Source organism: Brienomyrus brachyistius, chromosome 19 (genome assembly GCF_023856365.1).
Source record: "Brienomyrus brachyistius isolate T26 chromosome 19, BBRACH_0.4, whole genome shotgun sequence".
In the NCBI taxonomy this organism is placed as follows: Eukaryota; Metazoa; Chordata; class Actinopteri; order Osteoglossiformes; family Mormyridae; genus Brienomyrus; species Brienomyrus brachyistius.
Genome location: NC_064551.1, coordinates 9,878,415 through 9,939,362, shown reverse-complemented (window position 1 = coordinate 9,939,362; position 60,948 = coordinate 9,878,415). Strand labels below are relative to the sequence as shown.

Below are 60,948 nucleotides of genomic sequence, written 5' to 3'. Positions count from 1 at the left end.
TCGCGGGGGGTCCGGAGCCTATCCCAGAAGCAATGGACACGAGGCAGGGAACAACCCAGGATGGGGGCCAGCCCATCGCAGGGCACACTCACACACCATTCACTCACACAGGCACACCTATGGGCAATTTAGTAACTCTAATTAACCTCAGCGTGTTTTTGGACTGTGGGGGGAAACCCAAGTACTCGGAGGAAACCCCACGACGACATGGGGAGAACATGCAAACTCCCAGAGGTTTTGGACCTAGAGGTGTGAGGCAGCAGTGCTAACCACTGCACCACCGTGCCGCCCGATATGTTGTCATATGTAAATGAAATGAAAAGATTGCTTGATAGCAATGGGCAGTCTTGGGGAGTCGCTGGTTATGCTGACACTATATGTTGTCCCTACCACCAACATGGGTAATGAGCTATTAGCAACATAGACACAGGCTGCTAAAATCTACAAGCTCTTTGGGGAAAGGGGATCAGTTGAGGTGCATTATACAGCATATACACAGACAATTCACATCAGCCCTTTGTTAAAAAGACTGAAAGTTTCCATTAGTTGCAGCATCACTGAAGCCTAGAATAAAGTTTTATCCATTGGTATATAAGAGCCAATCAGCTCAGAATGCAAAGATTGCCATCAGGTAGAAGTAAATCTAAATTTGCTTTGTCAAATTAAGGCGTCAGATATATTGTTAATAAAATGGCAGTATGTCCTTGCTAATTAAGAGAATTTTTAGAAAGCATGGTTGTTACTGTGTTAGTTTTGCTTTGTGCTGTTTTGGTAATCTGTAATTTCATCCATCCATTTTCCAAACCGCTTATCCCACTGGGTTGCGGGGGGCCCGGAGCCTATCCCGGAAGCAATGGGCACGAGGCAGGGAACAACCCAGGATGGGGGGCCAGCCCATTGCAGGGCACACTCACACACCAGTCACTCACACATGCACTCCTATGGGCAATTTAGCAAGTCCAAATAGCCTCAGCATGTTTTTGGACTGTGGGGGGAAACCAGGGTACCTGGAGGAAACCCCACGACGACATGGGGAGAACATGAAAACTCTGCACACATGTGACCCAGGTGGAGACGTAATCTGTAATTTTTTTCTTAAAATGGGTAAAAACATTAAGTAGACATTTTGATTATCTTTAGGTTAAGCACTAGACTGAAATCTTAGTACTGTGATGGACTAGCGCCTCAGCCAAGGTATTCTCCTGCCTTGTGCGATCATATCCAGCATAAGTGGTAGAAGGATAGATGAAATCCTAGTAGACTGCAATTCATAGAAGCACATATTTCTGCTATGTATGTGCTTACTCATAGACTATCCTAAAAATGTTATTTTTACTTTTTGTGGACGTTTAGTAAATCCATCCAAATGTTTATCCTGATCAAGGTCACAGCTTCCAGATTTTCTTTTTTGTTTTGTTTTAATGTACTAATATTTAAACAAACTTAACTTGATAAATTATATGACTGATTGGAAAACAGAAAGGACCTGAACTGAACACCCCTATTTTGTGACAAGGCAAAAGTAAGTTCTGGCACATTTGCACTCAACGGCACAGCTATTGGGTAAATGGAAAACAGCCGAACCACACATGAATGACAGAATGTAAACCAGAAAATGCCCTCCCCCACTGTTATAGATATTCTAAAACTGTAGAGTTGTGTTATGTGTGTCTTTGGGACAAGCCTAAATAATTTAAAGAGGTCAGTGCGGCTGAATGTCGTTTCCGAGGTTAGACATGTCTTATTGAATGCCACCGAATTATGTTAAAGGATCAGTACAGGCCGTCTCTGGTTTCCATAGTAAATTCCAAGCTGTTCTTTTCATTATGTCTTATTTAGGGGTTAGTATTACGGTTTTCCTCCCTCCGTTCTGTAGCTTCACAGGTCAGTGGCTGAGGAATGTGTTCAGATTTGAGGAGTTTCCTTTCATCCTGGCTTTTTCCGCTCTGGAATGCATCCATAAAGTTGCTTTATTTCATTGGCTGGAGCTGCCAGATGGGGGGACTTATTGCCACAACTGAAGGTGCCCCCTTGGGTGTTGAACTTGGCATATTAGCCCTGGAGGTACAACACAGTAGGCTTTCATCATGAATGCAACGGCTGAACACACCCTCAGCCCCAATCACGGTTAGGGTGAGTATAAGTATTTGTGACATTCACACCAATGTTGAACTTTGAAAGAAGGATAATTATGATTAAGCATTATTATAACAATTACAAAAGTCCATCGATCCCTTTTCGTTTGATCCAGCACATGGTGGTAAGAGGCAACACAGGTGAAGGTTGTTTTTCACTCTGGATCAGGTGCCAGTCCATTGCAGGGCACTCTGCTCATATTCATTTTGTTTATTTTGCTTTACTGATTGGGGATGTCACGGTGGCAACGGCGCCACCTAGTGTATTACTGTGTTGTCACCAATTTGCAACTTAAAGTATAAGCATAAGTATAGGCAATGGTGGTCACGATAATGTATACTCAGAGCTAGCACACTGCCTAGTTTATGAAACACAATTCAGCAAATTGTTACAAGAAATATGAATTTATGAAGGGTTTTGTCGCAATATGGATTGACAAAAAAGCCTGGTTTTATTTTATATACTGTGACCAAATTGTGACACGCAGCAAAAGTCTGTGTACTGTCCATGAGATCTGAGTAGCAAAATCATAGAACAGCTCCTTGAAGGTGGTATCGTATTATACATGATATTTCAAATTTGATAAATACCAGACTAAAATACCAGAAAAAAAACGCATTTGTTTTAACAGTCTTTTGTAGCAAGAAGTGTCTCAGTCTTGTGACCAATTATGGTAGTTAGTCAATTTAAAAAGTTGTTTGCGGGATATCTTGATTTCTTTAATAATAAAAAAAAACTTACGAGTTCATTGTTTAGTCTAATTTCTGTAGGTGAATTAAAATTTCTGACCATTTTAGTCAATTTCCTATATCATAGTTACAGCATAATGCCAGATAATTCCATTAATTCTGTACTGACAAAGGTCATGGCTTTTCGAAGAGATTCTCTTTGGTCATGTAAACCGTTCTTTCAGAATTTATGTCTGAATTTTCCAATAATAATTATATATACTAATAATAAACATTTTTGTCCCATCCACCCATTTTCTGTGCCTGCTTGTTTTATGCGGGATAACGGAGGGAGGATTCTTGTAGCTGCAGGTCGAGGTACCAACACATCATACATTCACACCTATGGGAAATTATTCACCTCTAAGTCACTGCAGCATGCTTTTGGGCTGAGGGGGAATGTTTACTGAAACCTCATACTGACACAGGAAGAACATGCTTTACATGTGTGGAGTTTGCAAGGGTGGAGATTTGAACCCTGAAAAAAGGATTGTAAAGCAGCAAGACTAACACAGCACCACTCTGCAACCCCAAATAGTCACTTATATTTATATTGGCGTATTTTTAACTAATATTTTAAAGAATACTATAATTAGCAGAACTACACATTCCAACAGTTTATCTTGGTCATTGTTCTGAATACATCAACTAATTTCTAAGTCTCTCTTTGTTTTTCGACTGGAAATAATTTCTGACAGAATGGAATCTACAGCATCACCCAATTTCCAATGCAATGCACGAGAAACAAACAATAAAACTAACATCTGAGAGTGAAAAAAGGTTTTAATGTTTTATTCAATAGTCATCTGTCAACTATGGAGCCCAATTCAACTAAACATAGCAAACAGAAAATTTACAATTTGAACTGAAGGCAGAGCCATGCCCCCCCCCCCCCCCCCACGAATGGAAACATTCAAAAACCAGCAAAATAAAAATACACTAAACATTTGTCCATAATTTATTTGGACTCAGCATCCTGCAGTAGGCTGATTTGTTCAATTCAAAACCATCTAACAAAGCTAATTCTACGTTTTTTTGTCTTTCTATAAAACATTACTAAATGTTATTGAAATATGTACCTTCCCCAGACTTGGGATCCATAGGAAAGTATTTGTTCCCTAACACATTTTTGTAGGTTTGTATATTTTATAACAAAATACTAAATCAAAGGGTATCTTGCTGAACAAATTATGAAAAATTTATACTAATTAAGAAAATACCTAAAAATACCCTCCCATGTGAAAAATAGTAATCCTTATATTTCTTAAATTGCTACTCTTTATATTAACTGCAGTGCATGCAGTTACTTTCTCACTTATCAAACTATGACAGCACTACCACTGTATCCGACCACTCGCAAGCGTGTAAAATTAGTCTGGTTTTTACCAGCCAGAAATTTCTGCTTTTGATTCACCCATGCAAAATTCTCATCGATTCATCTATCCAAGCATTGTTTGGCTTGTGACATGTTTGGTCATGTTCCTACCTTGTTCTGATCTGCTACATCTCTCTTTTTCAGACAGGGTCTCTTTGATGGCGGAATCAGGGATAGTGACTTCAGTCAACAGGATTCTTAACCAAACCATTCATATGGCACTTTATGGGGTGATACATTTTTTTTTTTGCAGCAAAAACAAAGGTTATTCGGAGGAATGTTTTATATATACAAAGAATATCACCTATATATAAAATATATTAATACTGTTGGAGTGATGAATAAATATTACTTTTTATTAAAATTTACAACAGTAGACACACTAAGAAATGTATGTGTATATTTGAAACTAAAAAATAACCAGCAGCAGGGCACAGAACTTCCTTTACTGCTATTTAAAACCCAGAGAGGAAGTGCGTCCATAAGGCACTGTTCTTAGATCTGAAGTGTTAGTGTGTAAAACGTCATTGTTTTTCGACTTGGGACAAAGTTTGAGGAAAAACGGGCTGCAACGGCTTGGGGTAGCGGAGAGTGAGATATTACCATCTGTGAATATTTGATTAATTGTATGAATATAGCACTACAGTCCATGCTAGGCAGCAACTGAGTCTATGCTACAAATACAGCGTGGCAAGGCAAGGTGGCGGATATCCTGACAGGAAACACCATTTCACAGCTTAGTGCTGCCTTTGGATAAGGACAAAAGCGCAGCTTCTCTTTGTCAGTCATTCAAGTCATAAATACAGTGCTGTGGCTACATTTCCTTTCATCATGTCCAACTCAATACATTACTGCTCTAATAAACAGTGGACATCTCAGCTTCATCAAATTTCAATATTACCTGAGATCATCAGAAACATACATAATGTGAGAGATCTCCAAGGCCCAACAGAGATTTATATTAACCCCAAAAAGAGCCTTCTGTGACACTTTGAAAGACAATATCTTGCAGAGAAGTCTGAAGAATGCAAGTCAAAGAAATCAGCTCACTGGTGAGTCAAGTATCCCTCTGTAATTGCCTGAATGATGACTATCAGTAGTCAAAGCACTTTCCAACAATTCCAGATAAATGTTTCTTGGTGGCTCGGGGTAGTCCTGAACACCCTCCACAGGAAGGACTGTCATTTTATCAAAGCTGTAATAAGCACCAACATGGTGAATACACAACATGCAGCTAGCTGTGTGGACAGATCACCTGAGATTTCCTTTCATTATCTAGAAAATGAAATTGGACAAAGCGCCGAAGAGTGTTTCAGGGTACTCTATAAATAGGGAAAAAACTTACTGAGCTTTCAACACCAGCTAGCTGTTGACAATTATCTTTTGTGCTTTAAAAACTGGTATCATTGAGCCCATAGATATTATTGAGCCTCTATTTTCTTAATGAATAAATTACTAAATAAATCACTGCTGTCCAATGAAAACCGTGTTTGACCATTTTTCGTCAATTGTGATTTTTTTACTATTGATGTTATACACCTCGTCTACTGATAGCATTTGACATCTAATTGACGAATGCAAAAATGCTTCATAAAGTCATCTATTTAACTAGTACTTATGTTTGTACTACTTAACATTTCTGTTCACGATGGTTGTGTGTATGGATTGCTTTATATCGCCAATTTTAACTTAAAGTTGATAGCTAGATTTCCCTGGCTGAAAAAAATCCACAAAAGTCCATTTAAAACAAACAGGGTGTCACATTGTTTTAGGTTGATTTTGTAAAGTAGTTTCTGAGAAAATGCATTTTTCTCCGCTCCGGAAATAATGGATCTTTGGAGAAAATTTTTCACTGGACAGTGACAATATATATCATTGTTCTCTCAGTCTTGTTTGTATGAATCAGTGATGCAGGACATAGCATTAAGCCTTAAAGTAACCCTTTGAGTGTGACACAGATGACTGTGGTCTTCCGAGGTTGTAAATTGCTGCACAACACTTTCTATGAAACATTTCATCACTTGAATGAAACATTTGAACTGAAATGCAATTTGTGTAATATTGAGGATAGAAAGTCTTATCCAAATTAATGACACCACTAGAGCTAGCAGAGTCTCAACCATTATCTTCATCTTTCACTAGCTGTTCTCGGGAACTGTAGTAGATTGAATTAACTAAGTCAAAATCCAAATCCTCTGAGCCTGAGCTCCTTTCCTCCGCTGCTGAGCTCTCAGCCCCGGCTTTTTCTTCCGCCGTGGAGTCCCTGGTTCCAGACTCATCGCCACTATTCAGGAGGTTCTCTTCAGTCACAGGGCAGATGCCGTCCTCCTCAGAGAGGAGAGGCTGATTTTCCTTGGTTGCCCATATGGTCCCTCCCTCCTCTGAAGCCTCTATATTCAGCTGGATGCTGACTGAATCCTGGGAGATGCCTACATCAGAATGAACTTGGCTCATCCTCCTGGCGTAAGCCTCGGAGAGGTGCTCACTGAAACTGTGGCGGCGCTTCCGTCGCAGTGAGCGGTCGTACGTCAGGATCCTCATCCCGCCGATATTGTCACTGCAGCTCTTGGAGCGAATCAAAACCGTCCCTATGGCATTGTCCCTGCTCTTCTCCTCACCGATGTGCTTGATATGATCACTATAACCCTCATGTTTCTCTGACAGAAAGCTGAAGATGTCGACGGCGTTGGGTGGAACAGGCTTAGCCTCAACCTTTTCATGCTGCTGTGGGCCCTCCAGGTGGCGCCTTCGCCTCTTTTTCAGGGCCTTATGGGCTTCCACAACCATGTGGACATTCCAGTTGAAGAACAGCGACAGCCAAGCCAAGCCAAGGCAGATCCATAACTGGACAAAGAAGCAGTAGAGGACCGGGTAACCTGCATTTGGATCCACAGCTGGGGAGCAAGATTGAGACACTGTTTATGGGAAAGCTTTTTAAATGAATGTTATGAAAGTCTTATGAAACTTGTGAACATTATTTCAACACTGCAGAAACAAAAGCTGTATGTCCTGGTCTGTTAGATAATCAGCCACTGGCCAAATCTCCGAGAGTCTGTTAAGACAACAGACTTAATTTTTGGAACGTTGTCCTTTCATTAAATATTTTTATATGAAACGGTCCTACAGGTCATTTTTCATTGTTAATCTAAAAATGGGAAAAATATCATGTGCTACAATGAAGAAAACATATATATGCATATTTCATTAAATAATATTGTCTTTTCTTCCAGAAGTGGGCCAAATTTTCACTATGACAAACAAAATATTGCAAGCATCCTCTGTATGTATTGCTTGCATTAAATTATACAGTAATTTGGTCTTTCCAATGTGCTTGTAAGCTATAGACTTCACTAACAGGAGGACATTGTTCTTGTAAGATCCTGAAATGACATTTAAGACAGCAATTACACCAAGGACAGAGAAGCTACAAAAGGGTGAGAAGCTGTCTGTTTTTATAAGAATTGCCGTGTTATGCAAAGATCTAAAATTATGCACAAAAACTAGGAAATATCTGACATTATGCACAAAAAAATAAAGAAAGATAGTGGCCCACACTACCTGTCACTAGATCACCAAAACCAATGGTGGTCAAGGTGACAAAAGAGAAGTAGAAACCCTCGACATAGGACCAGCCCTCATAATACATGTACACAAAGGGTGGGATCAGCAGGTGCACCACCAAGCCCCAAAGCAGGAAGATGGCAGTGCACGTAAACTGGGCCTTCCTCTGAAAAAAACATTCAGAAATAAAACACTGTTAACATCTCACCAAGGACAAACAGCTCATAACTGCTATTCAGGTTATTCAATTGAAGCATCTTACCAGGGTGAGACCCTTCCTTATAAGGAACTCGCCAAAACGTCTGGCTCGGCTTCCAAAAAACTTTCCCAGCTCACTGATCCAAGTGAGGCACAGGGGGATGCCAAAAAGCCCATAGATGACACAGAAGATCCTGCCTCGGGCCGTCTTAGGCGCAATGTTCCCATAACCTACAATGACATGGGAGGTGAAGTCCCGCAGGAACGGTGTTCTGCTGTTACAGCAAGACCTGGACATCAAAGGTTTCACTGGCTATGATGTTACAATGAGCCGGGCATGTGAACAATGCGGCTGAAGAATAATGAGGGCAGAGTTGAGGATTATAATCTTTATAAGATGCTGCTATTCTGCTTTTGGGGTGAAATGTTACCAGTAAAATCTAAATGGACAAATAAATGATACATTGCTAACAACTAATAACATATTCAGTCAATATACTGTTTGATACAGCTGTAAAATATGCATCAATCTGATAGACAGTAGCATCATTGAGCTAAAGAAGATACGATTCTTGTTTTGTCAGTCATGGTAATATAAAATTGATCTCAAAATTTTGGGTTCCTGGATTCTTTCAGCATGATACTGCACACTGCAAAAATTCTTCAGAAATAATTTGTGGAACATGAGAAAAAGTTCAAGATGTTGATTTGGAATTGAAATTTCTTAGATCTCAATCTGATGGAGGATCTGTGGGATGTGCCAAACAAACAAGTCTGATCCATGGAGGCCCCACCTCACAACTTACAGGACTTAAAGATCTGCTGCTAACGTCTTGGTGCCAGATACCACAGGACACCTTCAGAGGTCTTACGGAGTCCATGCCTGGATGGGTCAGAGCTGTTTTTGGCGACATCTACACCAACCTACACAATATTAGGCAGCTGGCTTTAATGTCATGGCTGATCCGTTTATGTAGATGATGGAAAAGTGTCCAATGGAAAAGGTATTAGTCTATTGTCTGGAACCCAAACCCATCATAAAAAGTATTGTTGTATCACAAAGAGTGTTAGTTTTCTTCCACTGTAAAAATATTGAGCAGCTGAACTGTAGCAGCAGAACATTTAAATTTCTTACAACTCTTATATTATTATAATAAAAATGTTCCATTCCCAAAATTTGCTTTTTCAGGTCTAATTGCAACTAACTTTTTTTTTCCTGTGTAACTTCAATGAATAAAACATGTTATTTTTGAATGCTGATTATGAAAATATTATCCATCCATCCATCCATTTTCCAAACCGCTTATCCTACTGGGTCGCGGGGGGTCCGGAGCCTATCCCGGAAGCAATGGGCACGATGAAAATATTATATATGTAATAAATCACTATAATTGTCACTATGTGGAAAATGTATATACTAAGAGAACTGTAACATAAAACATAATAATGTCACCTTTATGAATATAATATAGAACATACAGTGGAAGGCAGCACAGTGGCCTCATCTCCACCGCTGTGGGTTGGAATCCCTCCCCCGCTCTGCGTGTGCCGTTTGCATGTTCTCCCCATGTTTGCCGGCTTTCCTCCAGGCATGCAGGCTTCCTCCCGCAGTTCAAAGACATGCAGCTAACATCTCTAAATTGCTCAAAGTGAGAGTGTTCGCCCTGTGACGCACTGGCATCCTGTCCAGGGTGTTCCCCTTCACTGTCCCTGGGATACGGTGCAGGTTCACCCGCATCCCTGTCCAGGATAAGCAGCTGGGAGATATATGGATGGAGCAAACACTTGAGCCGTTCAGACTTAGAAGTATTGAGAGTGACACTCACCAATCGTGGTAATGACTGTGGCTGAGAAAACGACAGCATTGCGCCAGTCCCAGTTCTGTAATGTTCTGTTGCCAACAATAGTGATGCCTTGACTTGCGGCCCCTGACACCAACTGAAAGAGATAAACATCAGTGTAGTGTTTCTAATCAGCTAAAGGCCTCTTCCATCAAGAGTTGGATGGGCACCCAACCTAAACACTCTAAGTGCAGAGTATTTTGGTTCCTAACACATCTCTCTGAGTATAATAGTACGGTAGGTATAACTAGGTTAAAGGAACAGAAAAGTGGTAGCTATTAGACAATGAATCACTTAATACAACAAAATTGACAACCACATTAGGAGGGCAGGAAGTTAGTGGCACAATATCCAGATTTATCCAGATATAAGACTGTCAATACTGTGACTAATGCATTTCCTTTACAGACGCTTCCGCAGGCGTTCCTGGTGATGTCATTTTGATATGCCTGGCCAGGCTTCACCTCTGCAGATCAACAGTACTTCTGTCTGCCAGCAGCTACCCCCACTCTCAAATGACTTCACACACTCCTACTGACACACAGGCTCATGCCTGCACCAAAGCACACCCTCCTGGTATTCCAACTGCTTCATCAAATGCATTCATACAGTATATGCTGCGATCTCTCATACAGTAGACTGCTGAAAGAGGTCAAGTTCCTGCCTTGCTTTTCTTGGGTGAAATGTGGAAGCAAACCACTGGGCAGCCTCTATACCAAAAGCATCATATTAGGTTTAAATCATTGTCCATCCATCCATCTTCTATATCCACTTGTCCAATTCAGTGTTGTGGGGGGTGGGGAGTCTGGAGCGTATTCTGGAAGCTACAGGCACAAGGCAGGGAATATTCCAGGATGAAGTGCATACTCATTCCTAGGGGCAATTTGGTAACTTCAGTTCACCTTAGCATGTTTTTGGACTGTGGAAGGAATCCAGAATACCCAGAGGAAGCCCCATGACAAATTAGAAAAAATTTCACAGACATGGAGCCATGAACCTTGGTCTCAGAGATGTGAGGCAACAATGCTAATCACTGTGCCACCGCATCACTCCCAAATCCGGTGTCACTCGCAGGCCCGAATGCTTAAAGACCATTACCCCCAATTGCTGGATGCTGATGAGGCCTTTCATTTACCAGCTTTGGTCTCACCTGTGTATGTGTGTCTCTCATAGGAGCAAGATGGGATAATAACTGATACTTCATTGATCCTCATGGGGAAATTCTCTTCTGTCTCCCCTAACTTGCTCTCTGTAAGTAAGAGCAAGCTGGCTGTGAAGGTGCAGCCACCTATTGCGGCACCTAGAGAGCTGGGGGTTAAGGGCCTTGCTCAAGAACCTACAGATGTGCTGAGACTGGTCTTGAACCAGCGACCTTCTGATCACAGGCACAGAGGCTTAGCTGGGGTATGTGAAAACTACCTAAACTTCCTAGGGGAGATACCTATCTAATATTGTAGCTATGGGGTTGAACTTCCTGGTTAGAGAAAAGCATTCTGGGAGTCAGGGGCACTGTGCAATTTTTGTGAGTGGACACCCTTTCAAAACCACACATAAGACATGAAAAATATACAAATTCAGATATTAATGTTCTTGAAACTTTATGTAACTATTATACATTAAAACATGACCAGCTAGCCTTACTGTCGCTGAGATGTGAGTCGTGAATGTCAGCATGTGACAACTTAATGTGCAGATGTAGGGTTAGGGTTTGGTTGACTGAGTAAATCATTTCCAAGTTACATTTTTGCAAAATACTGGGTAGACAGTGGCACAATGCCACTGCTGAGAGTACAGCAGTCAGCGTTATTCAGAATAATTACTTGAGTCAGACACTTTTGCCGTAATGCAGGACATGTAAATAGTTATCTTGTGAGGGTAAAGTTTAAACACCGTTGGTGAATGTGGTAGCAGGGCAGCAGAGCTTGGTGGGTTCCCACTAGGCAATGTGATCCAGTGTACTATGCCAATATAGTTACATTCCATTGTTAAACTACACTGTTTTGGGTGCCATCTACTTGTTGAAAGTTACAATACAAATAACTGCAGCATCAGATTTATTCCGATATTGCTAATGCCGCAGTCCACCTTCCAATACGTTCCATTTTGTTTTGTTATGACACCCCTTCTCATCATAGTAGCATAAAACCTCAAAACTCCCAAAACAAAGTTGAGGCAATGGAGCCGCCGTACATGGAAACCACGGCTCTGGAGGGCGTGCCTGAAAACCGTGCCCTCGAGTCACTCCGCCGTGTCTGACACACCTATTGTTTGTATTGCTTGGTCACCACCTAGCAAGTGGTGTAGAAAAAAAAACGTAAAACCGTATATGTGACGCAAAGATAGGGAGGAAAAAAAAATACAATAAAATACTTTAAGGAATCCATATCTCTAAGTCCAGAAAAAATAAACAGACCAAAAGAACGGAATATTTTATGGTTTATTTCTTATCATCAGTATTTTATTTGGCAGCAGTGCACTGGAATCCAGTATAACAAGATAAGTAACTGTTAGAACATGTAAGACAAGCCCTTATAACCTGCTTGTCGCAACATGCAGCTTCCATATCGCACCACCAGTTCAAGCGTAATGGAAGCCAATGACGCAATTTCCAATTAAACACACCAAAGCAAACAAGACACTGTATATGACTGTCACTCACAGCTGGCAAGTGTCATAACGCTTAAAGCTATCCTGCACTCTAGTACATTAGAATCTCACCGGTTCTACACCTAACCACACTATACATTTAGCCAGTCAGGGACATCTGTATAATTCTCTCGGACCAAAATGCTGAAAGAAAAGTCTGTTTAGTGGGATTGCTTTTTTTCTGGCCTGAAATAGCTCTTTAAAAAAAACAGCAATGATTTTAAGATAAGTGCAATATTCATTCATTGAGATGCTTCAAAAGAGAAAAGTTAGGACGAATTGGAAAATAACTGGACTGGTCTGGATGGGGACAGAAGGCAATAGGATATGCTTTCATGGGGCCCAAACCTCTAGCAATGTCCTTGCTTCAACCCGTTTCAAAGCATTACTCTGTTTGCCTTCATAAATCCTCATAAAACTATAGACTTGACCCAGAACAGTGTTATTTAAATGCAGCAGAAGTACTTATGTTAGAAGATTTACAAGGGCTGAATGCGAGGGCAGTGGTGGCTTGATGGTTAGAGACACACCCCTGTAATTGAAAAATTGCAGGTTCGAATCTCCATCCAGCAAAGCACCACTGAGGTACCCTGAGCAAGGTACCACCCCCAAGCACTGCTCCCTGGGCACTGGATTAGCTGCCCCCTGCTATGTCATATAGCAGGCATATGGGTTAAACGCAGAGGACACATTTTGTTATTGTGCACTCTGGTGTGTCAACAATGACCACTGATCGCTAAATAAATTGGAGACCTGGACAAAACCCAACCCAATGAGTAATTCTTACTGACCAGTGTCAGTAAAATAATCTTGTCATTTTCAAACTCACGGTGATGAGCAGATTTTTTTCCTTAAGATTAATAATAAAGAAATAAGTTAAACATGAAAATGCACCGATTTCATTGATTGATGAAAAAAGTAAAATCTAACTCACAGAACATGAGAAATACTCCCTGTTCACATGGTGAAGCTCAGATTTGGCCCTACAAAGAGAAATGCACATAACGGCTAACTAGAAATAATAATTATCATTAATATTATTGTCGTTATTATTACTACTACTACTACTACTACTACTGTACTACTATTACTTGAAACTAGTGCCAGGATAATGTGTTCGATCTTAGGGCCACATAATCAGCCACATAGTAAGAAGAAGAAAGGCCAGGAAAATACAAGATAATGAGGCTCTTGATATTCTTGCTTCCATTTGTTGAATAGTAACAGCATTGTCCTCGCTTCGAGTGTTTATTACATACCCTCATTTTCCCCCACATATTGCTTAATCACATGCTAAAGAAGAAAAGGGTAACATTTCTAAGTCAAGTTCTCTGCCATTTCTTTTTCCACTCGGCTCCAACACAAGCAGTCTATGTGTGGAGTGTTTATAGACCATCTGACCAAACCGCTCCCATTGACGATGCCAAAGAAAAGACTTATTTTCCATGGACTTTGAAGTCCGCATTGTTCTAAATGCTTTTCATATAGCATCACCATTATGGTCCCAGCCGCCCAAATACATACTGAATTTATGAAAAGATTCGTCACAGATTATGCGTCAATTTCATGTTTAACGACAGAAATAGCGGACTTTTATATCCCACTGTGACAAACAGCACTAATATCTATGCTGATGTGTAACATAAGGCAAGCATTCAATATACATAGGAAAAAGCAAATACCTTCAAAATTCGGTCCAAGTCGTCTTTTTTGAGACAAGGGTGGTCGTTGAGTATTCTTTCCTTTTCAGCAGTATAGTTGAAAACGGCACGCTTCCAGTTCGGTTCTTCCAAAATTTGAAATATCGCAGCCCCGATAGACAGGTAAAAAATTATACCTGAAGTCAATAAAGGGCCCTTATCCACCATGTTAATTCCTCCAAACTTAAAATACGTCTATATTTAGATATTTATTTATATCTTCAGTGCGCTCCTTCAGAAGGAGTATAACTCCTGCCGCACGTGTGAGTACTATTGTCGGAGAACAGCGTGTTTCTTTATTCTCAATAAATAGCCTTAAAAGCGTTTCACATTTTCGGAAGTAAAAAAATACATCGGCTAGTACTTAAATTTCTGGCTCCAATTTTAAATTATGCACTTAATTTTCCCTCGTATTGTTTAATTACTGAAATGTCCTGTAATACGTCCTTGTATCCCGCTCCAACTCGGCTGTAACAGTTTTACATTCGAAAAAGTTTGATGGGAGGAGAGAATGGGACGGGAGAAAGGAGGCGTCCAATCGAAGACGTGGAGGAAGAACGGGAAAGAGAAGGAAAGGAACGACTACAAACTGTATTTTATATACATCTCATATAGCCTCGTTCACGAAGAAAATCACTAATCTCCAGAAAGACTCATTCATCTGCATTCTATAAAAGTTATGTTATATTTTTTGTACGCTAACTGTAACGTACTTTTAAACTGCATGGTTTGAATTAAAAGTGGTTTGTCACATAGTATTACTGTCTCGCTATCACCGTTTCTTGGACTGTTTTTATAAAGATGATTTCTTCCACAACACTGTAATGTGCATTTCGGTCATTTCTCTGGCGCTTTTTGCATGAAGTTAAAGCAAGGAGTTTAGTTGCTGGTTGCCGAATTGTAGGTAAAATCACTCCATGTGTCCATAGCAGTAGCGTCAGAAGCATTTTGAATGTGGGGGGTGGGGGGGACACACTAGCATAAAACTAATATTTTATGTTAAATGTGGGGGCGGGGGTCCAAACGAATAACACATCCTACTCAGATTTAATGGAGGCGACGCCCATGGTCCATAGGTTAAGGAAAATAATACCTTAACTCAGGGTCAACACCATGGCGAAATATTGACGGACATAAAATAATAAAATTAGAAGAACACGCTATATTTCACGTTATCCTTTCCGAGGTGGCTTGCATGAATACCATGGGAATTTGCATGGGAATTTGCATGGGAGTTTGCATGGGAATTTGCAAACAAAAAAAAAGCAAAAATGTTATGTGAAACTAATTTAACATGCTATGCAGTGTCCTTCTTTGGCACAGTAAAGGGTGTGGATGGGAGGATGAATTCGGTGGGTGTAGTTGCTGTATTAAAAAGAGAACTGTGACTAAGCATGGGGGCTCAAAAACAAATTTCAAAATAAACACTTGCAGTTTCTCTCTTAGTTGGAAGGAAGCATTTCAATATTCATCACTCAAATCCACCAGACTCGTCCCCTATGTGACAAGCAGGCCACCCAAGACACACTTAATCAACACCAATCCAATGTGCAACACAACTACATGCAATCACAAGTATTCACTAATAATGAATACAGCTTTGCAAAGGGTGGTATGGTGGTGCGGTGGTTAGCACTGTTGCCTCACACCTCTGGGTCCCAGGTTCAAGTCTCCGCCTGGGTCACGTGTGTGCGGAGTTTGCATGTTCTCCCCATGTTGTCATAGGATAGGAAGGAGAGAATGGTGTGTGAGTGTGTCCTGCGATGGGCTGGCCCCCCATCCTGGGTGGTTCCCTGCCTCGTGCCCGTTGAATGAGGGTGGCATGCAAAAGTTTGGCCTTAAAATGTCTGTTACTGTGAATAGTTAAGTGAACAGAGGATGAACTGATCACTAAAAGGCATAAAGTTAAAGATGACACATTTCTTTAATATTTTAAACAAGAGCACATATTTATTAGCATCATTCACAGGTACAAAATACCAAAAAAGTGAAAAGGGCCAGAAGCAAAAGTTTGGGCACCCGACATGGTCAGTACTTGGGCCCTTTTGGTGGGTATCACCACTTGTAAGTGATGATGTAAATGATTCTTGTAGCCAGCTAAGAGTCTTACAATTCTTGAGGGATTTTTGCCCATTTGTCCTTGTAAAAGGCTTCTAATTCTCCAAGATTCTTGGGCCATCTTGCATGCACTGCTCTATTGTGATCCTTCCATATATTTTCAATGATGTTTAGGTCTGGGGACTGTGAGGGCCGTGGAAAAACCTTCAGTTTGCTCGCCTCATGAGGTTTTCCATCAGAGATTTTGAGGTGTTTCGGATCATCATCGTGTTGTAGGACCCATCCTCTGATCAGCTTAAACTTTTTTACAGATGGTGAGATGTTTGCTGCTGGATTTTGCTGTATGGAATTTATTCAAATCAATTCTTCCCTCCAAAGACAATGTTTCCTGTGCCATTGGCCGCAACACAAGTCCAAAGCATGATCGATCCACTCCAGTGCTTAATGGTTGGAGAGGTGTTACTTTCCTGGAATTTGGCTCCTTTTTTCTCCAAACATACCTTTGCACGTTATGGCCAAAAAGTTCTATTTTGACTTCATCAGTCCACAGGTTTTGTTTTCAAAGTGCATCAGGCTTCTTTTGATGTTCATTTGCATTTCAGACACTGAGTTTTGTGGCTAGGATGCAGGAATGGTTTTCTTCTGCTGACTCTATCATGAAGGTCATATTTGTGCACAGTAGAGAGGTGCACCACCACTCCAGCGTTTGCTAAATCGTCCTGGAGGTCTTTTGCAGTCAAATGGGGGTTTTTATTTGCCTTCCTAGCAATCCAATGGGCAGTTCTTTTAGAAAGATTTCGTTTTCTTCCACACCTCAACTTGACCTCCACCACTCGACGTGATAACTGCCATTTCGTAATAACACTATGCATTGAGGAAACAGCTACCTGGAAACATTTTGCTATCTTCTCGTAGCATACTCCTGCATTGTGAGCATCAATTCCTCTAAATAGACAGCTATTTAGACGAACCCATGACTGCTGATTGTTTATTAAAAGGCTTGAGGAGTCAGAGAATTTAAACATCTTTGGAATTTACATCACCTGAGGTTTCCGAACGATTGCGAACAAGCCTTAGTCCTAACAAGCTAATGAAGGTTTATGCCTTTTGGTGATTTTGCTCACCTAACTATTCACAGTGACTGACATTTTATACAAGGGCGCCCAAACTTTTGCTTGCCAGTGTATATATTTACAGTGTGAATGTTGATGTAACATATTGCATTAAATCTGGTGTTAACTTATTAACTTAATAAGTTAATACTAAAACCTGTGTACACATGGGACTTGTATAGGGTGTGCTTTGAACCAGGAGGCCCTCTCAAACACTGACATCTTATTCCGACTCCAAAGCACAATGAAGCGAATGTTGAATGTAACGGGTACTTGGAATATTCTGGAGCACCAGACTGTCAGGAGCATGCCTGTATTTATCCTTTAGTCGTGCCATGTGTTTCATGCCGAAAGTAACCACAGCGTCGCCAACTCTCACACACCTGGTGTGACACTCACCCTTTCTGACTCTCATCCTCATGCAATCTTATGGCAAATCTATATTATTCCATTATAAACCTAAAATTAGCTACATCAAAAGCTTTGGGGTAGTTTGCAAACCCTACAAACTATTTATAAGATGATCAACTATTACATATATGTAGATCAGTGTGCGGACTTGAAAATCTCATGACAGCCAGCTAACCAAAGTTAACAACCCTGTAACCATGTGTGTGAATGGCATTTCACATACTGTTAACAACATTGCATATCTCCTGACGCTGGACAACTGCCTGCAACATGGAGTAAGGAATAACATTGTGTAGCGCTGAACAGTGAAGGGTTATAAGTTCATACATCAGGCAGGACTATGCTTGTGCTCAACATAACAGGAGCTCTTTTCAGTTAATATCCCCTTAAGAATTTAGCCAGGAGCAATTAAATGATCAGAAGTACGGGTGCCTGGAAGATGCATAATTAACATGTGAAAGCAAGCTCTACATTCCTGAGTTGGAGCGGGACTGTGTCTTTCTGATCTGTGTCTTACCAGGGTGGTGTTCTATCTCTGTCTGCTGCAGGCAATTCGGAAAAGAGGCAGGACAGATGCCAGTGGTCAGAAGACAAAGAGTCGTCCACTGGATTTCTACAGACATGTACCTGTTTTGTCAAGTTAACAATCATTCTTTAGATTTTTCAAGACAATGTGGGAGATTATACAGTGCAAAGATCAGTTAAGAATCCTCCCCAACCATATAATCGCATCATACATATTTCAGCTGATATTTATACAGGCTACTATTACAGACTCTTTTATATGCTTTTATGACTGTTGTGGTGTTTTGCCATTACTGGCACGTGCGTTTTGAAGTGCTGGTGTAGAACACGCCTGCATTCCACTGATTGATTCCTGACTGTTCTCTCTATAGTTTACTACACACCTAGAAATTTAAAACTTTGATTTAATTCCTGTTGAAACGACTATCGTCCTGGCGCTTTAACCTCTGTAGTCACGAAGTACCTGGAAAAACTGGTTATATCGTGGATCGACCTCAACATCCCCTCAACCCTGGACCCATTCCATTTCGCATTCTGGCGTAACAGATTTTTGGATGATGCCATCGCACTCGCCCTGCACACTGCTCTGGGACATTTAAATAAGAGCACCTATGTCAGGATGCTGTTGACTGCTTTACCATCTATTGACTCATACCTTTGTGGCAAAACACAAGGCGTTCACTCTGCACCTCTCATCAATGGATCTCCCTTTGACTCAGCACCTTCGGAAGACTCAACAGAGCTTGTTCTTCCCGAGGAGGCCAAAATCCTTGTGAACTTCTACTGCTGCACCATTGAGAGCATCCTGCATGTATTTTTCATGTTGTAGCTGGGAAATACAGCTTTTCAGGTTCTCAAACTTCTACAAAGGACTGTCCAAAAAGCTTCAAAAATCATCAACACAGATCTTCTCCATCTGTAATCCATCTACCTCTCCTGCTGCCAGAAGAGAGCCAAATCCATCTTCAGGGACACCAGCCACCCAACTCACACCCTCTTCACACTCCTGCCCTCAGGAAAGTATCACTGGTGTGTCACTACCCACAGCACCCATTTCACGGATATATTTAAATAACCAGTAATCTGCATCGGCCCCTGCTGTACTGTATTACATACTATTGTCTATATTTCACCCCTTCACTTTATTAGTACTGTCTACCTCAGTGGCTATCCACACAACCTTCCCCGATGCACCTTATGTCTTACCGTCTCATCTCTTCTTGCAGTGCTCTTTCTCCTGTACAGCACTGCTGTTTGCCCTATTGTCCGTCATGCATGTCCATCTTCCCTGCAGCTGTGGCACAGAATTTCATGGTGTTCCTCGGATCACAGGTGAAAATAAACTCGAAAACTTAATCTGGCAGTTTGGGTGGAAGTTTTGCCCACATGTATGGCTCGATCTTTTACTGAAATTACTACAGTAGGCCCGTTCAAAGACTTAAGGTCGCTTAATCCTTCCTTAATCACTAACAGTTTCGGTTATCCCATTCACCGCGACTGGTGAATTTTCCTAGTCTTGCAGCATAAAGACTAGTTTTTTTCTGCCCGATTTCATGAAACGTGCAGCTCAGTAGTCAATATGCGGGACTTCACTTCTAAAGTGCCGTGACCCTGAGTTCTTGATTGCTGCTTCCCTCAGTGTGCTCCCACTTGCTGTGCCCATACTCCCACCAAAGTCAAGCTGGCTGCAGAATTCATATTCAGCTGAAAAGATTACGTGCCTCCCACACATCACAGTCAGGGCTGCTAATGCTTTAATTTTTTTAAAGAACATCCATATCAGTTTTTTCATAAATACTTGTTCTAATGAATTATAAAAACTATTCAAGCAGCTACACAGACAACAGGTAATCTGGTCTCAGCTTGTTTAATGAACATTACCAATCTGAGTTGCAAATACAGAAAATGGTCTGCAAAAGAACTCTTGTTCAGAGCTATTACTAAATTATACTCTTTGATCTCATCGCCTTTGATACTGGTGCCATCTGGCTAGATGTAAAGTACCTTTGTAAAGCAGCACATCAAATTGGTGCAGCGCAAAAAAATGTACATTAATAAGTTACTGAGTACTGGGCCCTTTTGCTCCAGCATATTATGCCTTGTAATGAATCAGTTAATTAAATCAACATACATGAATATCCATCTATCCATTTTCCAAACTGCTTATCCTACTGGGTCGTGGGGAGTCCGGAGCCGATCCCGGAAGCAATGGGCACGAGGCAGGGAATAACCCAGGATGGGGGGCCAGCCCATCGCAGGACACACTCACACACCATTCACTCACACAGGCACACCTATGGGCAATTTAGCCACTCCAATCGGCCTCAGCATGTTTTTGGACTGTGGGGAGAAGCTGGAGTAGCCGGAGGAAACCCCACGATGACATGGGGAGAACATGCAAACTCCACACACATGTGACCCAGGCGGAGACTTGAACCTGGGTCCCAGAGGTGTGAGTGCTAACCACTGCACCACCATGCTGCCCTTACATGAATATTATGAAGTGATTACAGTTCTGTAGTTCCTGGAACTATAGGCGCCACGTCTTCCTTAAGAGCACAAGAGCCAGGCACCTAACTGGACGTGAACCAGCATGCCATGGGCGATTTTCCATATTCATAATAGGAGATATGAGGTGCAGGATAATTCACTTGACCGTTACTGAAGATCCAATATACACCCAGTGGTGGTTCATTAAGAACGCCTGCTAATTACAACAGCTTATTCCTATGAATCATTCTCATTCTGTAACTGAAGACACACAGTACATACATGGTGAAGAGGTTCCGTTACTGCTTCTGGCTAAGCATCAGAACGGCTAAGACACATGAGCTAAGCAATTTTGAATGTGGTTTTCATGCCGCTGCCAGACATTGTGGTTCCAGAATCTCATAAACACTTACCTTACTGAGGTGTTTAGCCTTCACAAGGATTATGCAATTAAAAAATTCACCCGATCAGGGTCAGATGTCTACCTGATAATGATGAGAGAGATCAGAAGAGAACGGCCAAACTTGTTAAATACACTGTAGGAAAAAACAGTTCTAATTTGTACCTTTGGTTGTCAATGGGCTGTACCCTCAAAGGTCTGCCAATCGTACCCTAGCTGTAGGTAAATGTATTTTTAAGTCTAATTTAAGGTACAGAATTGGACTCTTAGGGAATTCCTAAACCACATTAATGTACCACCAATCTTACAAAAATGTTCTACGGAGTCCAATTCTGTATCTTAAAAGGTACATTTACCCTTGAGGGTATAGCCCCATTGACAAACAAAGGTACAAATTGATCATTTTTTCTGACAGTGTATAATGCAAAGGGCACAACTGAAGAAATGACAGCTTAGTACAATAGTGCTGTGCTTTGGTATCTCTGATATCTGCCGTTTATTCTGTCCTCTCTCCAGGCACTCTGCTTCAGCCTACCTCAGGACCCACACACATTTTGTTTTCTTGTGCTGAGGTGAAATGGCATTTTTCATTCTCACTGCTCTCCACCTATTTGCATGGCCTACTGGTTTTTATATTTAGATTTGCATTTCCCTCAGGTTTTAACAGTCATAATGGAGGCATCTGTTAAACAATCCCCAAAATAAGCGGATAAGTGCCAAACAATGTTGCAGAAATTATTAATTAATGGAGGAATGTTACCTTTATATAGCGTTTTTCAAGACACCCTAAGCGCTTTACAGAAGCACTGGGGAGCCACTTCAACCACCACCACTGTGTAGCCCCCACCTGGATGATGCAACTGCAGCCACTCTGCACCAGTACACTCACCACGCAGTGGCTAAGGAGGTGAAGGGGCAGGAGAGAATTCACCAGTTAGATATAAGAGATGAATAGGATGTAATTTTACCCAGGACATTGAGCTACCACCCCTACTGGTTTGACCTCAGAAAATGAACTTTTACGTCACCTTTGAAGGATGGCACCATTTTTACAGCACAGTGTCCCCATCACTGCACTGGGATCCACACAGACACCAAGATGGGCTAACCTGTTGGCCACCAACACCTCTTCCAGCAGCAACCTAACTTTCCCAGTTGGTCTTCCACCCAAGTACTGACCAGGCCCAAACCTACTTAACTTCGGATGGATTACCTAGTCTGAACTGCAGGTGGTATGACAGCTGAAAAATAAATAGTGATATAAAAGATATTTGTGACACTGTGAAGGTTAGATGAATGGCTATGAGCACAAATGACCTTTCTGCAGAGGTATGATCTGAGCACTCATTGGCAGAGGTGCTGGCTTGATAGGGGTATCCATTTTCTGTATCTCCAGGACTTTCTGTGCTGGCTACCAACTGGGAGAAGATCAGGACAGGAATTTGATGATGATTGATGACCGTAGGCTATACCTAGCTGAAGCATCATTAGAGCTATGCTGAGTGTTACGCATAGGAATTTACAACATTCTTGTAGAATATTTTATATATATATATATATGTATATACACAAACACACACAGACGCTCCTCTACTTACAAACTTTCAAGTCCAAATTGTGTTTGTTCGGCTTGCGTTTCCTTTCTGCAACATCAATTTTTTTTCTACTCGCCAATTCCGCCTAGTGCGACTTCTGACCAGAACAGAAACAGCTGCATTTTGACTGGTGCCATATGGCGGCGCAGATGGGAGAGGACCAATGCTGTCAGGTGTGGAGAAACACACCGATGTTACTCCTGGCATCATGGTGTGGGCACCCGTAGTGTATGACATCATGGTGTGGGGACCCGTAGGGTATGACATCATGGTGTGGGGACCCGTAGGGTATTACTTCAGGTCATATCTGATAGTGATTCAGGGGACCATGACAGCACGGCGCTACGTCAGTGACATCCTACATCCGCATGTCTTTCAACAAGACATGCCCGGCATGTCATATCTGCATCATTCTGAGGTTCTCCCGTGGCCAGCCAGGTTCCCCGATCTTTCCCTAATCAAACATGCATTGCATCAGCAAGGACGTCAACTCAGGCCAAGTGCCAATCTGCAGGATCTTGAGGGCCAGTTACAACAGCTGTGGGCCGACTTGCCGCAAGAGAAGATTCAACGGCTGTACAACTCCCTTCGACAACGTATCGCCGCACCCTACTGACATGGGACCAGCAGTGTGTCTATACTGCCATACTATAAATATATATAATATACACACACACACATATATATAAAATACAACTACTAACAAGAACCTCACCACGTCTAATAACCTTAAATATACTGATATTTTAAACCTGCAGGTTACATTAAAGTACTTCTTGCCTACTACTGCACTCGCCTTCTGACAGTATTGCACAATGCTGCACCAGCATCGCATCCTGTTCCCCTGCCTTGTGTCACGTACTGTACTTCACGTATTTAGCTAGATAGGCAAATAGATGCGCTACAGTCAAAGTTTCTTCTATTCATTTGGACTACTGAAAGACATACAGCATTATTTTAAACTGTATTTTGAAATTTGACTATTTATTATATATTTCTTTAATTATTTTATATTATAATATTATTATATTATACAGCTCGTCCTTAAAGAAGACAAAATTTATATACAGACATACATATACGCATAGGGAAAGCGTTATCAGTCAGTTTATTACAGGTTTGAGTGTTTTGTATGTTTGTATGAACACCAAATGCACACAAGCTAAAATACACACAACAGGCACAAGAGCTATTTGCGTCATACGATTGTCAAATGAGAGCATATAACGTATACTGGATACACACCGGTAGCCCAACAGACGTCTCATTTTTCGTGTGAAATCTGGCTCTATGCCATTCCTATCCAGGTCAAAGTCAAGGCTTTTATCTAGCTTAACCCAGAAGTGCATGTTCATATATATTACAAAACACATACATTGTGGGGACGGTGCATTCATTTCAATGGGCAAAACCCTAATCCCAACAATGACAACCTTAACCGGGCCCTACCCAGACCTAACCTTAACTACAAGTAACCAAACACAACGTATTTTGGTATTTTTAGTTTTTTGATTGCAAGCACAGATTTTTAAAAAATATATAAAATCGAATTCCGAACCGAGAAAAGGTCCCCACGACGTCAAAATAAGCTTTTATCACATTGCGAGCACATTTGAGCCCCATAACGTATTGTATTCCTGGAGCGCGCGCACACACACACATTATTAGCGAGTATGACGAAGATTTGAAGAATTGTCTGCTTAAGTGTCTAAGCTCTTCTGAGTCATACAGCCTCAACAAACACGTCAATCGTCGCGGCTCTGTGGTGAACCTACTCCACCCGACATCATTCAGACCTAGTCAGCTCCTTATGCACGTCAGTCTAACCGGACTCAGCTTGTCGGGAATCAGCATGACCACTTCGTCACTTTTAAATACTCCCCAGGGTAATACGGGTTAGGAGTTTTATGCACTCCAGTTTAAAGCGGAAATATCATTGCTCACGGGGCAATGAAAAGCAGACCTGTGCCAGATATCGCTAGAGAAACATTACCCCCTGCAAGTTTTTTACTTAGGTATGAATACGGTTCCCTTAAAACCCGCATTCATGGTAGCAGTATTCTTAAGTAGTTATGATCACAAGCTTAGAACAACGTACAGTTAAGAACACACCACTAAGTAAAGACCTTGTTCATCTTGAAGGTTTCTATCAGTGACAATTTATATTGAAAGCAATTTAAAAGTAAGCCAATTTCATATATAACTTTATTTAGAGTAAGAAAATAAAAAAGTATTAGACGATCGCATTCTAGTTTAAATTGTTGCGCTGAGCTGTTTATTGTGCGGGATTTTGCTAAATCGGGAATCAGAGTTTTTCTTTACTGCCATCTAGCAGTCGTCCACACAACTACATGCACGCACCAAAAGTTTTACGTGGGTTCGTAGGACTGTATCCAGGAACTAGGTTTGTGTTTGAAAGCACAATTTTCAGTCAGCATGAACAGTGTTTTACTGGAAATGTCAATATCTGACAGATTTATTCCAGGTATATTTTGTCAAGGCAAACAGGCAGAACAAGAGATGTGATTGGAGCACACAAGCTGTTGGAGATATGAGGACACTCTTATTTGGAAGAAACCTTTTCCATATGGGGGAGCAAATCCAGACTCTGGACCTCAGACTGAAGGAGGATTTCATACTGGAGCAAATGAGGACATTTTATTAGGTACACTCACTCGTCAATGCAAATGACCTACACCTGCAAACATCTATTCATATGGCTGCAGCTGAACACATACAGAACACAGACAGGACACTGTTCAGCTGAGCCTTAGTAGACTCCTGTTCTTTTGTGTGATTTTGAATGTAGTGTTATGGTTGGGGCCTTGCAAGCTGGACCCAGTATCTCAGAAACAGCCACTCTCTTGGGATTTTCACACACTACAGTGTCTAGAGTTTTCAGAGAATGGTGTGATGAATAAAAAGAAAAATACATCCAATCAATGGGATTTCTGTGGTAAAAAAACACCTTGTTACTGAGAGAGGCCAGCTGAGAATGGCCAGACTCGTTAAAGTTAACAGGAAGGCTACAAATACAGAAGTAACACCTCAGTGGTGTTCAGGAAGGCTTCTCAGAAGTCGTCAACCCTTGATGTAGCTCTGGAGGCAACAGGGGGTCGTATCTCATTCTAGCTTGGTGTCCCTAACAAAACAGTGCTGGATAAATGGCCCTGAGCTCTGACCTCAAGCTTTGCTCTCACGGCTAAGCCTAAACTTATAGGAAAATTAGGTAATATATGAAATGAAATAATTCCTGTATACCTCTACAAATGGCAAATAAAGTACTATCTTTACTTTTATTACCAATCAAATAAAACCTAGACACAAAAAGCCTTTATATTGGTGTATCCAATATTTAATATTGCACATCAGATGTAGAAACAATTACTATTAAATACATTTTATATTAAGTAGATGAGAATATTTTATTCAAAGAAAAAAAAAATCAAGAATGGGTGCCTATCTCAATTTTACATCCCTGATGAGGTCAGAGAGGCATGAAGGAAGGAGGGCGAAGGGAGTCCAGAGTCTGCTGCATTCTGGGATGGCTAGAGCAGGCCTCAGAAGCAGGCCAGGAGCTGTCCTGCTCTGGTAGACCAGGGCAGACAAATGCAGAGCTGGGCTCTGCTGTTGTAAGAGCTGGAGTAGAAGAAACTACAGTAGGGCTATGCGAATTGCTCCTGTCAGGGGGACACACCCGGATCACTCTCCCTTCTATGGATGTGGGTTTGATGACAGAGAGCTGGTGCTTATGGGACAATGGCTCATGGTCATAGAGGTCCTCCAAGGGTTCCTGCTTCACCGCTACTGCTTTCGAAGTGTGGCTTGCTGGCAATGCACCGGATAGCTCTTCCTGAGGATGGCCATCACTGGGCAGCTGACAGATTGACCTGTGCGACACAAGCACCAGCTCCAGCTTGTCCCTTTCCATCTGCAAGGTCTCGATCTCTTTCTGAAGTCCGGCTTTCTCTTCCTCCAGCTTCTCCGTCTCCTGCACGGACAATGCAAGCGGAATATTCACCACTGCCACAGAAAAAGCATCATGCATTTGTTTTCAGCTGACAGCATTATTTCTGCCAGCAAAGACGGACAGTTCTGGTTCAGAAAGTACAAATCCAGACCAAGATATTGTTTTCACCAACCAGTTGAGTATTCCGGAGTTTTTATAGTCAGTTGGATGGTCGAAACAAAATTTTGGTCTGGATTTGTCTTTCTGAAGCTGAACTTTCCACCAGATCTGTTTCTGGGTATTATTATTGCTAAGTACATGGGGGGGGAAGAAGGCATTGTTTCCCAACATCACCAAAGTTGGGGGTTTGAATCCCACCTCTGCTCTCTGTGTCACATGGTTTCCCCTGTGTACTCCAATTTCCTCCCCCAGTCCAGACCCAGGCACAGCGGTTTGGACAACAAACCGAAAACATAAGCTCTCTTTTTAAATCTTGAGCACTTTGGAAGCATAATATCAGTTTTAAAAAGGGGTTTTTGTTTTGCCAGGGATCAACACTATCAGTTTTGGCTCTGGCTAAACTTGACAAACTTGAAAAATGGCACGGAGTAGCACCTGTCCATTTGTGATGATATAAAAAGTAAAACACTGCATTTTGTACTGACACTGAAAGATGAAAGTCATTATGATTAAGCAGAAGGGGGTTATTGCCTTATTAGGACATGATTTTGCATTAGTTTTTTACCTTTTTTTTATACTTTGGCTGGTGATCTACAGGTGAAATACATATATTTCTCACTGAAACAGGGTACGCTCATGTGTTTTAACCAGCCAATAGGCATTCTGTTTATGTGGCTAAAGCTGGTGATATGCTAAAGATCTACAGAAAAGAATTTCACCTGTTGGTTTAGATTGCAGTCAGATGTTGGGCAGGTAGCGAGCGATCTTTAAAACCTTACCCCCTGGAGTCGATCAGTCAGCTCCTTCCTGCGACTTCGGCACTTTGCAGCAGCCATCTTGTTCCTCTCACGTCTTAGTCGCCTCTTCTCTTCTTCTTCTGGGGTGAGCTAGGGACACGAGACCGAGTAAGGGAGGGGGGATCTCCCACATGGACATGCATGCACGTAACCTTCTATGATAAACTGTGACTCTTGCAGCTCAACAAGTAGAGCAAAAAAATACAAAGGTAGTAGGTTCGAATCTTGGTGGGGTGCAAATAAAATCGTAACTCTCCCTTCTACTCCAAGTTGCGTATAAACGCATCAGATGGACGAATAAATGTGATTGGAGATTTTTTTGTAGTAACCCGTGAGTAGATCTTGTATCCTCTTTCATGTTTGGTATTCACTTTGTGATAGGAATTAGAGAGAGATCACGGGTGGCGTTTCAGCACGATGAAGGCTTGGCAGCTGAATCTCACCTGCTCTTCCCGTTTGCACCGCCCACGAGTGAGACCAACGGAGCAAATGACACCAGGCCGGGTGTGTCCCAACGGACCAGGCTGGTCGTAGAGATGCATTCTGTGCCCGGGACTGGGCATGGTGGTGATGACCGTGGGCTGGACCATCCACTGCAGGTCGGGGCTGGAGGTTATGGCGTTTACCGTGGGAATGAAGGCACTGCTAGAAACAGGCATGCTGACCTTTTCTGAAGAGGAGAGGCAGTGAGATACATACACAGGGGAGCATTAATTTCATTCACCCATTATACGTTTTCGGTAATTGGGAATCCAATTAGGAAGCCCACATAAACGCAGAAAGCGTGCAAACAAAGAGGACTGGGCCACAATCAAGAACAATGAAGCAACAATGGAAAAAATGATTTCATTTTTTATGACATCCTGCTTTTCAGTGTAGCTATAAGCAGTTACAAAGAAAAAAATAGGTTATTTGGGAGAAGTGATTTCTAGAATTAATATGCATCTTCTCAAATGACGATACGATTTACTGAGACCATTGTGCTATTCCTAGCTATTCCACCTTTTCCAAGTGCCGCAGGTGTGTTCATAAACAGATGACCAGACAGTGTCAACACGTTTCCAGACGAGTACATTACAAGCAGCTAGTTCTGAACCGTCCGATTTAACATTCTGCTACCTTTAACTGAAAATACTTTGTTTACCTTTGATATTCCTACATTAAAGGCACGTAATCAAGACTCATTTTCAACAAAATTAAAAGGACAGATTTTTAAAATAGTCGATTTGCGCCTACATTTTATTTAGTTTTGGGTATAATTATCCGGACACTTGTTTGTTAGGTATTATATAAGCACATGTAAAACGCTTCCACTGCAGTTTTTGTTGGCTATTGTGTTACACAGACCAACTTAAAATAAGACAGGTCTTCCATTTGCGTTTAAAATAATAATAATATTGTTACAATAATCGGCTAAGCAGTAAGGTCAATATCCCAAATAAACGACTCGCAATGTTAAAAACAATTAAAAAAATATATATAAATTTTACTATTAATGCTTTTGACAGCAGTGAGTCCTCGTCAAATTTAGAATGTGTGATAATGTGGACGCGATAAGGATCCTTGTTTCACTATAACATTACACCACAGTGAACACCCTTTTGCCCAAAGTGGTGATGATGCAACCATTCATGTCCTTGTCTGCCATATTCTTTTAAAAAAATAATAAGTGGCGTTTGGGTTCACCGGAACTTTTGAAAATTTAAATAAAGATAATATCACACGCACCATACTAGTTGAGACACACAAAAGCAGTCATGTCTGAATACTAGAGTAAAGCATAAGTGGGCGATTCGCTTTACCTGGTAGGTGAAGTTAGAAGTAAGAGTTTCAGTGCCGCCGATGGCAGGACTAGGGTTCGCCCGGAGAAGCGCGACTGCGAAGCAGGGACACGGTGCAGATTCAGGCGTGATCCTGCGTCGCGATGTGGGATCATTCAGCCCCGGTCCGACCTCTTGTGTCTATGTTAGTCCTGACGCCAGCACTTCAAAATAAGCAACCGTTCCTTCATTATTTCCATTTTCAAAGCTGTTCGCTTTGGCGTCATGTTTCAGTTTTGCAACACCGAGTTGTATAAAGGAAAAAGTTGACAGCAATATTCCGTAATGCTTCCGTCTATAGTTTCGTTTTTAATGCAATGATTAAATATCGGAAACGTTAGTCCTGTTAACAAAATTCGTATTAAGTTACCTTGTTGCTGCTGTTGAGCGCGCGAAGTCCACTTCGAACTCTTATTCTTGCAATCTAAAAATGCAAATTACTCTCCACCCTTTACGGATGTTACATTTACTTTATTACGGCCCTTTATTACGAAATGGCTCCCTTTTCATAATATACCTAACACTCAAAGCAGTTTTACCTTGCTTTACGTGGTTCTTCCCGTTTCCTCTATCGCTTTAACAAATGACTCACTTCAAAGGCATCCTAGCGATCAATTAAAATGCTGACTTGCTTGCGTCACTGTCTCCAAACGCCTCCGTAAGAGGGAGTATTATCGTTATTTTCTCCACCGCTCAACTATACCAAGGATGTAGCATTTAAATGCGGGGATGTCGGAACTAAATGTACGGGTGCTTGATATGCTATCTTGAAATAAATCACCTGATTTACTATGTTAAGGTCTAACCTTTTTTATTGACGTGTTGTCAGAAAACGCAGGTGGGTTTCCATTATTAAAATAACGTCGAACACCGAAGGGATTCCCTCTGTAGGATCTACTTGGTCTGATGCCTTGTGTAGTCAGAGATAAAATGAGTGTCTCTGACCTATAAATGTAGTAGAACATTATTTTGTACTGAATATACGTATATAACAAAACCATTGCCGTAAATTGCCAGTTTAACTATACTTCCGTGTAACCGGTAATTGTAAAAGGTCTTGATTTCATATTGATTCCAAATCAACTAAATTTATTCCATTATATTGTAGCCTTGTCTTATGTTGTACACACTTTAATATATCCTGAAGACATCTCTATTCATTGGTAATTATCTTGTTATTTGTATATTCGATATGCATACTGATTACTTTACATTAATCATTCACATTAGATTCTATTTCACCATCACAAACAGAGGTACCTATAAATATATTAGCAAAATTTAAACCACTCAACATAATTGCAATGTAATTGTAATTTAATTGTAACCCAATAGAAGGACAAGTGGCCTGTTATTCGAAATACTGGAGGGGGAAAAAAATTAAAGAGGTTTTATTTGGGCCTCTGGATCCCACAAGCGGAAATACTCCTGCTTCTAGAAACACAGTTATTGTTCTCTGTACCAGTCTCTTCAAGTACAGTACAGACCTGCCCTAAGGTCTAGCCATATCGACCTTGCTGCTGCTGAGTGACATATATATGGAATTTCAGGTGATACCTAATCCGCCTTTTATGGAATATAAATTAAAGCTGTTTCACTATTATAATTAACACAATATCCACGTATATTTATGAAAGTCCACCAAGCTAACAAAGTGTGTTCTAATATTTATCAACTAAATAAATAAATGGGCTACAAGAGGCTTGGTGGTTGCTCTGTCAGAAAAATGATTTTAAAAAATCAAGGAAGTAATTTGAACATGTTCTTCCAGGAACCGCCGTGGTGTAGCAGATTTTCATACGTTACAGCATCCTCCTTTTCTGAAGTACGTTACTGACTGGCAATTTGTTGATAACATTGTGGTGTTGACTGTACTAGAATAACAATGGGGCTTTTTGTTTTTGTTGGCTGGCACAATGGAAAAGCAAAATTGTGGCTGGCCCTTTATGACTTTAGGATTTTGGTTTGACTCGCTAACGTCAGTGAAGTTATGAGGACAAAAGGCTACTATTGTGTGAAAGGACTCTTTTATTACCCCCTTATCGCCAATTAGTTCTTCATTGCTGAGTCTTTGGAGATTTTAAGCAGAAAATAGTTAAAAATATCTTCAAGGTAGTTTTGATGCAGTCTGTTTATTCCGCTGGAGAGAAATTCATTTTATTTCAGAAATTGTAGAGGTTGAGAATTAGTTGCGTTTTTCCAAGAGAGGAGTTGTAATCGTTACTGCTGGACTGCCAATGAATGAACCTTGGCAGGAAATAGCATGACACATCTTAAATTGTTTTTGTTTGCAGATATTTTCCTGGCCCAAGTGAATGGATTTAAAAACTGTGATCTCCTGTTCTGTTACTATCCAGGGACCGATGTAAAGTTCTTGTGTATGAGCACAAGGTCTAATAAATGCATTCATCATAGTTCAGGGCACATTACCATGTTGTGTATATATTTGTGCTTTTTAAATATCAGAACACTGTGATGTGTTGACACTGCACTGAATTATATTAATAGCCTTCTATTCATACCTCCTTACTCTGCTTATATGTACCGTCTTGCGTGTAATTCATAGATGTAGACCTGGGGTGGACATCTCTGCTGATCCCCTCCATGAACGTTGCATGAAATGCTTACCCAGCCATGCTACAAGCTGCAGTGCGGGGGTGGTGGAAGGCTGTCTGGATCGAGCCAGACAGCTGGAGAAGATGGGAGGCAACCATTGCTTCACTCAGGGCCACATGCACGTCAGTCCGCCTGGCTGTGGAGATTCAGTAGACAGGAATTCGACTCACGTGCCCCTGACCTGTCTATCACTATCTCAGCATTCCAAAGATGTCATCATCAGCGTGCGTGTGGCCTTATGTAAACTACTTATTAGTAAAGCATTGAACTAAACTTTATTTTATTGGCAAAGTACACGTTCCTGGGCCAGGGTAGAATCAACAAATTCAGAGGCACAGTCACAGAACCGGCAAGGCAAGTAATGGCCCGGTGCCTCTAGCTGGGTGGGGCCCCAAGGGCAGGCAATTAAATAGTACATTGACTGTTAAATAGCACATTGTACTGTATTTCACAAAAATGAAAATAAAGGTCTTATGTTTATTAAATTATCTTTGTTGATATTTTTAATTTACACTTCACAGTAAAATACAGGTGATAATTTTTACCATGCCAGGGGAGGGGGAGTTGGAGGGTGTTTTTTTGTCTAGGGCCCCCAGAATCCCTAAAATTGTCTCTGGATTTATTAATGTTCTAGAAAAGCTGATACAAGCAGAGAACATCATAAATATTCCCAAGTGATCAGAAACATCGCAGTAGGTACTGTACCTCTTTCTCTGCCACTTGTTTTTGTTTGCAAGCTGATTGACTGACAGGTTATACAAACAACGCATGAATGTCTGTTCATTCCCTGTCTTCTGCTTAGGCACATGTAAGGCTAATGCAAAGGTAACTAATGAATGTGGGTAGTTGTACTAAACCAGAGAAAGACTTGCATGCATTCAGCCCTTGGTGAAGCCTTGGGATGTTGCCTAGCAACGCAGTGCTAAATCAGAGGGCTAATAGCAGTCTCAAAGATCAAGAAATATTTGTATTCTTGTAATATTTTCCACCCTAACCTTTGTTTTGTAATAATGGGAAGTTAGTTATGGGAAATCTAAGCAGATTATTTAAATGTAGTACAATCTACCGTCTCCAAATATTTGTCAAATCGCTGACGTCCATGTAAAAACATGAATGATCACTTATGTTAAGGAATGGTAGATGTGAATAAGGTGTATCAGGGTGAACTATGAAGATGATAAAATAGTAAATCACAGTAAAAGGGGAGTGTTTGTTTGCTTTGCATCCTACAGTGTGCAGGATTAGTGTAGGTGTAATGCTTTTATGCTTGCCAGTCAGAACACCTTTATGGGAACCAGCCATGAGATCTTTCATTTATAATAAACAATGATCACTTTGTAGGGAAAGCCTTCATCTGGCTGTGCTTAGAAGGACAATGGATGGCTGTTATACAGAGGGCTGCTATAGAATGCACTTCCCTTAAAATTGGTCCATTGCCATGGCAACACAGACACACAATAGTGTCTGATCAAGGAGAACATCTTGTTTTCTTTTTTTAATGATCACAGTGTGAAATGAGAGTAATAGAACTGGGAATATTCACAATACAGTGTCTATGTCCCAGACAGAAAAGTGCTTAAGATTTAGCATCACTGGTCAATTCAAGCATATTCAATAGAAAATGCATAAAATTAGACATTGGTCGCACTGAGGGGACTAGCTGGCCAGGTAGAAATCAGACAAGATGAACCAACACAGCCTGACGAAAACAGACCCCACAATTGTCAAAGAAATCAAGGGCAAAACTGACAGGTTCTGACATCAGATGAGACTGAATTTCTTAAAAATGAATGATTTACTGCTATAGATCGAGTTTCTTTCAATGACGTCGGATACAAGGTTTATCTTTTCATAAATGTCATGGTTGTGAATTCCAAACAGGTTTTTATTCTTTTACGAAGCTTCAGTGAATCAGATATTTCTATATATTTAACCAATAATTCCTTTTAGTAAATGTTTCTATTTTATCCCTAGACCCTTATAAAGTATTACAGTAAGCTTTCAGTTTTTTCCTTGTATTTTCATCTGCATGTGGTTTTTATAATTTTCTTTCCATACATTTTCTCAAAGGTCATCGATATTTTAGTTACATATATGTGCCTTTAAGCAGTTCAAATTCACATTAATCATTAATTAAAACCATTATATATATATATATATATATATATATATATATATATATATATAGTTAAGGCCAATTCCTGTCTTGAAAATAAGTACATGCCACAGTGTCCTCTGGAAAAGCGTCTTTAACCCCTGACTTACACCAAAGCCTACAGTAAGCTTCAGATGTGGAAAATTCTACAACTTTCAATTGCCGCTCCCGTTCTTTGCAAACTACTTCTAATCCTGCTGTACGCCTAATTACACTGTGTAATTATACTGATGCATGAGCAGCTGCGACAGTTCTGTTGCAGATGATATAATGATATACATGATTAAGATTTCTTCTTGAATGAGAGAGGGGGGGGCTCCATGTTACGTATCACACAACTGTGCTGTTGGCTATTTTGAAATAGCAGAAGTTTGTTTGGAGCCCTGGGTAAGGTGTGCTATCTCTATAAAGTTTACTCCCCTGTACAGGAAGCTTGAGTACACATAGACGATAATGAAAGTTGTTGGTCTCCCTCTGTGTCAATGATGGTATTACCAGCCAATCCAAACATTTCAAGGCAGCAGCTGCAAGGTGGGAACTTCACCTGACCTGGAATGATTACCGAATATTATGGGCTTTTATTACAAAGCTGTGTTTTAGGTCATATTTTTGTTTTTTTTCCATGGGATAGTTGTTCACTGCATGCTGAAATTTGTTAAGCAATCTTCTGACAATGATATACACAGAAATTCTCACAAATCAGCTCCATTCACTATAGGTGTGAAGTTACCATTCTGGGAATAGTGTGTCAATTTTGCCGTTATATTTGGTCACCTTTTAGTGAACAGCAGCCGCATTTTGATAAGGCCAGCAAAGCTGCAGCCTTGACTATATGAAATGTTTTTGGGCACCTACAGACATTGGTAATGCAGTCAGCAGTGAAAAATAGACATTTTTTAACACCCAAGCACAGTAACCACAGGAAAATAAAAAAAACACTGGAGACAAAGCTTCAATATACACATACATCCTTTATTAGTGGCAAATGGGAACCAAAAGTAAGCCATTTTCACTTCAGTGTTCGTATTTACATTGCTATTATTCATACTAGCTGCCTACGAGGAAGACTTTTTTTTTCTTTTAGGGTTCGCCTTGATAAACAAACGAACAAAGGAGCATATTAGAGAACTTGCAAAACGGGAGCCAGCAGCGGGGGCTGAAGGTAATGGCATTGTGGCTGCAGCAGAAACCCACAATCTACTTACCGTACTGAAAGCTCTGCAGAGGGAATGCATTGTTCCTAGCTGAGGGCTAGCACCCCCCCCACCAACCCCCACTTTGTTACGCTGTCATGCTTGAGATTCAAATGGACTCATCTGCACAAACACATGGAGCAAGGCACTGACAGGGTCCCGTCAGAAATGCCAGATGATTCAATTCAGTGAAGACAACGACTAACAAAAAGAGAAAGTCTCAAATGTAAATAAAACGATATGAAATGTGGTTCGGAGTCATTCTTCCAACGCTCCCGGAACTCAGCTCCTTCTTCCTATATTATGTGACAGCTGTACTTAAAAACATCAAGTAGATTCAAGTTTATAGGGTGAGTTTTGTTCTAACGTTAACCAATTCTAAGAGGTTGTTGCTGGTAGGGATACCATCAGTGAATATTTTGTTTTATTATATTTTATATGCTTGATAATAATACTTACTGAAAAGAATAACCTGCTGAATACTGAAAACTTGTTTTATCTTCCATGAGCAACGCAAGACCAATGTAAAGCAAATCACCAGTATGAAGTTAATAAAAAGTAGGTAAATGCTTCAGGTATTGTGTCATTGGTGAAGCTTGTTTTGAGCCTCACCCAAGAAGGAAACACTTCCCCTTAAGCATGATATTAATGATGCCCCTACAATATAAAACCATTGAACTAGTAAGCCTTGAAAGCTATAATGAATCAAATAGCTCAGCATGACATTCAGCACCTGCACGTTCTCGGTAAGACAAACTTCAGTTGCCTTCACTCTCAGGAAATTTCCACCAAGAGGCCAAAATAAATGGCTGCGATTAGAAAGCATGATGAAACTATGACCTACATACAGATGTAACCAATGAAAATGCACAAACAAAAAGATATAAAACAGGAGTTATTTAAATAATGGTGTTTTAAAGCCCCCTGTATTTGTTATGGTGATGTCATAGAGGTATACAGGGGACAGTACAGATGGTTTTAAAGAGCTCTCTTCAAAGTCTTGATCATCCTGTAGATATGAGAGAAGCGGTTAATTATACTGGAGATGTAATGACAGCTCTTGGATTGACTTCATGTCACAATTACCATGTTCAGCAGTAACACTTAGAGTGGAAAAACAGTAATTTAGGGTTAGGATTAGATCAGTGTTTCCCAAACCGGTCCTTGGGAACCCCCAGACAGTCCACGTTTTTGCTCCCTCCCGAAAGTGGACCATCTGGGGATGCCTGAAGACCAGGCTGAGAAATACTGGGATTAGGGTATGATGGAACTTGAGAAAAACAGAACACATGGAGTTAGGGGCATGCCAAGTACCATCCCAAATTACCATCCGAGAATCAGATGGCAGCAAAACGTAAATAAATACTTTACAAATGGACTTTTTGGCTGAGAGGAATAAAAAGAATTCCATCCATCCATCCATCCATCCATCCATCCATCCATCCATCCATCCATCCATCCATCCAAATGTCCTTCTTCAGTTTTGCAGTTAGTGCATATTTGCAGAAATAAGTGAGCAAAGTCCTTTCCTCTTTCACAGCCTAATTAACTGTACTTAAAACTGCATAGGATTTTTCGTGGACAGCTTCCTGCTGAGCTAAATGCGAGTGCACAGAATATCCAGAAACCGATGATGGAGATCAATTTGTGTAATTGGTTTTGTCTGGGGTGTTCTGTACCATCTGGGTGAGAGTGCAGATATTGTCAAGGTAATTGAGGGTGTAGGGGGAAATGTGGGTTTGACACTGACATTCAAGTGTGACTATGAGACTGGGATGGTCATGCTATCATACAATTCATATGAGGCACAAAACCGGACAAAAGCCATGGTAGATATTCCTCAGTCAACTGTATACTGGTATTGCTGCAAAGTGGAAACATTTAGGAACAACAGAAACTGGAACGAAGTGGCAGACCATGTAAAGTAACAGAGTGGGGTCACCGAGGGCTGAGGAGCATCGGGCGTGAAAGTCTCAGTAGCTGCAGAGTTCCAAACTTCCTCTGCCATTAACTCCAGCCCAACAACTGTGCACCAGGAGCTTCATGGAATGAGCTTCCATGGTCAAGCAGCTGCATGTAAGTCTCACATCAACAAGCGCAATGCCAAACGTCTGATGGAATGGGGTAAAGCACAATGCCACTGCACTCTGGAAATGTGTTCTGTGGAGGAACGAATCATGTTTTGTGCCAAGTGTAAAGTTTGGTGGAGGAGGGATAACGGTATGGGGTTGTTTTTCAGGGGTTGGGCTAGGCCCCTTAGTACCAGTTAAGGGAAATCTTAATGCTTCAGCATACCAAGACATTTTAGACAATTCTATGTTTTCAACTTTGTAGGAAGGCCCTTCTCTGTTCCAACATGACTAGGCCCAAAGCAAGGTCCATAAAGACATGGTAGGGTGAGTTTGGTGTGGAAGATCTTGACTGGCCCACAGAGACCTCAACCCCATTGAACACCTTTGGGATGAACTGGAACAGAGATTGTGACCCAGGCCTTCATGTCCAACATCATCGTCTGACCTCACAAATGCTCTTCTGGATGAATGGGAAAAAATTCCCGCAAACACACTCCAAAATCTTGTGGAAAGCCTTCGCAGAAGAATGACACCAATTATAACTACAAAGGGGGGCCAACTCCATAGTGATGGCTATGGATTTAGAATGAAATGTCATAAAAGTTCCTGTCGGTGTGATGGCCAGGTGTCCAAATACTTCTCTCCATATAGTGTAGCATAGTGCTGATGGATGTACGATTGCCTGCTATTTATTTGCATATTCACTTACTGTTTTTTTTTCTTGTAAGTTTGTGAGTGTGTGAACCCTAAGATAGACATCTACTGTAAAAAAACAATAAATATATATGCAAATAAACTTGAATGTGTTTATAATGCATTATAGGCTTTATATGTTTTTAAAAATTGACCGGCTAAGGTTGTAGATAGCTAGCAAGTTAATATTGAATAGGTCTGGCTTTAAATATTAATTGTTATCTGTAATATTTCTGCCAGTCCTGTCAGATTCATGGCTACACATGCAAGCCCTGTATTTTCCTTCAGCTGTAGGGTGAGTGCGCTCATAACTGAGAGGCGGAGACAGACAGTAGTCAGGTAACCACAGTATGCAGTGCTGACTAATGACACCTGTTCCTCCTTCCCTGCCACGTGCATGAATGGGTTTGTTTTGTTTTGTCGTTTTTCTTTTTGGCCTCTGGTGACCTGGGTGAAGCCACAGCCTGTAAGCCCCTCCCATGTTTTCCTGTCCCCACCCGGACTGTTTTCTTTCAGTCCCTGCCAAAACAAAAGTTTTCTTTGGGTGTACTGTCCTCTGCCCTGACCTGTTCGGCAAATAAAGGTGTCTGTATTCGTTTGCAGGGGTCACTACAAATAAATGCTTCTTCTTTTCCCCAAAACGATTATTTGTGAAGGACGTTAGCACCAGACCCCAGTAGTGAGATTTGTTCCCCATAGTTTGAACATGTTCCTACAGTTTTGACCATAATACTGTGCAGATCAGGGGAGAGATAGAAAAATACAAAAGTCACGCATGAGTCTTACAAACACCCAAAAACAACTGTGGTACATGAATCCTAGCAGCAAACAGAACTGATTAACCTTACAGAGAGAGGCTTTCGACATTTGCCATCCAAATTAGAGCAGGCATCTATTTCTGTGGGTAAAATTTGTAAAGGAAACAGTGAAATTCATTTAAAAAGTTTTTGCAGCGCTGCCAGATCTTCGCCCAGGATGTGAAACATGAAAATCTCTTGCAGCAAATTCTCCGAGACTGTAACCGCACCCAAACTGCTGATTTTGCACAACCCTTTTAAACTCTCTGTGGTCAAATTAAAGATATTTCTTTATTTATTTCCCATGTTATCAAAGCACAATGGTGTCTCAATGGTTGATGCTCCGTCGTGTTTCCTCGTATGACTGGAGGTTTAAATCCCACTTCCGCTCTGCATGCCCTGCAGGTTTCCGCCAGTAGTCCAAAGACACGCAGCGATAATGTAACCGGCAACTCTGTAATTACTTGTGAGTGTATATGATGGGTTGCCATTGTGTCTATAGCTGTGTTTCCCAATCTGGTCCTTGAGAACCTACAGACAGTCCACATTTACTGGGAGATGGGAAGGAGCAGGGACGGATTATGGGTTGTGTGGGCCCCTGGGCAAAACGTTCGCGAGGGCCCCCCCCCCCCACCACCACCACCACCACCACCACCAGCACCACCACCACAATTCAAGGGCCCTTGGCAGCCAAACGCCCTCCCTATAGGGTCAGGGGCCCTTGTAGGCAGAGGATCAAAGAACGTAGGCCCTCTAAAATAGACAAACGAAAATACATTGTTGATAAGCGTTGCAAATTGTTTTCGGCTAGGGGCCCCACGGTCCCCCTGCACCCCAAGGCCCCCTGGGCAGCGGCCCCGCTGGCCCGGTCCGTAATCCGTCCCTGTTCAGAGGGTCCCTGAAGTCCAGGTTGGAAAACGCTCTTCTAGAGTGTGCCCTATGCTGCCCCCCCCCCCCCCAACAACGCCGTCCAGTATAAGTGGTTGGTAAATGGATACATTTTAAAGTGACTAGTCTGTTTAAATGAGGCTAGTTAAGTTAAAAGAAGCCTAGCAGATTAAAACATGTTGCGTCTTGTACTTATCATACTAAATGTTTCTTATTGATCTTGGTCTGCTGAAGGTTCGGGAATAATTTCATACCCATTCTTGGTATCATCCCAACAGTGGCAATGAGAAGCCATGTGTGATGTATTCGTTGACCCCTCAATGGACTCAATACTTTTATTTTATTTTGTTTTTTTTTGGGGGAGGGGGGAGGAGAAGTAGGAATTTCTTGCACAAAGGTAACTCTGAAGGTCACTGCCAGTACTGATATAAAGGACAATTTCATCTGTCCCTGTGGCTCTAGGTTTCTGCGGGATTTGTCACCATTTCTCAACATGCAGTGTGTCCAACATCATCTGCACATCACTGCATTCATTTCCCACACTACCCAGGTGAGGGTCAGTAATAACCCTCTCATTACTTCCTCACCCTGACAGGTGTCTCCCTTTCAACAACCACAGAACCTCATTTGGTATTTTTCCTAAAGCTGGTGACTCACCCACCCGCAGGACGCACAGTATCGCTGCAGTAAAAAAGCCAAGCCTGACCTCTGAGCGGATTCCTTTCAACATTTGCTCTCTTCACCGGTGAGTTAGTTGGAGAAACAAAGACTGTCCAGAGACAACACAAAACTTAGGGTGCCTGGAGTCCTTTTGCTACAGTGCTGTGAATCACTTGGTGTAATATGGAATGGGTGAGTCAGCCATAAAGAGGCGGCAGACTCCCCATTGCTCGCGGTGTGACTGTCGCTACCACTGAAAGCTCTCATTTCCAAAGCTTTTTAAAGAGGCTTTCAAAAAATGAAACAAAGGATGCAATGCTATAGATCTGGTGTTTCCATAACGATCTCGGCATAATGAGCTGCTTGGCCTTCCCTCTTAAAAGACATGTGCCATTCTTTCCACATAAGAGTCATATTGAACATGGTAGTGTTACATTGCCATAATACCAAATAATAAAACAAGGCATTTGTACTGAAAATAGCATTTTTTTGGTAATTTTACCTAATAGACCATTGCAATTTATCACAATTATCTATCCATCTTCCAGCTGCTTATCCTGGTCAGATGGGATGTACACACACCATCGCATAATTAGGGACTATATAGCGTATATTATGTCTGATCGCATGTCTGCATGAGGAAACCTGGCCAGCATGCAGAGAACATGCAAACTCCACATACAGAGAGTGGATGTGATTGGAGCTCTCAGCCCTGGAGGTGCAAGACACCATGTCACCCAAACACAGGCAGGCAGAAGAGAAATGAGCCGCAACGCATCTGCACATGAAGAAACACCACCAAAATGGTCAAAGGCCATGCATTAGTACCATGTTCTATGTTCAGCAGGGATTTGGAAGAAAAGAGCAGGACATGTGGCTTAATGGGACATAAGAATAGTCAACAAATGGAACATTACTCTCAAATCACAACTTCATGTCTGTAAATCTCTAATTATATAATTATTTAATTTACTTCTCTATGTCTCTATGAACCCGAAAGTACAGACAGAGCTGATGTCAGTCCTCCAGCATGAAAGGGCCATTATATCTTGCTTTTAACCCACCTGTTTAACAATCATTCAGTTGTAGCTTTCGTCACAGCCAACTGTCAGTAAACTGTCATGCACATAAGAACACTGTTGCCAATCTTTTCGCAATAATTTTCAAAGAGTTTGTAGACTGATAAATTAAGTTCATATAGTAGTGTAGAAATAGGTGTTAGGAAGTCATTTGAAAGCTTTAATTTCTAAACAATACAAGAATGTCATCAGCGTGTAACTTTCATTGTCTCACACTCGAACTCAAATTCACAAACGAACAAAAAAATGTATCATTTTAGCAATGTCTTCCATCACAATGGAATAAGTTAGATTGTGGGCAGGTACATAATGGCCCTTAGGTGAGCTGTACGTGGTTTAAATTGCAAAGCAAATTAAATATCTTTTATTTCTGTGAAGTTATTAGTAACAACAGATGCTCTCATACATTTTGATCAGTGTTTTGATTTTTTGTTTTGATTTTGGTTAGCAAACCTGTGCGATAAAATCAGAACAGTGAAAACATTCTCTGAATATCTGAATGTTTCACATCGACGTGAATTAACCCTGCTGATTTCACTCTGCGGGTAGCCAAATTATACTGGTGTGTTGCAGGGTATCTTCTCTGTGCGTCTGAAATCATAATTCCTATTAAAGATGAATTTCTGCAATGCTGAATACTGGGATTAGACTGTAAACATATTTCCCTGTAAGCTATTGCCTTACATCCAAATACCTCTATACATCCAACACCACTGTTATCCCATCTGTCGTTTTTTTGTTTTTCATTTTTGCTACAGCTATCCATTTTAATCATTCCTCTTTGTACTGAAAATATATTTCAAATAGCGAAATAAATAATTCTATTAGCACTATATTATACCCCTACTCAGTTGGTTACTGAGGAAATTTTCGATATATCACGTTTGGTGTGTTTGTTAATCAGTACGCAAGCGCACACTAACCCACTAACTAACTGATTTACACAGACAACTCACCAAAAGTCTTGTGCTACATGCGACTATCAAATTATTGAGGAGCTTGAAGCAAGAGATTAAATATTGACAGCTGTGCATTAATAAAAGGTTTTCTGCCCACCACTGAGGTAATGAACTAATGTTTTGGCGTTTGTAGCCTTCCTGTTGGCTTTAACAAGCCTAGCCTTCCCCTTTATTATTAACAAGCTGTTTCTGGCCCTAAAAATGCCATTGATTAGATGTTTTTCCTTGTTCATCATACCGCACTCAGTAAACTCTAAACACTAGTATGTGAAAATTTCAGGAAGGTGACTCTTTCTGGAGCACCATGGTTCAAACCACTAACTTCAGCACATTTAAAATTTAAAACATTTAAAAAATTTTGATTATACATCCTATGCATTACTATATACATATATTCTATATCTATATACACACACACACAGTCACAGTGGAATTGTTCTGTATGATTAACAGATTGTGATAGTCATCTCTGACTATATCTGATTCTGTGATTCTAGGAACTGACTTTTTGAAAGTATGAGGGAAAGATTCTATGAATCTATGTTTTAAAAAACATCATTATATCATTTGATGATTATAAGTTCATAATTCTAAACAATAATGCAAACGGTAGCTATCTTGCATAAGATGCATAGATGTATGCTGAGTGCTAAGCATGGATCTATAAAACACTTCTCATACATGCTAAGGGTGATGCCCTGTTTGAGGCAATCTTTGAGTGCCCACTGGATATGTGTGGAGCCTGGTGTGTCCGTAGGCATAAGAAGGTCCCTGGGTCAGAGTGGGAAGCAGATTCATTCCATTCTCACCCACGTGCGCTGTCTGTTCTGCTATATTTAGGGACCTCTCTTAGTGCCTGGTACTCTGCGATGAGCACTTCAATCAAGCTCCTGAAAAACGACTGACGCCCTCTTGCTTCATGCGGCCTGTCGCCTAGCAACCCACGATTAGGTTAACGTTGAGGTTACACATAGGCTTAATTGATAGCGGTTGTGGGCTGGCCACTGATCCAGATGTTTGGGGACGCTTTTTAAAACATTTAAAAACACACTCAAACACCCCCCCCCCCCAGCACATATATGCAATCGTGTACAGAGGAAGTACATCATATCTGATTTAACTAAAAATTAGCTGCATAGATTTCAGTGATGTTCGCTTTTTAGAACTTTACATTACTCGCTGTTTCTAAAACTAAGCAAGTTCAGAAATCTTTAAATGAGTAACTTTGTCTGTGTTACATTTTAAGTAATTAAGTATCATGTTCTAGAGCAGAGCTGGGCAACAGCCGGTTTTCAGACTCCATCCAGCCCACAGAGATATTTAGTCTGGTCCATGAGATCACGAAAATGGAAACAAAGCAGGTACAGTTTTATCTTCAAGTATATGAAGATTAACAGATTTTTGTCCACAAATCCTTCTAAAAAAGAATAATATATATACAGTAAAATCTAACAAGTCTATTATTGGAGTTTTCATGGGACATGAAAACATTTATTAGAAAGTGACCCTGGCCCTCCCCACGAAATAATTGCTCAGGGCTGTTCTAGAGTGTAACTATAGAGCAGTGTAATTTTTAATTTTATTTTAATTACTGATTAGAGGTTAATCAGTGATAAACAGTTTTATTGGAGGTGGCTAATCTGCATGTTTTTGTTTCAAAAATCTGATTAAGCACTGACTTCCTAAATCACGAGAAAGTTGATAACGTGTGCTTAAGGAATTACACAAAGCCATTCATTTCACAAACGCACCCCCTAGCGTTGTTGTCTAGAACAGCAGCGAGTCAACAACGAAAACGTTAATACTTACAAAAAAAAAAACACATGACCAAAAGTGGTCGGTCCAAGAAAGGGAAATGAAAACTCTAAATCAATGACAGTTTGGGTAAAGCATTCAAAGACAATATGAAGTTACAATGAAAACCAGGCTGAAGAAAATGGATGCATGTTAGTAGCAATATGAGCATGTTAGATCTTTATTGAAGGAGGGAATCTCTATGCATGTGATATATAGGATAAAGGAATCTATTAATATAACATGACGTTAATAAATGTGTTTAATCCATCCATCCAACCACTTACCTAGGTTACGGTCACAGTGATCCTGAAGCCTATCTCTGAAAAAATAGGGAACAGATCAGGGAAGGCACGTCGGTTTTTTTTTAGGAAAAAGAAGATCAGATTCAGAAATATGATGAATGAAAATACAAACATGACATACAAACATTTTTGTTAAAAAGAGATTAATTAATGGACATCTGATGAGTGAAACGGATTCTCTTCATCATAGACCCTGTGAATAATACAGTGGGTAGCTGTCATGGTCGCCTTTTGCCTGTAGCAAACATCTCCATAGCTGACTGCGGCCTCTGGAATTTCATCACACGGTTTAACTTCTGGGTGAAGCTGTATGATACTGGTGCCCTGATCCAGAGCATCCCAAAGATGCTCAGTAGGTGACATGTCTATAGCATGTAAGCCAGGTGGTTTGTGATTATGAAGCTGGCTGAATGTACTGCTGAAAGCAGAGGCGGCTTGTGATGCGAAAATGGACATCCATGACTCGGGAAACAGCTCTTGGGCAGTGTTTCCCAACCCGGTCTTTGGGGACCCCCAAACAGTCCATGTCTTTGCTCCTCCCCCAGCTCCGTGGGCACAAAAGCTGCACACATGCCTTTGTAATGTTCTCATAATAAGCAGCACCTGCATAGTGCTCATGCTGCTCAATTGTGCTGATATTCCACCCCTATACAGCCGAAGGATTATTAATTCGCAAATAATAAGGACCCCTAACCTCAACCTCGACCTGAAGGATAACATAAAATTCTGTATATTACCAATTAAGAAATAGGACTGTAAACTTTGCATGTCAACTTATTTTGTCATTTCCTATCAAGACCTTTTTATATAACATAGAAACCATCTAAATTATGCCCTTGTATATACAGGAACTATTATTAAAAATGCTAAAGTAACGGCACTCAGAATTAGTTCAGAAGTTACTGAGAGAAATGTGCAATTGCTGAAAGATCGCAGAAACTCACAGAAGACGCGTAAGAAAGACAATGCTGAAAATGATTCGGATCACATAAAATCATATGACATACAAATATGATTCTTTGAAGAAATTTATTATTTCATTTGGGACTTTTATTTTGATACGTCGCGGATTGTCAAAAGTCCAATCAGCGCGTGAACGCACAACAATAGCTGGATTATTTCGCTTTTTTTTTTTTTTTTTTTACAATTTATTAGATGTAATAATTGAATAACCAAAGTGTGTTGTACAGGAATTTGTGAATGTGGGAAGTCCTTGTTTTTTGTAATGTTTAATAGAGTAAATATAGAGATTAGTGAATATCTTACGAATATCGAACCAACTGCTAAATTTACACGCGCAAAATTTTAATATAGCATGTACGTACACTAACAAACATTATGTATCACTCATATGTGTATATTATATGATTTTATGTGATCCGAATCATGTTCAGCATGTTTTTTGCCTTACGCGTCTTCTGCAGTTTTCTGCGATCTTTCAGCAAGCTCCCAAAACTGCGAATGTGCAGTACAAATGTGAAGGGGTTACAAAAATAACCCATTGAAATACATTTTACCTACAAAATGCCTACCGAGTGTTGTGTTTATTTAACGTTTTGTTCAGAACAATATCATACATTACCTCCTTTTGCCAGAAGGTGCCACTGTACTCCAAAAATGAACAAGACCCAAATAGCATTTACAGCGAGTGTGATTTTCAGGACTGCATCAGAATGCCGGGTGTGATCCTAAAGATAAATTAGACCGTTTCCAAAATTTTGTAAAAAAAGAAAACATCAGTAATAAAATATTTCGATCTGTCACCTAGCACCAGTGTGACCAGTTACTAATGTTAACCAAGCTTGCTGCTACTTTAGCAGTACTAATAATGCTACAAGGCCTATTGTACTGCTGTGACTGTTTGTGGCTAACAGGACTCCCCCCAAACTTCAGAGGCCATACACATGGGCAGTGGTGGCTTGATGGTTAGGGATGTGCCCTTGTAATTGAAAGATTGCAGGTTCAGTACCCTGAGCAAGGTACTGCCCCCAAGCACTCCTCCCAGGATGCTGAATTAGCTGCCCCTTGTTATGTCATGTTATGGGTTAAATGCAGAAAACATATTTCGTTGTTGTGTGCTGTGTCAACGATGACAATTAATCAGTGCTGCACCTGCTCACCTTCTAGCTAACAATATCACTGAACTGTGATGTGCTGACTTCCTCTCTGAAATCAGGATGTAGTGGGTTACGTCTAAGCATTTCTGAATTTTAATGCTAACACTTTATCTGTGACATTTTACTTGACGGGGTAAAAATACTTAGTAATAACTTAGTTACTACTGAAGTACAAATTATGAACAACTTAAGAACAAATATAGTTGCTACTTGGTATGCAAAGATGCATCACGGTTCATTAATGAAGAACAAACATGAGATGAGTATTTCACTTGTGTTATTCCTTACTTGTTCCTTCAGCAGTTCACAAAGGTTGACAGAATTAGCAGACATAGTAACAAATATAGTGACTGCTTGAGATAAAACATGCATCACAATTCAATAATGATGAATTACCATGAGACCAATATGTAACTAAGACTTAGTTTGTGGTTAATTAATACATACATGATAGTATAATGCTGTATTATTTGTGCTCCGGCCAGGACAGTTTTACCACTTTATCAATTAACTAGGCCAATGTAACACTACAGATGTCGTTGCAGCTATTTCGTACACTAAATCCGTTTAGCCTCTGATCGTTTCTGGTTAACGACTCCTGTGTAGTGCATATAAAGTAAATTATTTCCAAAGCAAGAAAACAAGCACCTCTTTCTGCAGCTCTGTAGTCCTCTTGGTTTTGGGTGTGAAGTGCTAAAAATGACGTCTGCGTGTCAGACAGTGTGAGATTAGTCAGATGACACAGCGGGGTTTTGTACACAGCGGAGCAGCAGCTCGGCAGTGCAGCCTCCGTCAGCTGTCTGGGGACGCGTGCCACACGCACAGGCGTGCTCCGGGATCACGAGGGTGCCTCGCGGGGCCTGGGGTGATGTCAGTCGCCCCGGCTTTGAAAAAGGGGGTCGTGTAAAGGTGTTCGATCATTCAGTTTGCTCTGGATTGCACCTTGCTTACACAGCAGGGGGACATAGCCATAGCCAAAACTCATATATTTGCTATCCATCCTTAGAAAAATATGACTTGAATCTATTTGCACTATTATAGCTCTATTTGTATGATTTTCAGGCTTGTTCAGGTAATATATACATGTGAATCCTCCATGTACAAATACAGTTTCATTATGCATACTGAATTTGTGTTAATATAATACTCATATTATATTCATATTACACACTCCGATACTGCATATGAAGATGGATGGATGGGCATTGAAAATTAGAGTAAGCAAAAACATTTTAGTGCCTACAATGTGCAAAGTTTGAAAGAAAAAAACAATTCGCAAATATATGATCCTATACCCGACACAGATGTGGAGTTTTTGGGGTTTTTTTTTGTAACAAGCTGCTTTTTTTGTGAAATCAGTGTTCTGCACAGGTGTGATCCACTTTCTCTTGAAAGTCCTAGAATCCTCATCGCAAGGGTCATCTTATGCCTACAGTTTACCACCATGTTGCAGGCTGACGAAAAACGATCACTTTAACAAATATTATTGTTGCATCATTTTCCAGGAAGGGAACACAATTTACATTTCAAAGTGAGGTCAACTGGAACAAATATCTTTACAGTATGCATTTTCATTTCAGAAGCAACACGCTGTTGATGTCAATATGCTCTGAGTTAATATGTTGTGAAAAATAGAAAAATTTTCATGCATGAAGCTTCATTAGTTCTTGTTTTGTTAGAAATGGAGTAAAACGTGCAGGTGATCATGCAGCTTTAATACATTATGATTAGGAATAAGACTGACGCTGCTGGAAGGGCATGACGGTCGCAAATTCCTTCCGGTTTGCGGCTACTGGCAGATTCATGGTATCACTGTTCATAAAATGCAAACAGGGAACTTCCAAACATCAAATAAGTCTTTGATAGAGTTTTTTTTTTTACCAGACAGTAGTAGCAAATGTAAAATAGATCAAAAGACAGCTGATTTGCATCTGCTTGGTATTAAGACCTCGGTGTATACATCATTTTATGGCTTCCATTCAAAGGTAATTAACAGTTCAGCCTTCATCTGGTCTAGGCAGGTCTAGGCGGGCATCGCTTAGGTAAAGCCCCGAATTTCAGAGAGGAGAACTCTGTAGCCTCATTAAATTGGAGCACAGGAGATAAAACTATGCACCAGAGTGACAGCTCCCTCATACACACTCCCTCCCCCCCCCCCCCCCCCCCCCACCGAGTGCCACATTTTTTTAATTATCCAAGTAATTGGATGGACTTCATGCCTCTTTTCTAGATGTTTGCACAAAGCCGTCTGAAAATGATAGTCGGAATCAACAGAATCATAGAGATTATGCGGTGATAAAAGTGTGAATTCTTATTGGTTGCAAAGATTTCAAAAATAATTAAGCAAACCTGAGTTCATCTTGAGAAGAGAGAACAATCTGCAGGGACTCTTTTGGGACAGAACCTCCAGATCTGCTGACTCCATGTGTTGCTCAGAATAACTCAGCTGTACATGTGGACCAGGGGCGTGTACTCAGTGACTCAGGAATGAAAAAGCATTTTATGAGCAAGGATATATTACTGTTTAATTAAACACCGTCTTTCCAGATGCCCCTTTAGAATCTTGCTAATTGGTGGTCATCTCACTTTCATGGCAGTACAATTAATTTAAAACTGAGTGGTTAACCTAATTACCCTCACTAAGCCAAGTTGGTTTTTCTCTCCTTAGATAATGCAATAATACCAAAACTCACAAGTCAGGGTTATTGATGACACTCTGATACATAAATATGGGGCAATACTGTTTAACATGATGTTGGGTATTTTCCCCCTTAATATACTCTGAAAACCAACCAGTCTCTGAACACAGAACAACACGGAAAGCTGTGATGATTTTTTTCCTGCTGCAAGGGAAGTCTGGTCCTGACTTCAAGGTGTCAGCCTCTCAGTCGAACTCAGCCAACTTCGAAAGAGGAACTCTCCTCGAAGTATCTTTTATTGAGGTACACAAACAGGATATGCAAATAACATTCAACATTGTTTATCACCATGTATGGGGTGGAAATATTCAAGCGACAGTTCTTAAGAAGGGTTATTGCTAAATTAAGATCAAGCTGCTGCAGGGTGTTGTTTCAAAGAACGGCATCTAGCAAAATGACAATAATAAAAGTACATATTTCTCTAACACATGTGGTTAAAGAATATTTTTATTTTACACCAACGATGAGTTAAATATACTCTCACAACTACCATGGGGTGAAATTGACCCCAAAGGCACATGTCAGGTGTTTCTCATGGCAACATAATTATTGTAGGAACGTGTAAGAATTAATACATTTTCAGACAGGAATTTGCATGTCTGTGACCTTGATGCTCTGAAACCGTCGTTGTTTTAGAAAAAAAAAGGTCAACGGGGACTCATCCACCAACACAATAATCGGCAATCAAAATGACAAACTGAGGAAGCCAGGCAAGAAATCCTTAGCCCTTCAAGTGAAATCTACAAGTGACAAAAACAAAATCACTCGAGGAAGTGCTTTTCGTCTCATTAGTTACACGCTCAACAATGGGGTTTTAGGTTTTTCCAAATTGCATCCGCCTTTCATGCAAATAATACATTTTTGGGCAATCGCAAGATTTATCCATCCTTTACCATCATTGTGTCACCCCCCCGCCCCCCACCCAAGTTATTCTGTTGTAGAGATTGTAGAGAGTGTGTAGAGATTCAACATTAGAATGTAGAAAAAGACACAGCAATGCAATAATAAATAACAACAATTTCTTCTGTTGTCCAAAAAGTCAGGAACATCCTGTTGGATGGCTAGAAGAACACAGCTTTGGTTTGCAAACATCTGCCCAGTCATTTCACATATTTATTAAATTTCACCACCAGCTGACTTAACTTCATTTGCCATATTAATTAGCTGAACAAGATGTGTGAGTAGTTCAGCAATGTTCAGCAAAGACCTGGGTATATTGAATGGTAACTGCAAATACTGGCTGACATGCGGGTAGGTTCTGACAGACATACAGTCATAAATATGGATTCAAGAACTTGAGGCCAGTGGCCGGTGTCTTGTGCAGACTGCATATAGCGGCGAAACTCTGCCACCGGTCCCATGACCCTGCAGACATTTCTGGCATCACCTTGCCTTGTAGTTGGGTGGAGAGCCCTACAAGGGAGGGAATCCTGAGATCCTGAGGGTCTCATTTGTTTCTTTGTTTATGTACAGAACATCATTTGTTCTGCTTGCTATTACTTGTTTGGTGTCTATATTATGCTTCACTTAAGCAGTGCTTAAATTTGTATGTGAATATTTGTAATTTGGAAATTTACTATAGAATTTTGAAAAATATTTTGAAATGCACTTCCTAACATTGATAGCGTAGGAGGTTTATAAGCCAGCCGATTACTCCCTCTCCAAACTTTTCACGCGTGGCTTTTAGGCTGAGGAGTGCGTCGTCACCTGAAGTCGCAGTGCTGCAGACACTCGCCGGGTTCCTGCTTTTCACAGTCACTTTGCGGCACCTTTCTGTCCTTCCTCTTCTCTGGAGCAGCCTTTGTAAAGGAAGCTTCAAAATGGAGGACGGGGGAATGTGAACAGCAGAAGGAAACGAAAACACCATTTCCTCCCACTTCAGCACCACGAGAAAGAGAGGATCAGAGAACTGGCATTGTTCCTAATTAGTGTCGTCTGAAGTATTTGTGTGCCTCTTGCTCTGAATAATCACATTCAGCACTCGGCAGGAAATCTAAATAGATGTCTTTGAATGAGAACCACAACACTGTTCCCGCTTGGGCCCTAAGCCGCTAGCATCAAGACAACAGCATCCTTAATTAGTCATCTGGCCTAATGATGGCTGAACCTAAGGCCACATGCCAACTCCCATGTTCCCTGTGATTAATTCTCCGCTGCGTGTTGCCACAGTGACCGTCGGCCCAAGGCACTGTCCACTCCTCAGTCCACTGCTCCCCTCCACAGTGTCTCCCTGGGTCCAGAAACCCAGGAACCATTAAACCGCATCCTAGCAGCTCGTTAAGGTAGTTTGAGCACAACATAGGTGAGAGTCTCTTCCCAGGCCCATCTTACCGTAGCACTCCGCCCTCTACTTCTGCCAGAAAGACAGTCGACTGTGATGTTATTACTTGCTTGTAGTGTATTTAATTTTTTTTTTGCTGATACACCAGTTTAGACAAGAACATCTGCTAAATAAATGTACGTATGAAAAAGGTTCAGAAGGAAACAGAATTAACAGAAATATTATTTCTTATTTAAACATCAGCCTTTTAAATATCATCCTTTTTAACATCAGCCTTTTTAACATCAGCCTTTTTTTTCACTCACCTTTTTTTTTCTTCTAAAGAATGCCACAAACATATTGCTGTTTTATGTTGCCTATAGAAGATCATCAGTGTCTGTCTTTATTCCTGCTCCTGGAGATCGACCAGTTTGCAAAGCTGAAGTGCAGCCCTAATGTAACACACCAGGTACAGATAATCAGGCCCTTCAGTAGTATGTCATTGTTCAAGCCGGCTATGTTAACAGGTGCGTTAAATTAGGCCTGTCCCTAAGCTCTGCAGGCCGGTAGATCTCCAGAAGCGGGAATGAGCAGGCCTGCTTTATTCCCAATGTTCATTGTAGAGTCCATGTTCCCATTTCAGCCAGATTTCCCAGCAGACCTATCATCTTTAATACCCCAATAATGGAGACAAACTTGTTTGAATAGCGAATATGACACATGCCAGATATGAGAACTGACACAGAGGAAGTGCAGTTGTGTTGAGAGATCTAGGTCGACCCCCTTAATGGTGAGACACAGTCCCCCTTGGTGGTATGATGGTGTTACGGTACAGTATGCATAACTTTTCTGTATTGAGGGATGCATTGTAGTGCATGGTGTTAGCAGTGACTGGAGCCTCATTTAGTTACAGTTTTTGACGATTGCTTACGCACGATTTTCATAACAGGGCCTGTGTTTTCAAAACAGTACACACAATTAGCACAACCACACACCCAATTAGCAAAACACTACGGATCCTTTGCATAATGAAATACTCTTGTAAAAACTATATACTTATGTTTAAAAACCACACTTTTGTACCATAAGAAACACATGTTTCACATTTACCATACTCTGTTTGCACGAGTTACACTCTGCTGTGATAAACCTAAAACACTACTTCCCTATGATTAGAGTAGGCTACCATCAACAAAGTACAAATGTAAAGTAAATCCACCAAACACTACACAAGACCAATGTTGCACACAGAAGAAACTCATTTATTTCTCAACATGCCCCAAAATGTAGACATGGAGATTCATAGAACTGTAACAACATGTCACTTTACGTACTGTACTGTCAGTTTACTGTAACAAAGAAAAACACTAGACATTGTCTCTTCGCCTAGCTGGATCTGGCCAGAGAATTTCATCAACATCGCAGGCAATGTTGTCATTAGCTAGACACCTTGGGAAGAAACGTCTTGAATGACGAATCCATCCTTGTATTGCTGCTACCTCCATCTGGTCCCAGACCTCCTCCATGGCTTGGAGGAGGGGTACCTCAGCCTGGAGACGGTGATCATATACCTTCCACCGCCATGCCGAGAAAAACTCTTCTATAGGGTTGAGGAATGGAGAGTATGGTGGAAGATGTGGGACAGTGAAATGTGAATGTTGCTGAAATCAGTTCTGAACCAGAGCAGAGCGGTAGAAAGACACATTGTCCCAGACAACAATGTATTGCATATGATCGATTTGATTTGCTGCTGTTATGTTGCGCAACTGGTCCAAGAATGTAAGTATGAGTGCTGTGTTGTAAGGGCCCATATGGGCATGGCGGTGGAGGACCCCATTCTGTGTAATGGCTGCACAGAGTGTTATATTTCCCCCACGTTGCCCTGGGACATTGACTATAGCACTGTGGCCAATGACGTTTCTTCCCCTCCTTCGTGTTCTCGTCAGGTTGAACCCAGCCTCATCTACGTAAATGAACTCATGCTGGATCTCCTCTCCATCCATTCGTAGAACTACCTGAAGAACAGTGTCAGGCAAAATTGTGTAGTTCAGTGTAGATGTAGTATACATATTACAGTACAGTAAAAGATTATGAGATGGTATGCAAGATCACACTGCTAAAGTGAATACATACCTCTGCATAATCATGCCGCAGTTGTTTCACCCTTTCGGAATTGCGCTCGAAAGGCACTCGATAAATTTGCTTCAATTGAATATGGTTTTTTTTTTAGGATGCGTGCCAGTGTTGATATTGAGACCTGATGGATATCGTTGAAACTGGCATGGTTATTGACAATGTTAGCTTGGAGCTGTTTGAGTGTTATAGCATTGTTGGCCAAAACCATGTTTACTATCTCCCTCTCTTGCTGTTCTGTGAACATAGGAGGCCTTCCCCCTTGTCGTTCCTGACCCTCAATCCTATGTAGAAAAAAAACAGTAAACAATGGTACAGTATATTCACAGGACAAGGTAACAGAAGTGCTGATACTGCATAGAATACAGTACTGTAAAGCAGTTACTGAAACCGTGCAGATGTTCTTGATATGGTGATATTTGTACAATACCTATTTTCCAGCCGAAATGTTCTTATCACACTTGCCACTGTGTATCGGCTTAGATTTGGCTGTACTCGCAGTCCAGCCTCCCTCAGCATCAGGCCGTGGTTGACAACGTGGTCAACCAGTGTTGCGCGGATCTCATTTGTCAGATTCGGTCCTCTTTGAGCACCTTCTTGTCTTCGTCTTCCTCTTCTTCTACCTCCAGCATGGCCTCCATCTCTTCCTCTTCCTCTGTTGATTCCTCTTCCTCCCCTTCCCCCTCCTCCTTCCATTTTGCTTGAAGACCGATGAACTCACCTGCTGCTTTTTATAATGCTTACACACCTGATTGGTGTGTCTACAATTAAGCAAACAAGTGTTTGCACACCTGATGACTGTGTTGAACCAATTGGTTGGACGGTGCGGTTATTTGACAGTCAGTGCTTTGGTATTGCAAGGAAGTGACTTCATGATAGATTTTTGTGTGTGATGTATGTTAAGTGTGTTTAGTGTTTTGCAAATCACTGTGTGTAGAGTTTTGCAACAAGTGTGAGGTTGACAATGTGCTTATAGTTGTGCAAATATGGGCTGATGTTTTGCTTGTTGAGTGTGCAGTTTTGCTAATAGTGTACTACTTTTAATTTCCGTGTGTAAGCAATCGTCAAAAACTGTAAAAAGAAAGTGAAAGAATAACACGCATGCGTGGGTTAACGCCGCAATACGACATGCGGTGTGTATCCGACATAAACCCAGTGGGCATGTGACTGCACATTGGGCAGCAGCTGTAGTGTCAATAAACAAAAGATGATCTTCGTATTTCATCAACAAGGAGCTGTCTCCTAATTTCCCTGCTGCTTTGGATATCTCTGGTTCTGGAGTTTACAGTAGCTGACATGATTTATTCTTCCATCCATTGTCTGAAACATGCACACCTACGGGCAACTCCAATTAGCCTCAGCATGTTTTTGGATTGTGGGTGGAAACTGGAGTACCTGAAGGAAACCCCACGACGATATGGAGAGAACATGCAAACTCCACACACATGGAACCCTGATGGAGACTCGAACCCGGGTCCCAGAGGTGTGAGGCGACAGTGCTAACCACTGTACGACTGTGCCACCCCAGTTATTTATTTTTTTTGCTTATTTGTTTATTTTTTTTTATATCTTCATATATCGCCTACCACGGAAAAATGTCTAGAAGGTACGATTGTGTGAAAATATAGATACCGCTCATGCCTGAACACAGCTGTCCTAACGCAAAGTGCATTTATTATTTGTAATTTTCAATTACAATTGAAAAAATTACTGGTGTTTTTTTCTATAATTCTTAGAAGACAGAGACTTTTATGAAGTGTGTGCGTGTGTGTGTGTGCGTGTGTGTTTATATGTGTGTGTGTTTTTGTGAGAGTGTGTGTGTGTGTGTCTGTGCTTATATGTGTGTGTGTGTTTATGTGTGTGCATGTTTATATGTGTGTGTGAGAGAGTGTGTGTGTGTGTGTGTGTGTGCGTGTGTGTGTGTGCATGTGTGTTTATATGTGTGTGTGTTTTTGTGAGAGTGTGCGTGTGTGTGTCTGTGCTTATATATGTGTGTGAGAGTGTGTGTGTGCGTGCGTGTTTATATGTGTGTGTGAGAGTGTGTGTGTGTGTGTGTGTGTGTGTGCCCATGGCAGCTAAATGCATTCAGAGATGCAGTTATTGACTGAGTCATAATGAATATGTTGCATGACTCCCAGACGTCTGACGCATTGAGTTGCAGAGTCACCAAATCCATATGAGCTGCAGCTGAGTGCCCAGCCTTCATCCCTAACATACACAATCTGAAAATGACCCCCACAGGCTGTCAGGTGCCTTTGTGAAATACAGCACCACCCTCCTAAGCCCCTTCCCTCTGACACGCCAGGCTCACCTTTCACAGACACCCCAACATTATTACTCACTTTCTTATCTATCACTTGTATATAAAGTGACTCAAATTGATTCCATTCATACAAATAGATACTTACTGCAGCAATTCTGCTCAAGGGTACGGGAGAGAGATCCTTTCTAGGACCTGAAACAGCAGACTTAAGGTTATATGTCTGTGCCCTCAATCACTTAACCACCATGATACCTGCTGTCCAGAGGACATAATCTGTAAGTCTGAGACACAACAAAACAAGAAAACAATTTCCAGTTTGCTGCAGACAAGTGTGAAATTTTCATTGTGACCTGTTGTACATTTCAGCCTGCACCTAAGGCTATGCAATCGAATGAGGGTTAATTTGAAGGACTTCGGTTGAATGCGATTTGCACTGGTGTCAGATTTACATGTTGGGCGTTTGTCAGATGCAGCATAAACACATCAGCAATCAACCCTTCTGCCAAGGTCACTATAACCCTGAACCCATCTGGTACAAGGAATGTTTCAGCACAGACAAAATGCCACTCCACCACACAAATACATGCAATTTTCTCTTCTACTTCAAAGTGATATTTTACTGCTGTGCATTTTAAAACCACTGGCAAGTCAATTTGACTGCTACAATATTTAGATAATTTATAAGAATGAAGACAAGTTACATATTTTTGCATGATTATAAAAACCTGATAACAACAAACCTACAATAAATGCATGTATGCATGCATCCATCCATCCATCCATCCATCCATCTTCTAATCATTCATGGGTCAAAGAGGAGCCCGGAACCTCAGCTAGAAACATCCTACCCACAACACACACATACATACACACACACACACGCACACACACACACACTCTCACATATAAGCACAGATGCACACACAAACACACATGCAGACACACGCACACACACATAAACACACACTCTCACACACATATACAGTATAAGCACAGACACAAACACACTCTCACACACACACATATAAGCACAGATGCACACACACACACACACAAGCACACACTCACACACACAATCATACTCTATAGGTAATTTAGAGACGCCATTTAGCCTGAATGCATGCTTTTGGACTGATACTGGAAATCAGAGTATGCAAAGGTGATCTGAGTGACACTGAGACAACATGGGAAGTCCTCACAAACTCCCTATGTTTCCATGAGTCTCCTGCTTTCCGAAGACATGTGATTTGGTGAACTGGTAAATAAGAGTGCATGTATTATGATGTACTGGGACCCTCCCTGGGGAGTCCCCTGCCTTATGTCCTGTGCTTCTGTGGAATAGATTTCAGACTTCCTGCAACCCTGTGATGGAGAAAATCTTTTGGATAGAAATATGTCATGCATATCGAACTTTAGACCTTCGAGACTGAAAGGTGCTGTTGAAATAATGCTGCAAGGTCCCGTCATCCTGAGTCGATCAGATGGAAATCACCATACAGGAAAACTTTTATTTGCTACTCTGCAATAGCAGGCAGTACAGAAATAGTTTTTGCAAATAGCAACATGCTATCTTTAAACTACAGAGGTGCCACAACTCAATCAAACCAAAACACATTATAAATGTTCAAAAAAGCTGTATAGGAAACAACATTGTCTGCCTGACTGCTCTTTCAACATGATGTCCCCAAATGGAAAAGAATGATCTGGAGAAAGATATTCGTTGTCCATAAAGATAATTAGTGCATGTGGGACCATTGCTCTCGACCATCTCAGTGCAGACATCTCCCTGGCTGTTAAGCCAGTTGCCTCAGTCACTTTGTACAAAATAAAAGCATTTCACAGTACCGCACAGCCAGAAGCAGAGAGGGCCCTGAACTGACAGCCCCCTGATGGGATTGGCATAGCCATGGAGAAACAGCGGGTATCTAAAAGCCCCTGCATGTGACGATTTTGCTCGCTGAGTGGAGTGGGGTTGCATCATGTTTTGGAAGCTGTTTTTCTCCATGTCAGTTTTTGAAACCTTCGTGTCAATTAATGATAGCCTCTGTTTGATCAAAACAACAGGTCCTCTGCATGTGTGTGTGTGTGTGTGTGTGTGTGTGTGTGTGTGTGTGTGTGTGTGTGTGACTTCCATGAGCTCATTTAATGAACTCCAGATCTGACAGGGTTTCATGAAATTAACTTACAGAAAGATTATAAAGATTATAAATAAACCACTTTCTACATGGATATTTTTGTGTGTGAGGAAGATAAATCAACTCATGCAATGGTTCTGAGAATACTGTGAGTATTTTTACATCATGGCTATGACTAGGTTAAATTAATAATGGTCATGTGATTGCTGTCAGTGTCTTTACACTACCAGTGAAACGTTGTTACACACCACAAGGCACTTTTCCGTCTATAAACTGCTGATCTTTTTATTTTTGTTAAGCATTGGAAAGTGTATGCCTGACATCCTATTAATTGGGTTTGTGGTGAACATGGTGAACATACGGTACATTTATTTGTTAGTAAAGAATATTGAATGCGTTTTCAGTGAATGGTAAGTGAGTAACAAGCAAATGTAGAAAATCTTAGTGTGTGTAAAAGGTGTCAGACAGTTATTAATTTCACCTAAAATCTTGCTTTTATATAGTTTCTTTGTAATAGTTTTGTTATTTACTTGTAGATTTGTTTCGTTATTTTTCATTTCGTTTAACTGGCCTCTGACCTCATTGGTGAGGTCGCTTCCTTGCGATTCGCGCATCATTCGTCAGGTGGTCATAATCACTTCTGAGGAGAGGTACGTCTGTTCGCTCATTAATTTCTCTATCTGTTAATGACATTAAAAACTACGGTACATACTTTAAAAAGCGTTGTGATTTATTTTGGTAAATAGAGTTCATTTTCTTATCCTGTTCAGGTCTTGTTTTCTTTTGCAAAGGAAAGTGAGAGACCTATATGCCTAGATGCACGTGTGTCTTTCTAACTTCTGTTATTCAGGTATGTGAACTATTTTGTCTATCACGTTTATTTATGTTGACATAATATTAATGTAATTAAAGGTTATTTGTGTGTAAGTTGTTATTTACTCATTGAATTATTAATTGGTGAAAAAAGAAATTATTTATTAAAGAAAACATTTTTAATGCGTCTAGAAAGACGTTGAAGTCTCGTTTAATTGACTTTTATGTATTTTTACACTATTGTATTATTTATTCTGATGTGTTTTGTTTTATGAACTATTAATGTTATTTATTTAATTATTGGGTTTACAGTGTATCACTTTGTTGTCAGAGGACCACGATCCCTTCTGAGGAGAGGAAAGTGATAGAGAACCTGTAACCGCAGTATGTGCCGTATGTGTGTCTTTTTAACAATTATTATTCAGAATAAACCCTCCAGTCTGCGGAAGGAGACAGTCAACTTCTGTTCCCTAAACACACAATGCAGAAAATATTTAGCCACTGTCAAACCAGGGCGTTGGACACTCGTGCTACATGTGCAGAAACCTTTGATTGGCAGTGTACAGTATGACTCTAACCAGGTTGAATTAACAATGGTCACGTGATCACTGACAGTATCTTTACATCATGGCTTTAACCAGATTATTATGATAATTGCTGTTTCTTTTTTACTTCGCTGGCACCTCACTTTGTTTTGAGGAAGTCTACAGCAAAACATAAAAAGAGAACAGGAGAATTTATCAAATTATGAAGGCCAAGGCAGGGGCGGCATGGTGGTGCAGTGGTTAGCACTGTTGCCTCACACCTCGGTCCCAGGTTCGAGTCTCCGCCTGGGTCACATGTGTGCGGAGTTTGCATGTTCTCCCCATGTCGTCGTGGGGTTTCCTCCGGGTACTCCGGTTTCCCCCCACAGTCCAAAGACATGCTGAGGCTAATTGGAGTTACTAAATTGCCCGTAGGTGTGCATGTGAGAGTGAATGGTGTGTGAGTGTGCCCTGCGTTGGGTTGGCCCCCCATCCTGGGTTGTTCCCAGCCTCGTGCCCATTGCTTCTGGGATAGGCTCCGGACCCCCCACGACCCAGTAGGATAAGCGGTTTGGAAAATGGATGGATGGATGGATGAAGGCCAAGGCAGTTAGCGAGACAATATCACAGGGATGTCAGTACTCATGCTAAATGTCAGTATCAGCAAATTTACTAAAGCTGAGAAGCCAAAAATAATCTCTTGTCATCATTAGTGAAACACATAAATAAATGATGCTGATCAGGATGTAGTACAGGGTAAGGACCATATGCTCACATCCCTGTTATGATTGCATGTGGAGTTCACATGCTCCCCCTGTGATTCCATGTTTCTTCTGGTACAGCAACAAATGAATCGGTGACTTGCCCATTATGTGTGTTACTGTGGCGGTATGTAGAGGGATGGATGGATGGATGGTACATATATAATACAATGATGCTAAATATATAATTCAGAACCCAGGGGAGCCATAAGGAGGGGCGTGTGTGTGTGTGTGTTTGTGTGGGGAGTTAGGATGATTCCAGGGGGCCTTAACAAATTTGGAACATAATTATATTGGTCTTGGTTGGGGGCTCAATATGATATGATGCTTTCATGGGGCCTAAAATCTCAAGTAACACCCCTGACTGTGTCTGACTCTGCCCACTTAAAGACAGGATTATAGCAACTTGAAGATGAGGTTTTATGCAGCGTTGGTACAGCTGTTTTTCCCTCACCATTCATACAGCTGTTATTTCCCACAGCGTTCATACAGCTGTTTTCCCCACAACGT

General features: G+C 40.9%; 2 protein-coding genes across 3 annotated transcripts; both read right to left on the bottom strand.

The window, feature by feature from the left end:
- Window positions 1–3,629: 3,629 nt before the first annotated feature.
- Window positions 3,630–14,836, bottom strand: LOC125714703 (potassium channel subfamily K member 5-like). Of its 2 annotated transcripts, none has more exons than XM_048985574.1 (5): window positions 14,168–14,836; window positions 9,825–9,936; window positions 8,063–8,229; window positions 7,798–7,966; window positions 3,630–7,133 (listed from the first exon to the last, which is right to left on the bottom strand). In XM_048985574.1, the coding sequence occupies exons 1-5, from the start codon at window positions 14,351–14,353 to the stop codon at window positions 6,355–6,357; spliced, it is 1,413 nt and encodes a 470-aa protein (XP_048841531.1). In that variant the 5' UTR covers window positions 14,354–14,836; the 3' UTR covers window positions 3,630–6,354. The 2 variants fall into 2 exon arrangements, with proteins under 2 accessions (XP_048841531.1, XP_048841530.1); XM_048985573.1 differs by having other exon boundaries at window positions 9,452–9,936; window positions 14,168–14,193.
- Window positions 14,837–26,106: 11,270 nt separating this feature from the next.
- LOC125714977 (fos-related antigen 2-like) lies at window positions 26,107–30,205 on the bottom strand. The gene is made up of 6 exons (XM_048986154.1): window positions 30,062–30,205; window positions 29,893–29,946; window positions 29,505–29,686; window positions 28,146–28,372; window positions 27,685–27,792; window positions 26,107–26,767 (listed from the first exon to the last, which is right to left on the bottom strand). The coding sequence occupies exons 4-6, from the start codon at window positions 28,359–28,361 to the stop codon at window positions 26,264–26,266; spliced, it is 828 nt and encodes a 275-aa protein (XP_048842111.1). The 5' UTR covers window positions 28,362–28,372; window positions 29,505–29,686; window positions 29,893–29,946; window positions 30,062–30,205; the 3' UTR covers window positions 26,107–26,263.
- Between the last annotated feature and the right edge of the window lie 30,743 nt (window positions 30,206–60,948).

Bases quoted from the DNA above. Each gene is read 5' to 3' on its own strand.
- LOC125714703 (XM_048985573.1), bottom strand. From the start codon at position 9,863: ATGCTGTCGTTTTCTCAGCCACAGTCATTACCACGATTGGTGAGTGTC. The intron at 7,967-8,062 runs GTAAGATGCTTC...TGTTTTTTTCAG, and splicing joins TAAGGAAGGGTCTCACCCTG to AGGAAGGCCCAGTTTACGTG. The intron at 7,134-7,797 runs GTAGTGTGGGCC...CTTGCTCCCCAG, and splicing joins TTTTGGTGATCTAGTGACAG to CTGTGGATCCAAATGCAGGT.
- LOC125714977 (XM_048986154.1), bottom strand. From the start codon at position 28,361: ATGCCTGTTTCTAGCAGTGCCTTCATTCCCACGGTAAACGCCATAACC. The intron at 27,793-28,145 runs GTGAGATTCAGC...TCGTGTCCCTAG, and splicing joins GGTGCAAACGGGAAGAGCAG to CTCACCCCAGAAGAAGAAGA. The intron at 26,768-27,684 runs GTAAGGTTTTAA...TTGTCCGTGCAG, and splicing joins TGACTGATCGACTCCAGGGG to GAGACGGAGAAGCTGGAGGA.